We start from the raw sequence: 72089 nt of genomic DNA on the forward strand, positions 1-72089 counted from the left end.
TTGTCCTAAGTGGAGCAATCTCTTTGCATAAGGAAATTCTCTTCAAATGGATGATTAGCAAAGTTGAATGGCCCTCAAGTATTAATCCTACGCCAAGCATCAGAATTTCTTCTGTCACCACCTTTAGGTTTTAATTCAAAGTAAAAACAAATACAAACGAGACACTAATAAAGTCCTAGTCTCTGAGTGGAATATTTGATCTGACATAAATATAATATGAAACAGAATGCTTAAATTGTACAGGGAAAGACACACTGAATCATCAGGCATATGACGTTTTTAAGCCCTGTGAATCTTTTCACCTGCATCTTTCCTGCATGTTTGTACATAATTTACTGCTTTTTTTTTTTCCCTGGAGTATGGAAGTGGGACAGCATGTTTTACCAAAGAGGGATCTTAACAGAAAAAGTAACTGCAGTTACATGGGATTTCCAGTAAGTATTCAGACATTCCTTGGCTAATAAACTTATTTACCACAACTGGGAATGTGCAGGTGTGCATTCTTAAACAAGCAAACATCAGTTTAAAATGGGTTACACAAAACCTGTGAATACAAGACGAATCTTGCATCTTGTGAACTTTCATATTGCTCTCTTTTATTGTTTTGTGTATCTCCATGAGTGGAAAGAAATTTAATTAAAATAATAAAGAAGCATTGCAATCAAGGAAACTCTCATACCAATGGCTCTCTTCCCACCTTTTTGTGCCTGAGACAAAATGTTCTCCAAGAAGACGATCTGATACATACCCAGCCTTATCGGTGGTTGGTTGTCTGCTGTACCCAAACCGTACTTTGCATTTGGTCTTTCTTCTGTTTGGCTTTTTAAAAAGAGGTGGTGCCTTTTGATACCTATTTTCGGATGCCATCTGACTGGAGACCAAAGCCGAGCCCTACATTTACCTGGCCCAAACATCACACCATGAGAAACCCAGCGACGACAGCTAACGCACAGAAGAGACCACAGGGCAGCAAGGCTGCTGTTGAGAGGGTAACAGGTTTCCACAGCTCTGCCCCCCTCCTTGCGTTGGCTCAGCACTTCTGTCCGGGAACACGCTGCCTGCAGTGCCGTATATCAGTAATGTTTTGCCCTGTCTCTCCCTCCACAGGGCAACTCAGGTTTATAAAGCCTTAGCAGTCTCGTCACCAAATTGAACAAAACTTGGGGTCCCTTGGGTGAGACTAGACTGACCCGCGTGGCCCTGCACTCCTGCAGCCCTCCTTGAAGCTATGAGAAGCTGTGCCGGAGCCGGAGGAAGCACGGTGGTCGTCCGCTCTCTTTTTCAGCTGACACACGTCTCCTGTGTACAGTGCTTACCTCCACGCTAACGTCCCGATCTCAGCAACACCTCTGTGACCGCAGCTGCGAGGCCAGGAGGAACCCAGCTTGCGTGCAGCAAGGTGGGGCTCCCTGCAGGTCCCGGCGCGAAGCTGCTTTTGTGTCCTCGCTCCCAAGGCGATTCTCCGGCGGGCGCACAGAGGCAGACCTTCCAGGTGGCAGCATCTCCCGCTTGTAACTCCATTTTCTGTTTGAGACCATGTAACATCCTGGGTTGATAGTGTGCATGAAAGTCAACAGAAGCGAAACTAATGGATAAACTTATCACAGAGGGTAGCGAACAATCACAGACGTAGGTCTGCTTTCAGCCCCCGCGCTATATCGCAGCTCGGCATTCCTTGGTCACCAGTGGGAGATCTGACAAATGTTAACGGAAAACAAAGGGTAGGTTTTAAATGCTCGTGAGAGATTTCAGCTCTCTGGAACCTGTTTATCTAAACCAAAGCAAACATTATCTTCAGTGACTTGTGCTTGTGACTTATTTCCCATACACACCATAAAATAGTAAAGCATGTTTTTCGATTTGTTGACATCTAATAAAAGCTAAACACTCCAGGGGAAAATAAATAGTTTTTCTTCTGTAGCCATAGCTGAATTTCCTTTTGGTGGGAGTCTTAGCTGGGTGCTCCTAGCATTTATATTCAATTAGAATCAAACACAGCCAAGAAAATTGAAATCAAGAAGCAAGTTTGTATCTGTATATGGAGACCATCATTCGATCATATTCTCACATGCGTTAGGAGAAGAAAATATATTCCCATTAATTTTACTTGTATTAAAGTCTTAAGGAAACCTGGCAAAAAATATAGATTTGCATGAGTAATCAGAACAGTTATTTGGAGGTTTAGAAACTGAATCATTGACTTAATCCATGTGTTTTAGCTTGGATCTCTGCAACATGCCATGCTTGTTCTGAGATGAAAATAGAGCCATTTTAAGAAAGTCAACTGGAAAAAACATGGCTATGTTAAACTTCAAACTATCTGATAATAAAATATGAAACAAATATGTTATGATTATTAGCAACATTTGCAAGACAAGGTATTTACTGTGAGGTTATGCTAATGCTGTATTCTCTTGGAATTTTATTTTGCACTTCATAAAATATAAGATAACCCATTGGATCTAATTGTAGAAAATTATTGATGGGAGAATATCTACATGCTGGCATCACCACTCCACGTGTATTTGTATTCAGCATTGTAAGGGTTTAAAAAAATGACACCTAAGAAAACTGTAATACTCATTAGCAAGTCCTTCCACAGCTTTCAGGTCTGGCCAAACAGAAGTGTTAAAACACATTTTCACCTAAGAGCATTGGAGTTGATCACTTAAATGGCATTAGGAGGCATCAGAGAGGGAATGAAAGTATTGTGAAGTATGGCTTAAGAATGTAAGGGGTTTATGAGCATTTAATACAGGAATATATACATACATGCACACACGTATATAAACTATTCATATTTAGTGTTAATTTTGGAAACACCAATCAGAAAATGTCTTCCCCTTTAAGTGATTTATAAGGTTCATGTGCCAAATAGTCTTTAAAGCATGCATATTGAATTGGAAATGTATTTTACCATTTACTTGAACTACAGAGTTCCTAGTGTTACTTCTTGCTTTACCAAAACTTGGGAACTTATCTCAGATTTGTGTTCTATTTTAATCACAGGTTTTTTCATTCCCATTATCTTGTGATCTGCTGCAAACAACCAGCTCCACTTACTGCTGCTAAAATAGGCTCGCTGTTACATGAAAGGGCAGTGAGCTGGATGTGAAAGGTTTCTTCTAGTAATAAGAAAACCTTTTTCTCAGGACCACTTTCTCCTACTGTCTCATAGCGATGGAAAGATCAAACGCTGTCTTAAACACAGTAGTTCTATACTTCGGCAACAAAATGCTACTTTATAATGCAGAACCGAAAAGAAAAAAGTCTGTTGTTCAACAGTCTCTCTGAAAACCATTCGGCGTCTTCTCTCATCTCTGTGTACAAGGAGCTCCAAATCCGTGCCCTATTCCTTTGTAACTCTGCACACGTAGCCTCCCCCACGCGTCTGCCCACCACCAGACGTTTAAGTCCAAGGCCAATAGCAGATCCGCAGTGCTAGTACACATTTCCCTGGGATTTGGAAAAAGCCTTTAAATAGATTTTTATTGGGTTTTAGGAACAAGGTTATTTTGTGTTAATAATGGGCATACATTAGGCTTATGTAACTTCAAGTTTTGCCTTTTGGCTAAATAAACAGTGTATGTGTTCACAGGTGTATTGTCCTCAAGGGCATTCTGCCTTTCCGGGTGGCAGCTGCTGCCAAGGTGTTGCTGATACAGCTCTGCCTATAATTTATTGGAAACAGGTGCTGGCTTATGATGAAGATAGACAGGAAACTAAAGCAGACAACATGTTTAACCACCATTTAAAAAGTTCAGGTTCAGAAAGACAATGTGCCTGAGATGTTTGGTTGATGTTGCCAGCGTCTTAGCAAGAGTTTACAAGCTCCCAGAAATCACCATAAGGAACAGATTGTCCAGGCGCTGCAGGAATTGCGTTCTAACAAGCATTGCATGCGATGGCGCCGGCGCTCATTGATTGCACAAATCCTGTCATTTGTAACTAGCAAAAGTCATGGAATGTATTCCTGGGCCGATGTTAAAAATGACTTTGAAATGAGGTTAATATCTAGAAGAACCCTCCGGCTGAGGGATGCTGCGTAGTACGTCACTGTTAAGCGCACGCGCGCACTTGCAGGATTCTACAGTTTTCCTCCCACATTTTACTGTGCGAGGACTGTAACGAATACCTGGTAAGCAACGATACGTCAAAGGAAAAGTGGAAATCTGATTCAAATTTACAGAGGAAGGAAGGACACTCTGGAGGAGAGTTCCTTTGCCACCATAACTTAGCCCAAGCCTATGTAAGGCATACGGCAGAGGAGTGGGCTACTGTGTTCCACGGCTGCACAGCACAGTAAGGGAGCAACAGAGCAGAGACCGGATCCAGTGCACGTGGGAATAGGTGGAAAGCTGCTTTTGACCTCAGTGGGCTTTGGATCAGATCCCAGGAGAAAAAAATGAACTTCTTTATTTTCTGTGGCCAAGTTAAACCATTAAAGTTACTTAAACATTGCTTTTTCCTCCCCCATCTTACTTCCCTTTGCTTTTATTGTAGTTTTAAAGAACATTTTTAAAATAAGAAACTTTCAATAGGAGTTCATGAGGATGTTTATTCATGGACAGCAGTTTGCATATTTTAGCAAGTAATCTCCAGTTTAATCTCTAGTCTCTATAAGATACATATGTAGTAAATATGCATACTAAATATTTTTAAAAGAAGTTGTTAAAGTGTGTGCACAGTTCTTAAACCTCAAACCTTAAATATCTCAATGATTTACATTTAAAAAAATACCCAAAGGCATTAGACCACATTATGGACTAATAGCCTGCCAAATTTCATTTTTTTGGAAATGTTTGGGTTACAATATATGAGTGTAAAAAGGCAACTGAAACAACAAAATTTGGTCAAGAAAATATTGACCCCAGGCTGAGACCCTGTATGCCAGAAATGTTGACAAAACTTTATACCAACCCTAGCAGGCATGTCATGTTTAATATTGGCGGTATATGGAAAAAACTTCGGCAATTTAATGCTTGTATTAATTTGAAAAACTTTTATGCAGTGGGTATAAGCTTTTACATTACCATTCCTAATTTATTCCAGCCTTCCTTTTCTTTCTCGAAGGATAAATGATCTACAGTAGTGGGGAGAGAGGCGCGTGGAGAGAAATCCCCCAAACATATAAACCAACGAAGCCATTGCTGTACCCCACCCAAAGCCGCATACCTGAGTTGGAGTGCTCACCCCTTCCATCCCATGGATAATTCCATTTTCATGCCATTTACACTTCTGGATTACTTTTGCACATAAATTTTTCATAGGAAAGCAAATAGTTGCAATAAAAATAAATCTTTTAAAAGAAATATATGGAGAAAAATCTTTATTTATATTGAAACCTCTTCAAATAATTATTCCGTTAACAAACTTGTGCAAAGAATGATAATGTTTCATACCCTAGCAAGTGATGAAATACAATGCCACAAAACAAGTGGAGAAAGCTGATGATTGATTATTAGACTCCTTAAGCAAATAAATGTGCACTAGTTCATGGCAGTTCTTTGTGATGGGAGTTTCACTGCATCAGTGCTCCGTAAGGAAATAAATGAATGGCAGGAATCGACCGCCTCTCTAACCTAACGCTTTGCATGTTAGAGGTCTACTCTCTACCAACAAATTATTCTGAGAAACGTGGTGGTTCAAGCTCACACATTGTTATGCACCAGTGATTAAACTGCGGCGATCAAACTGCGAGGGCAGCATGAAATGAGGAGTGAAGATGCCTTCCCAGGTTGTGCTGCCGTCGTGCCTTTTATAGTCAGCAGGAAGGAATTGTCATGCAGCTGTGTGTCACGGCCGCATGCGAACAAGTTATGCCCTGGTGATTAAAGAGTGAGTAAAAAGGCCCTTGCTTGATTACTAAACAAACAAAACAAAACAAACAAGCCCCACAGGGTCAACATCGTGGCAGCTGAGGAGGGGCAGGACAGGCCTTTTCCCAGTGTTGGCTTTGATCGTTTCAAAACAGGTATTCCCAGTTACACACCCAGGTTGTGTTCTAGCCGGTACTGGAAATAATAATAAAACAGGATAATGCAGCCATTAAATATTTCATTAGGGCCAATGGCTGTTCTAGGACACATAAAACCCACCTGTATGGTCTGGGCACACCTGCTGACCTCAGCCCTGCTGGTCCCAAATCAAGGCTAATTCACAGGAGTATCTTCCAAGGTTATGGAAACCCAACCTGCAGTCCATCCTGACTCAAATCATGAAGGAAACTTGTTAACACTGTCTACCAGGACTGTTCATCCTTCAGCTAAAAAGGTTTGTGGCCTGACGCAGTGGGTGACTGCGCTCGGCTAGAGGCGTACACTCAGCCTGCACCGTGATAGCCCACACATCTGCATGGGCTTCCCTGGGCACTGCTGGGACCATACTCAGATGGCGTCAGTGGGAGGCCTGGGTGTGTGCCAGGTGGACCCCCTGCTTCCTGGCGTTACTACGATGGGGGACTCATTCAACATGGTTGAATAAATGGTTAGAAACAATTCTAAACGAGCAATTACAGATTAATAAATGACTGAAACTCACTTCTCAACAATCTCAGTACACATCTGTGAAGATTTTGATAACTCTACTTTCAAAGTGGTATCCCCAGCAGATATCATTTTCCAGTATTGTTGGACTTAAAAGTTTTGAATGAGGTATTTTATTTTGAATCAGGTTAGATGCGTCATATCAAAAATATAAAGTAATCAAGGTAAAAATAGAACACTTCAGTTTTGACAAAGTAAAATGATTCAGCCAACCCAGTGTGAATTATTTTTCTCTGACATTTTTCTTCATTGAGCATTTGGAAATTTTGGATCTTTGTTCCAATTTGGAACAAAGCCGTATTTCAAGACCTTGCATGAGATGGATCTCCTATGTTTCACAGAGCTATAATTTGCATCTTTTTCTACTGTGAATTGAAAAAAACCCAAAGGGTAAACAATTGTTCCCCTGCTTCACTCACTGAGCCTTGTCGAAAGTGGGCTCCACTCAAGCAATAACTGCAGTGAACTTGTACTTTATACCCGTCATTCATATTTTCATATTCAAGACATGAAATCCGCATGCTCCCTGCACCCTTCTCATGCCACTGGTATGTAAAATTCGAAGCTTACCCGTCTGCAGTCCCAGCAGAACAACTGAAGGCAGTTACTTTTTTCCTTCTTCCACCTCCTTTGTTAAACAGGAAGGCAATACATGTAAAAAGATAAAAATAAAAAAGATCAGAAATAGTGAATCTATTAAGGTGTCACCGAGGCTATGGGAAGTCAGGTGCAAAAGGTGAAGTTTTCTGATTACTTTAGACAGGGACAGTGGAGCGTGACAGAAACAGGAGAAGGGTGACTTGAGTTGTCTCGGTGAAAATGTGCAGTATCTTCCTCCTTCTTAGGCCTGGTGGAATTCGTGCCAGCGGTCACAAAGCTTGACTGTGACAAACATCTGAAGGCATTGCTGAAGAGTGAGAAGATAGTTATGCCTGGAAACAAATGGAAAAGTCAGTCACCCCCGGTCGTACACTGAAAATCTGACAGCAGACAAAGAGCAGACTTTGGGCAACACAAAGCAAGAGGTATGGGCTTCAGACTTCCTGGAATTTAAATACGGTTACTGGATAATACATGTTTATCTTAGAGATCATTCTTAATTTGCCTGATTCAAACCCTTTTGTTCCATTCCCTGCCCTGAACCGTGGCAGAAGGCAGGAGCATCTCTCAGAAGCATGGGTGGCTTTTCATGATGTGTCAAGCGCATGGGGAGTACTGGAAGGGCGCTTTGCGTCGCCTATCAGCTAATGCTATGCAGAAGATAAATGGGAATGAACAAATGAGCAGCAGACAAAGGATAACAACCGGCACCTTGGCTCCCTTCTCAGGCACTGAAGACACAAAGGGATTTTTAATAATGTTAAGGGTGCCCTAAATAAAAAATTTCATTCACCTCACTGGTAGAAGTTGACATTGCCATTTTCCTTGAGGCGGTTCAGGTACCTTAGAGGCGACTGCTTCCTTTTTGCGGTTGAGATCTGCAAATGAACTCATTCAAAAACCTCCACTATATTTGTGACTGAAGTCAGAAAAGGGCTCTTGGATTCTGAAGAACGAAAGCAGAGGCGAAAAATAATTAAAAGTTGCATTTCTAATTAAAATTCTAATCACTGTTAAGATTTATGTATTTTAACAATTAAGACTTGTGGAAAGGAAAATGCATTGCCATTCTCCATCATGGCAGAAATACTGAAATCCACCTATTCACCCTCATATCTCTTCGTGGCCATGGAAATCATAAAATGCTGCCTCTGTATTTCAATAGCAAAAAGGCATTTTGCACTGTGAAGTATGAACAGTATTTACTTCTGGATTTGTAGGTACACAGTAAGTAGCCACATGTTTGCAGCAGTTCATTTGCCTTAACATGTCTGCAATGTGAAACTCGTGAATTATGCATATCACTGGTGCCAGCAGTCTTAAAAAGTGATTAAAATTCTGAAGTTTATGTCCCTGGAAACATGTCTGCCTCTAGAAGACCTGCAGAAGAGGCTTACATCTAAAGATGATTTCAGGAGATCAGATCTACTGGATTACATGATTCTGCACCAAATTCAGTGACGGCATAAACAATGCAAATCATTTTGAAGGCAATAAGCTTTACACCTGCTTATTCCACAGCTCAGTTTACTTCTCAGTGCTTGAAGAGGAACTCACATTTACACAAACAGTGATGTTCCTTGTAATTTGATTGTCGTACTTTCACAAACCCAAACACGTGACAGACATCCTGATACCTCACTGGAATAATTTACTCTTTTGCATAATGACCAAAACACGCTTTTTTTTTTTTTTTTTTTTTTTTTTTTACCAAGGAATATGTATCTGTTCGGGACAGGGTTAAAAATTTCTTGGATACTTTATACATTAGACACAATCCTCCTAATGATTTTCCTAGGTCTCCCTTGTTGGCATTCTAGAATGTAAATGTAAAACTAGCTTTAATTTTTTGCTTTCTACCTAGAGCTATGAAAAGAAGAACTGCTTATAATATTTAAAGAGTAAAAATAATTTAGTACATACCACCCCAGTTTTGTGCTAAGAAGGATGATACCATTCCATAGGTGCCAGTCCATCTTGCCCATACAGAAGTTACAGTGTGCACTCCATGAGTCCTTATTTATCTAGAAGTCAAATGCATCAGACTTCTCAGAGGATCAATCCAGATAAACACATTACGTTTTAAGCGCTTATGAGACTTGCTTTATGAAACAGAATAATGTTTTAGAAATGTGGCAGCATAAGTTGTCTAATTATGCAGCTACCACATATAGCATGGGAGAAGATGGAAATTTCTATATCGTCCTCTTTGAGTTCATACCAAATGAGTGTCTCTTATGCTATCTTTTTATTAACTTATTTTCTTGATGGAGGTTGGGCCATCTTTACCAAAAAAGAGGGCAGCAGAGAAGGTGACTAATTTGTGACCCACCCACCTTTCAGGCAGTTTTACCTCTGAGCCTTTCCCTTTCCATCGCGATGGACGTGCGAGTGATTTACTCTGCCTTTTTGTTCAGGTAGGAACAGTAAGACCAAGTCTATGTACATCTGTTCTGTAGCAAATAAAGCATAACTCCATGCAATCACGTCTTTGATGTTTTGAATCCAAGAATAGTGGAGCAGAAGGTGGTACAAGGGTCCAGAGAGGTAGTGCTGACGGTTGGAGCTCCAGCATTTCTGACATACAGAAGCATCACCAGCACAGCAGGCACCTGCAATCGTCTCACAGTGAGGACATGGCCAGGGAGGTTCAGAGCTGTACTGACTGCCTCGGGCTCTCAACGGCTTAATACGATCCCTAGCTCTTGATTCATGCTGACTCTATAAAGCTACACACTTCTTGTCCTTATTAGTGGCTAAGATATTTCCTGGAAAAACTTACAGTCAGTGTTCGGAACAGGTCCCTCCTGTCTGGAAAGCCACTTTTTGGGCAGAGTCCACAGAGGTGGCAAAAGCTGCTTTAAAACGCCTCGCTGATGTCTCATCTGCAGATGCACAGGGTCTTTTCTGGTTGATTGGGAAACAGCAAAGAGAACTAACCTGAAATTACACCAGTGGGAGTACAGTTCTCCAGGGACTATTCTGCTGACAGATCTGTTTCGAAATACTGCAAATTCTGGCTGTGTCCCATCACTCTCCAAAAGCTAAAAAGAGCAGATGTCCTCAAGTGGCCAAGCAGCACGATGACTCCCCTATACCACAGGATCACCAGATGTCCTCTGCACGCAGCTTCAAGATGCTGGGCCAGAGGAAAGAGCTGAGGATCTGGCATGGCTTTTGAAATTATTTTCCTCATAAGTGTATCCTGTGGTTTTTCTTTTCTCCAAAACCAGAGTCCTGTTTGAAAATAAAGCCTTTAAAATATACAGGCAGAGATGAGTGTGCAGGCTCCCTTTATTTCAACAATTTCCAGGGCTGGTCCTTCTGCAAAGCCAACAAAGTTGGTCCCTAAACTGGAAGGATCCAGTTTTCTCCTGGCTGTCCGACCCAAATGTCATTAATTCTAGCTAAAAGTGCAAAGACCTTGGAGGAAGGAAGACAACAATACCTCCAAGCAACACAGTGCTGGAAAAAGAAAAGAGGGTGGGGAACAGACCTCAAAGGCATTACAAAACAAAGTGCAAAAGAGCTGAGACAAAGAGACCGTAAGACCCTACCCTTGCGGGACAGTGAGAAATGGAGGAGAAGCTTAGTTCATTCCCAACAGACGTCACTCCAAAAAGCCCAGGACTTTCTGTGTTGTAGCTGGACTCCTGGGCCCGAACCTTTCTGCCAGGTTCGCTGCTGCTGCCCAGCTCCCACCGCTCCGCCCGGGCTCACGCACCACCAGGAAATCAGCTCGGCAGTTTCCTTTCCAAACACTGTCCCGTCACGTCCATCTTCCCCACATGTCAAACATTATGTCTAAAGTACTGAACGAAAGCAGCCCGTGAAAATAATGAAATCCATGAAACTGACTGATAAGACAAAAATGCAGCATTAGCTCCGATTGTCCACAATTAAGTTTTCAAAGGCCTGACTGCTGACTGAAAATATTGCCCGCTCATCTTCTCCCACTTTTGTGTGGAATGGATTTGACAATTAGGGGTGATATTCCTTTGCCAAAACAAGCCTTTTGTTAAGTATTTAACAGGCGTTCTAGGGATTCTGGCAAAGTGCTAACTTTTTGTACAGTTTATCTATCTGGAGAAGAAACCTCCATTTTATCAGATGATGCTATAAACTGAGATGAGAAAACAATTTGCTCTTGATTTTTCTTTTGCTTTCCTGATTCAAGAAAATAGTGAATCTGCACATGGGATAAAGGGAATCTGAACAGAGAAAAATGCTTGAAAATTTAGATCAATGCTAGAAAAAAGTTTTAAATATACAGAGTTAAATACACGTCTATATACACACGCCAGTATTTTTTTTATTGTATACAAATCTTACAACATTTACACACATTTCTACATGCAAGACTCATATACAAGTCTTACAACAAAGTTCGAAGGCACACGGGACAGCGTCCACACTGGCTGCCGAAGCAGGAAGAAGCCGGAGGCGGGAACTCCCCGCGCTTCCCCCAGAGGTCACCGTACCGCGGCATTTTTAAAGCATACTGCACACGCAAACCCGACACACACAGACTTATAATTTTGGAGGGGAAATCTGTTTGTGGTAGAGACGAGCACAGCCAGCATGCTCCACGTCACCTCATGCGTGCCTTCTGGATCTTCAAGTGTGTGCTGGGCTTTGGCAGTACCATGTGGCACTGCTTCCGAGCCAATGTTTTTTCACAACGTCCATTTCCTCAGAAACATCGAAAAATGGCTACTGCTCTGGAGTACAACAACCCCCAAAGTAAAAAAAAAAAAAAAAAAGTATTTCTTACAAGCAGGAAATTGTAATTGGTTGGATCCAAGAGACCCGGCGACACCAGTGGGAGCTCCACCTCCGCCTTATGAGTGGTGCAGCAAATGAGTGGCTGGTCCTGTCAGAAGGGCAACATGAGTAGGCCTGAAATCTTTATAGTGGACCAGAGTAACCAATTTTTCAATAAATTAGTTTTAAAACCTGTAATTACAGGTTAATTTTGCATTCAGTTAAAGCAAAAGGTACTTGTAAATATAGTTCTGATACACAAGATCATCACAGGAACAGTATGACTGGTAATGATTTTTTTTTTTAAAGACAGCAGACGTGTTCTTGGTGTAATAACAGGGCAACATGCATAAATAACCCGTAACTTCATTTCTGCAAAAGATATCGAGGAGGTGAAAGTAATATTTTTTTCCTCTCTGTGAATGCAGTTTGGGTAGGCATCTAAATGAAAGAAAAACTTCCAGCAATCAAAGACACTCTTTTTTCTTTTACTTTACTTGATCCACCCAAGAAGGAATATAGAAAAAAAAGTCTTAAAGTAGTTGTCACTTTGAAATTTTCCAGTGTTTTAATTAAGTTACAGAGTCTGGCAAAATTTGTCAAACTTTCCCTTTGAAAATAAAGGCGGGCTTAACCTTCAAGGCAGTTTCCCTAGGTTGTTAATACGGCTCTAACCCAAAGTTGTGTTAAGCAGCGAGGTAAGACTGGGTGTGCTTCACATCCTTTTGAAGATGGTGGAAAGAGTCTTATGGTCTTCAGTGGGCTTTGACTCAAACTAATAATTCTAAATTTAGGCTCATTTATAATTGTCCCTTTTCCTCCACTAACTGCTCCATAATTAGCAGGCTTTTTTGAATCAGAAGACACAGAGAGAAGTATTATACCCCTTTCATATATATTCATGCTTAGTCCAGGAAAAACACCTTTTCACTACCTTTTGGATAAGACTATGTATTTTCATTAGAAGAATGAGAAAAAGATCAGAGGCAAACAAAAGCTGAAACAAAGCTGCAGAGGGGACTCACTGGCTGATGCAAATGGAGAGGACATAGACTGAGACAAAACAGGTAAGATGAAAGAGAACAGAAGTGGCAGCATAAAGAAAAAGAGGTCAAAATTCAGAATTTAATTTCCTTGGCTAGAACATTATTGAAGTCAACAGTCTTGCAGTAGATTTAAGTTAGCATAAACAAGGGCAGAATCTGACTGAGACTGAGACTGTCACACTGAATGGTTAGTCTAGCCCTAAGCTGTGTCTTCTGAGGGGTTTTAAGAACTAATCCCTCTCGGTTTTGTCCGTCCTTATTCAGGAGTAAGAGCTGAGCCAAGAGCTCGGGAACGGGTGGGCTCTGCAGAATCTACTGGGAACATTTTTGTGGGTGCTGTTCCCGGAGCTTTGCCTTCTTAACAAAGGTTCTCTTTTAAGAATAACACTTGAAAAGGACTGAACAAAGGTTCTCTTCTAAGAATAACACTTGAAAAGGACTGATGTCCTAAGAGAAATTCCCATTAAAAAGCTGATCTTGTGTTTTTCTTTGACGCAACTTTAAAGGTGAGATATGCGTTCCACCATGTGAGGACAGCAGTCCAATCAGGCCGGTAATGTGATGGGGCAATGCAAAGCCGTGTATCAAGACTTTGGTTCTTGGCTGCACATGCGTTATTACACCCAGTGTTCTGTATGGGGAAACAACTGAAATGGGTTTGGCATATAAGACGTAAGAAAGCCCAAGTGACTGGAGATTCCACAGATAAACCTACATTGGCTACAACGGGAAAGCCTTTGGCATGCTAGATAATATTTGAGATTAATTAACAGTTTGTTTAATAAAGCTGCAGCCAGACATCTTTAATCCAAACACCTTTGTAGAACACATTTATATGCAGAGCTGTGGGCAATCACGAAAAGTATTATTCCATAACAAGAAAACAAAACTCATTTATGAAATAATATACATGTGTTAATACATGAAAACAAAGAATAATATACACTTACATATAACATAAGAATAACTGTACATGCCAGACACTTTTGACAAGATCTCCTGGACACTTAAAAAGCACAATAAACATCTGGTTTATATCTGAATGCCAAACCTCTAAAAAAGCAATCTCTTGTTAAAAGTCCAGCTCCTTATTTTAACTAAATTACCAGGTGTTTATAAAATATCATTCTCTTGTGAAGCTACAGTAAACAGGAGAGATACAAACCCCAGTAAATCGAGAACGCAGGCTTCGGCTGCCAAGATGTTGTTGGTAAGCTTCACCCTGCCGTGCTGGTACGCCTCGGTGCAGTGACATAAGTAGACTGACCAGCTGAAGGAAAAGTGAGTAAGTGTAGGAGACCAGAGTTTCCAAACAACTCATGTTTAAACAAAGGAAAAAAAGGACAATGGAAAAGGAAACAAAGAGGAGCCTGAGTTGAAGGTGTCTTATGATCTTTACTGGAACGTACCAGAATAAATGCTCTGGGCTGTAAAATAACACCGTTTGGCACAGAACGGACGGAATTCAATCAGAACATCTCTTCTGATCACTTGATTACATATGAGCAGTGTTTGTGATTATGTCTCTTTTTTTTTGGCAGAAAACACCAGAACATAACACGACATTGCTGCATAACATGGAAAACCTTCTCTCGCTTGTATATATGTACATGCGCATATATCAAATCAGACAGTGGTCTGCATAAATTAGCAATGAAAAAATACAGAAATATGATAAAGAAAGCTAAGGAAATATATGTTGCTAAGATCAATAAGAAGGTTTTTCAGGACTATACTGTCCCCGTTGCAATTCCTTAAAATGGTATGAACACATTACTGGATTGCTTAAATCAACAGTGCTTTAATATTATAGATAAGACAGAAATAATATATATTGTATATAGACGTATGCAGACAGACACACTGTACCATTTAGTATCTGAAGAGCAAAAAGATGATACGTTCGTATGACACAATGATAATAAACTCCCTTGCACCACATTGCCCAGGAAGTCACTGTTAAAATCCTTTTATTAGAGATGAATATTTTTATATCAATGAGCCCATGCACTGTAAATGCAAAGATTGCTAGAGAACAGTAGAAATATGCAACGTTGCCAAAAGCCAAAAAGAGGAAGCAGAATGATCGCAGTAATTACAGGTCAGTTAGTCTGGCACCAGTCCCAAGCAAAGTAATGGAGAAGCTGATAAGGGCTTCAATTAGTATAAAATTAAAGGATGACAGTATAATTGGTGCCAGTCAAGACAGCTTTATAGAAAAATAAGTCTTGTCAAACAATTTGATGAAGGTAGCTACACAGATGTAAGACTTGTACAAGACATTTGACTTAGTCCCTCGCTATAGCCTGGTTAAAGCATTAGCACCGAGTAAAGTAGTTTACGGGAAGAGTGGAGAAGGAGGGGAATACCTGCACGTGGGAGCACACGCCTGTTTCCTGCCTGATGTTGTTCTGGCTAACTGTGTGGAGTCAGGCTAACCATTCTCAGGTGAAACAAGCAGGAAAGGAGACCAGAAACAGTCCATCACCAGAGGACCACGGCAAGAAAACAGCAAGAAACAGGACTGAAATCCTGAAGGCAGTGGCGAAGCCCCACTAACTTCAATAGGGATAGTTTTTCATATAAAGTTTGTAAAGAAACCAAAACCTAGGCAACTTCTGCAGAGTTTGTCTTCAAGTAGAACATGTATTATAAGACACGTACTTAAAATCTGGATGGAGATCAGAGTGTCCTAAAAGCTGAAGTTTAGTCCAGAGTAACGGACAGGTTCAACTGCATTACAGACACAGTGTTTGGGGGATTTGCGGCAAAATATATAGACTGATTCCTTAAAGTTACAACAGGAGACTGAACCATAGTGCATTCCAAGTCCTACTGAACAACTAAGGCTAGTCCCAACACATTTTGTGTACGTACAGCACAACACAGATGCTTTCATGTCTCAAGTCTCTTGGGAACACTATATGTTTTGTCTGCTTTGTTTCTTAATGATTTGCAAACTTTTAAAACTTGGCTGTGTTGCTACTTTGCTTGTGGGTTCAAAAAAAGACAAGAATCCATAAACCTTTGATCCACATGCTACAAATGTACTAGGAAAAAAACGAAAAGAAAAGAAAACACAGTGCTGTCAACAGGAAGATATAATGGTTGGTTTGTATGAATGGCAATAATTAGTTCCAAGAAATGTGATATGGGAATTGTTTTGGTTTTTTTTCTTTCTGAAAAATATATTTCTTTGTAAGAACAATTTTAATGTAAAGTACTTTAGAGAACATTTTATATCAGATTAAATCACAAAGATACTTTTTCTGGCCTCACCACAAAACAAAGAAAGGATGTTGAGTTTCATGGTTAGCTGCAGGAGAGAAAATGTTAAAAAATGTCATTAATGTTTTTATTAGCCATAGGTTTAATAATCGAAAAGATTATTAGATCTCTTAACAACGCCATTTTTAAGTATCACATTTCAGAAGGTATGGGCTATGATTTTTGTACATCTCACTATAAGGAGCTCAGCCTGCCAACAAGAGAAACAGAAAAGTTGTGCTCAGAGGCATCTCTATTTTAACACAGAAGCTCAGCCAGCAGAACGTGCCACAGCGCAAGAGACTGGCTGGCCAGCTGAAGGGCAGTAAGTGACTACCTGAGGATGGCAAGTGCCCTTCATCTCATCCAGACGGCTTTGAATTCAATCCTAAATCAAAGCTGGGCTTCTGGTCCAAGCCAGTTGTCTGGGCTTCCTCTTTAGTCGAAGGAAAGAAAGAGGCACTGCTGGGTGGCAACTGAGCTCATTAATACCAGCCATCTGTCTTTGGCGGAGTGACACGTCTTGATCCCCGATGACTACAGAGGGAACCTTGATGAGCAGCTTAGACTGGAACTCAACCCTCCGACAGTCAACGCCAGGCGAGATGCATTATAACGAGCGGTACAACTGACGCATACATGTAAAGCCGCAGGACAACTCTGCCTATTTAGTCACGTGGGTCAGGTTTCAAAGATCCAGATAAGCACTTGAGATTTGACTCAAGCTTTATAAATATCCATTTCATATTTGAGTCAAATGTAGCTATAAACTGAAATGTGAGAACCTTACACATATATTAGAGAGGAGTGTTATGAAAATCGCTAGCTGAGCGGGCGAAACGAGGGGGTGCTTTACAGCGTTCCCTTGACGCAAGGGAGGCATGGAGCGAGCTTGCAGCTTGCATTTTGCCTACAGCCCTCTCCAAGAAAATGGGAGGATGGTTGTTCTCAGTCGTTCAGCTTTGGTGCAGGGTCTGTGCAAACTATAATTTGAAAGTAATTGTAGTAATTGCTGTAACTACAAAAGTTAACACACACAAGCTTAATTTTGTTCACATAAAGCTGTGCCAGTAATGGCACCATTCATCATTTTCTGTTAAAACAGTAACAGGTGTTAATCTCCACCCAGCAATGGGTGCAATGCGAGTGAGCAATAAGCAAAATGCCAAAAAAGAAAAATCGCCATCAAAGCTCTCCATCACAGAAAAACAATTTCTAGTAATATCTCTGTAATTGGACTCAACTGAAGAGTGAAAAATTATTTGACTTTTCAGTGACGGGGATTGTTAATGAACCAATTTTTCTCTTCCACCTTGATTAGCTTTCTGTAGGAAGATCCATTTTTGCTCTGTACAATGTAGTGGGGAGTAAGAGACAGCCAGCTGCTGTAATCTTGTCACTCCTCCCTCTTACAGCAAAGTAATCTTTTTTTTCTTTTTTCTTTTCTTGATAGGCTGCTGAACTATTACCAGGTTTTCAAACATAATGGAAAACAGCGCAGAGCAGAATTTAAATAGGACTTTAACAGCCATTTTGCTGTGTTTCTAGTTTTAACAGCAACCTTATAAGATTTTTAAATGCTCTGCACGTCCTGTCCTCCCAGGCACATATCCTGCGCTCCCAGGGCTCTGGATGCTACCTGTGGGATATCCTTGGCACTCTGTTGTTGGGTCTTCTGCCATACAATGCCAGAGCAAGAGGATAGCCAAAATCTCCTGAGTGTTTCGACTGCGTAAACTGGTTCATTCAGTGGCACTCAGTGCATCCACAGGGCTCATTTAAGCCTGCAGCAAAGCATTTCCCGTTAAGCGCACGCACGGTCGGACCGGTACACTGCAGCTAGCTCCTGCTACGGACTGCAGAGAGTTCAAAGGTAACGCCGGGTGCATCTGCACGCGTTTGCCTAAGTAACCGCGTGCATTTGTGCTGCCCAGTGCCCGCGTTTTTGTTACCAAAGGCATACTTCTAACCGGGCACAGCCAGGAGCCTTTTTCATGGAGAACGCCGCCCGGGATCCTGATCTTGCCTGTCCTATGGCACTCACTGCAGTAGCATCTGGGAAAGAACAAGTCAGGTGCATGCTCTGCCTCTTGCTCCAGCCGATGGGGGCACTTACAGCCCTGCCTGGAGAAGCTGAGCCAGGTGACCGCAAGCACGATACATGCTCGGTCAGCAAGGTGAGGTGAAGTGGTGGAAAGAGTTCTGTAGGTAGGAAGAAGCCTCAAGGTACAGCGGGTGACTCAGCTTTTGGGTAGCTTCATGCTTCTGAGCGAGAAGCTGGTCCTAGAGGACTTGGGGGAAAAAAAAGAGCCTGATAAGAAAGACCAAAACAATTTCTCATAAACAATTTGTCCTAAGCCAACCTCAAAGTACTTTACAATGGAAGACCTATCTTTCTCCCTTTTACAAAAGGAGACAATCAATCAGGCACAGAGAAAGTATATGAATATATGTATATAACATTGACTAAATTCTTCAAATTTGAAAAGAATTTCCTCCTAATATTGATGATGTGCTTTCTAAAGATGATCAGAAATCAGAACTTCCAACTCAATGGCTATTCTGGAATCAAAAATAAATTATTGCAAGGCATAAAAATGAGCTCAACCATTAATATTGACATGAGATTGAAAGCTGCAAAACACTGTAGCTTACAGGCACTGAAATATTCTATTTTGAATGTTCATCATCATTGTGTTATGTTACAATGGTAAACAGATACGATTAGTAATATGGTATAAAAATCAAATAAGATTAATGAAAATGATGAAACATTTCTTATTGTAACGCATTCTTATTAAAAAGAAATGAAATGAACAGTGTGGGTTTTTCTCCATTGACATTTTTGTTTATGCAAGCACATTTCTGCAAAATACTTAAACTGTGAAACGCTGATTTTTTTCATAGAAGAGCGTTCAGTTTAAACTTTGTCTTAAGTCTTGTGTGTGTTGATATTACATTGGGTGAGTTTTATGCTGTGGAATTACTGTCATGTCCCATGACATCAGCATAGACCATGTCATTAATTTAGGAGTTCACTGCTCACCCGCATGTTTAGCTTTCTGGGTTGAAGGGCTGGAGAAATGTATTCATGTTGCTAACATAGGAGGAATGGAGATGTAGGCTGTTGAAGCGTAAGTGCTGTTTGGAAAAGACGTGTTATTTACATTATACACAAAACTATCGGATATACAGAGATATGAATGAATGATTACATATACATCTGATAGAAATACACCACATTTAAATATTGCGTGCTGTATATGTGCCTGTCAAAATGAGATCTTGTAAGACAAAATTTTGGGTAACGATCGTACACAAATGCTCTAACCAAGCAGCGTGCTTTGAAGAACAGATTTTGCCCTTCGTGGCAAAGGAAGATGGCTGTTAACAGAGGAGCTATAATTTAACTGAAGCTGCTGAAGGACAAACTAAGACACATATTTGCCATCAACAACTTCAGTGTCCGAAGACACACGCAGTGACTTCAGCAAATGACTTAGGGATGCAAGATATCTAAGCATATAATTACATTTTCTTAATTCCCAAAATACAGACCGCTGGTGCACACAGCTCTCCTGGAGAATCAGGAAGGAATTGTGCGGACTTTGCAACTGCGGGATAAGAAAGCTGACATAGTCACAACGATGACATTCAAAAAAAATCACAGATATGGTAAATAGTCTGGGGAAAGACTGACGGAAAATTTAAAAAAGAAAAAAGAAAGTGCTGGGGTGGAAGCGCATTTTTGGAGCATAGGTGAGTTAATAAATAAGTCCAGTTCTCTCAATCTGTATTAATGCATAACTCCTAGTGAACCCTAGAGACTGTCTTCAACACACCTAGGGATACAATTTGCCATATGCACCTACTGACATACAAAACATATGTCCCGCGTGTTTCAAATACCAAGACTTCTGTGTATTGAGAAATGGAGCCGGTTTTAAAATATCAGCTAAAAACGCCCCCTGCATAGCGGTGCTTCTGGCGAGAAGCGATGCGGGGAGCAGCTGGCACGTCCCATCTTCACGCATGGGCTCCCCTTGATTTCGCTGGATTCGGGCTCAGCTGCACAGAGCACATGTATTTAGATAACGGATCTGCCTCATTTGAAATTTCAGGCTTTGAGAAAGACCAGCAGCCAAGCAGTGCGCCCGGAAACTTTAGCAGGAAATGAAACTTTTTGCAACACAGAGAAAAAAATGTGCATGGGTTATGTTTTTCATATGAATATAATTAGATATTGTAGCTATTCCTTCACCACCCTGGCTGATCCTTGCGAATTAATCAATGAGTGAAGGCTTTCCCAAGTGATCCTGTTTGTTTTGGTTTGTTGTTTTTTTTTTTTTAATTAATGTATTTATATTTAAAAAGAACTCTGAACTGTAAAATCAACCCCCATCTATCTTTAACCATAAATCTCATTTAAAACCTGTTATCAATACTGGAGATTTTAAAAGGAGAAGTAAAAAAGAGAGTTTCTTATTCTGTTTGAGAAAATCATTAAATGCAAAAAATGTAAATCACAGAGATGGCCTTAGTGCTGACAAACGGACAAAACCCAGGAAATTTAAATGTAAATTCCACATTCCTTGTCGAGAAAAGAAACCCAAAATAAAGATAAGAAGGGGTCATTGCTCATTTTTTCCCAATACCCTATTAATATAAACGCCCATTTGTGAGGTAGGGGAAGGGTGCATTTAGAGTGGTAGCATATTATGATATGCACTCAACTTTTAGCTTCAGAATTATTTTTAATAAAGGAGTTTTAAAATACATGTAATTTTAGCTGTTTATTTCATAATTTGCATATTTTTTCTTATGCCTTTCAACTGCTGAATTTATTCTGCCAATTATTTTTTTTTTTAATAATAGGTTTCTATGCACAGGTAGATTAAATAAAAGAAATTATGTGTGGGATGCGACCTCTCATTATACAAAATGTTTCTATCCCTCTGGCTTTAGAGATAACTTTCCAAACATAAATTGCTTCAGTAATTAGTTTTCCTGAATATATTACATACTATTGCATAAATTTGTGGGAAACATTTATTGTCTGAAACACAGAAAACATATACAGAGAGTCCTAGGATAAACAGAACTGTTTAGTCCAACTTAAAAAAAACCCCAACACTACAATCATTTTTTACAGTTATGAAGCTTTTTGACTTGCATATGTTTTGATGCTGTTCTTGTTTTGTATGGCTCTTTAAGTCATCTTTAAATTAAAAAGAATTAAACGTAAGTTGCATATTTCTTTATGCTGTTGTGGCTTAGCTTCTCAAATGGGGGACTCCTAAGTCAACAACTACAACAGTACTGACTGTCCTTTATGTGTCTTAGGACATAAATACGATTTTACTTCATTTCTCCTTTTACCATTTGCAGCTCTTCAGAGGACTTGAAACTCATAAAATTAACAATAAAATTCTCTGCATTCTACCCTGATTAATTTTCAAATGATTAATTATCAATTGCACATGCCCGAGACATGGAAGCCAATTTTTCTTTTTATTTTGATCATTGCACCATTGTTTTTGATTGAGTGGACTATTAAAACTCGAGCTCGAAGCAGCCACGTGCCACACGGCTGGGTGCGGCAGCAGGCGAGAGCGCGGCCGCCCGTGGGGCAGCAATGAGCTGCGGAGCCCCACGTGGAAACTCTGCTCTACCTCAGTGCTGCAAAACAGAAATCAATCAACTGAGACAGAATTACAGAGAATTTGGCGATACGAAGAAGGAGGCGGTCACTAGAGAACGAAATTTGGGATGGGAAATGGAGTAATATTGAGGACCCTTACTGAGCCTTTTGGAGTCAAATGATGACCCCACAGAAATCCAGGGTAACTCTTCCACAGCCTTGTGTGGGGCCTGGATTGCATCTTCCACAGCTGTGAATACCCCACAGCAAATATTTTTATCTGTGACGAGAGAAAAGAAAAAAACAATGCAAGTATTCCTAGCACACACAGCGAAAGGATTAATGGTATTGAATCCTTCAGAATATAATACAATCCCGTATTTTTATTTTTAAAAATAGTGCGATCATGTGTTGATATGTACAGCTAAGGCATTTCTTACCTTTTTTTTTTAATATTGCACGATGACATCAGCAAATAATGCATCACTTCTCAGGGATTTTGTGCAGAATCTTAGTGTTTACACTAACAATGTAATTTAAGAAAGTGTATTATGTAAATCCTTGAATCTCCTAGGGTCTAGGAAAGAAATGTAATGCTAATTTGATTTAGTAATTTGTTCTCTCTCCCCAGAAACACACAATTACTGCTTTTGAAAGACTTTTTTCTTTTTCCATCATGCTAGGACTAAATTGAAAGTTGAGTCGGCAGCAAAGCCCCGGCTGGGAACGTAGCAGACCTCTGCTACTCAGCCTGTTACCAGCCAGAACATACAGTGCTGGGAGATTTTTTTCTGAAAATGGCATGTTCATTATCTCTTTTTTTTCCTTACAAAAAATGGAAACAAAATAAGTCTTCTTGCAATTCTGTAATAATAATCTAACTGTGAAATGTGAGCTGAAAATAACGTGCCTCTCTGTGCGTCTAGAAGAGAGAGAGGGCTTGGAGCTGTGTGCGTGTCTGTTTGCAGGAGAGAAGGGGAAGGTTGTGTATGTGTGTGCCTGCACAGTAGTGTAGAAATAGTTCATCAAATGAGTGGTTTCCTGTCCTGATCTGTAGATTTTCTTTCTTCCGTGAAAGGAAGTGGAAATAATTGACCTGACTTCCATCAGCACATAAAAGAGATTGTCGGCAATTTGTTTTCTGCAGGGCTACTTAAATATATGGTGACGTAGCAAGCAGAAAAGATCACCCACAAATTCTGCAGCAATCACAAACACACGGTAGGCACACCCAGGGGACTGACACATTCCGTCATTTGCAAAGTATGACTTTCTTTTCTTTCTCTCTCCCCCTCTTCCTTCTTCTTTAAGGATACACGATGTCCCTCCAGGTTCTGCAGTCTGGGTTTGATTAAATAATTATAAACTTCAAGCAGCAGATCTATCATTTACATTCCTGAACATGCCAACATGTGCCTTTTGTGGGGATGCCAACCAATACCAAAGCTTCTCTCATTATTGCCATTGAAAATACAGTGGTTCAATGTTTGTGCTATTTCCTGGATTTTGGCGATATAATGTTGCCCAGCAATTTGCTGTCAGTGCCAACAACACTAAGGAACTTCATAATAAATCCTTTCTATATTTACTCAGTCCACCACTGTGTCACTGAAATTAGCATTTTACGATCTTATGCTCCAAAGCACCTATTTTCTCTCTTTTAACTCCATGCTATTATGAATCCTAACAGAAAATCCATCAAAGCATGGTTTGCTTCAGCTTTTCTGTGTAACGATTGCTGTCAGTCATGTTTGTTTTCTGAAAGGATGTGGAGCTTGTAGCTTCGTGGTAGACGATAGTCAAGATAAACCAAACTAACAAACAAGACAGAGTGTTTAATTTAGAGATGTTACAAAGAGATTGGCTTAAAATATCAGATGCCACCACTTCATGCAGGCTGAAGTACAGAAGACAAAATTTACAAACAGAGAAGGACACCACGGAGTAACAGGACCAGATCCTGCTCTGAGGTCCAGAGGGGCCAGATCCCCTCATCTGAGTGACAGAGAGTGAAGCGAGGGGGTTTCACTCCACCGAACGGAAACTCCGTGCTAACGGAAGGAAACAATCACCGGTGCAGGGGCTTTAGCAAAGGTCTGTTCTCAGGGATACTCCAGCCAACTCCTCACGGAAACTGTGGGACCACTGGGGCTCAAATACTGTTGTATCTGGGTAAGCCAGCCCTTTGCTTAAAATGGTGTGGAAGACAATAAAACAGTGCTTTTGGCATGGAAATCCTCAGAGGGGCACTCCTGTGAACCCTGAGTTTGGGGTCCTGTCCCGGTGGTCGATATGGGGACAAAGTCCACTCGTTTGTGGTCTTACCAACGGATGGTGACGCTGCGGGCTCTGCCCACCAGGAAAAGGAATAGGTATGGTCTGAGCAGGGGAGCAGCTGGTATTAAAAATATTGAGGGGAAAATGAGAAGCAAGGATTTTCTAGGAAAAGGAAGAACAAGTTTGATAGACAGGAGAGAGAGCAGAGGGGGAGAGGTTTTGCTTTTGCAGTGGGGAAAGTGAAAGCAATGCTTTCTGGAAAGAGGAGGATGACTGGAGAAGAGGAGGCTTGTGAAGAGACACACTGTGGGACCCACAGTAGTTTTATTTGTTGCTTGCTGAAATAAACGGAGGTTGGAATTTTTCGACTAATAGGAAGAGCACCATTGCTATCCTCTCATAACCCCCAAAAAGCTCAAAAGATTTTGCTGAATATTCTGGCATAGGGCAAGTCCACCAAAAAACCCTCATACCCCAGAACGGAGTATTTTGGAAACGTGCATGTGTGTGCGCGTGGAGTCACAAGGCTGGGAAGGAAACTGCTCTGTAATCTTAGCCCTCGTGGCAAAAGCAGCTCCCACAGCACTGTGTGATGTGGGTGCACGCAAGCTGGGTTACAAGCTTCCACAGACACAACCTATCGTTATGAAAATCTCACGGCAGAAGAGTGGCATTTAACCCGTCCTGCCATGCCCCCTTACAGCGGTAAGGACGCCACGGCTGCACCAGTGAGAGCGTCCGGGCCATTGCATAGACTCATGCGGAGAGGACGTGCTTTGTAAGATCCGTTTGAGCATTTTCATTAATCATAGGGCATTCTGAATAACAAGGATACTTGCAAGGAAAATAAGATATCGCATGGCAAAAAAGACTCTCCGATTTACAAAATAAAAATAAGGGTTATTTGGCTCAGCAGCTTACAGTGCCTACAGACCCCCCGTCTCTCGGTGCGAGCAGCAGGATACCAGCCACCAGAGGACACTCTTATTTCTCCAGGAAAACTGCTCTGGGCAGCACAGAAACAGGAACAGGCGACAAAGCCAAGAGGCTCGTAATGCTGAAAACCAACCTGATCTTCAGGTCAGACCACGAGCAATTTTGTAAACAACTTCCAGAGCACAATCTACATTTTGCTTTTCATGAGACAGGCTACAAAGCAGGATTTTCTGAGATTGGGTTGTACACCCTTGGACAAAGCCACCTATTAAGCTGTTTGCTTAAGCGTGATAATGAGACAGGCGCATTTGATTACACGGAGAAAATGTTTCGGCTGGTTGAATTGTTAGGGCAGTAACATGGCTTATTCTCTGTTATGGAGTTTTGCCGTATTCATGCAGCACTAGTGCTTTTCATAACTTTGTTTTAAGCCCCCACAGGTGATGGAAGGGTGTGGAAGACATTAATAAATACAGAAAACAAAAGTGTTCATGCAATGCTGCTTGCATAGATAGCTGGCTGTGTAGCTGTATATGTAGTGAGCTATAAGTCAAATGTCATACATGCGTTAGGGTGAAAACATGGGACCAGGTATACAAAAGTGTCCAGTCTATGCTTCTGCTGGGGCCTCTTCCCCGGTAGAGGCATTCAAATTTCCAGAAACTCTACGAACTCAGCATATAAAACAGTAAAATGAAATGAAAAAGAATCCAACAACAAAACCCACCCCATTTTTCTGTTTCTGATTTTTCTACTCTAGATGTCGTGTTCAAATTCTTTCCTGGTTTAAATCTGTTGAGTTCAGTGTGTCAGTGCTAGAGTTTGCATGGGAAGGCATTTCTGTTACCGTTATAAAACACATCAGTCTCTGGAACAGACATCTCTTCCGGCGTGACACGCTATTGCGGCTCTATTCTGCTCACAGAAGGATGCGTCGGCTCCCTCCTGTTGGCACTGAGGACACAGGTATGGAAAGGCGGAACGTGGGCTTGTACATCTGGTTAGAAGTAACGGGGTGAAGGGGCTGGCACGGCTTCCAGCTCATCAGAGCAACTCCACTGAACTAAGCCAGAAGCCTACACATTTTATGAGTTTAAACAGTAAGCAGAGACTGAGCCCTAATTCTCTAGACTTGTGGTGTGACCAGAAACCACCTCCTTTTCTGCTTCTGATTTTCCTCAGCAGCAAGGAAAACTGACCTACAAGAACAATATTTCACCAACAATTTCTTCTAAAAGTATTCTAATAAAAACATCCTGAAAGTAGCATTCAGCTACTTCCTTTTATAGGTTCTTTTTTGTTCTGAGATTTAAGATGGTGGTTTAAATCAGTGGTTTTAAGCTTAAATTAAAGAGCACAAGATAGAGTAAAAATTATTACTGAAAATAAAAAAAGTTTTGCCATCTAACTTATGATTAAATTACTAGCTCAATTAGTTACTGAAGACAGAGCAGTCCTTCCCTCCATTTGTCATTAAATGACAGGGAAAACATCTATTCCGTGCTTTTAAAACTCTGAACATAAGCAACTGGAAAAAAAACCACGTAGGTGACTTTTCACAGCCTCTGAGATACTGGGAAATACAGTAGGTATCAACATTTTAATTTATTTTGTCTGCTTCCATCTGTGCACACTGCACTGTTGGTTTGTTGCAATGCTTGATTTGTTATTTTATACCTCTATGTATGAAGGTCACTTACTCTACTTATGTTTTCACTTATGGGACCTCATTCGTTTCACAAACCACTACTGCTAGGATGATAGAAAAGTCTGTTGAAAGATATGAATCCCTGTGATACAAAGGTGGCAGTGATTATTCTCACACTGTGACCACTGGGAGGAAATTTCCCCGAGTTGATTTTGGACACTGCGCTCCTGGATTGACATCTTTGGTAGATTAGCAGCGATACAGGTTGCATTCTAGCAAAAGACCTTTGTTAACAGTGTGCAAATACACTTTTAAGTTATGGGATTTCTCTTTCCATCGCCTTTGACAATACTCAAGCATTCCTACGTACCTCTATGCCCAGCAAAGCACTTTAAGTGTGCTAAAAAAAGGAAGTGACAGCACCAAAAGACATTATCAAGAGCAAACACTGAAAGGAAGCAATGGCACCAATAGACATTATCTTCAGTCCGTTTCAGGCTTTGGGAATTTGATCTTTCTCACAGCATTCTCCACCACATAACACCCAGGTGCCGTGCTGTCACCACGTGCCCCTAGCTTAGTGCAGTGCAATCCTGATGCGGGGTCCACTCACACAGCTCCCTTATGCAACCCAAGGACGGCTGGGCAGAAGAGTGTTGCCTGTTTCCTAACTATAATCCCCTCATGTATCTATCTTCACTAACCTATCCATAATGCCAATTACTATATCCCTATTTTCCACTGCTACAGCCTCCTGAATCCCTGTGTTCACGCTGCCCTGCTGAACACGGTACGACTTTCTAGTCTGATTCTCCGAGTCTCTTCCTCCAAATTGCTCCTTTCGAAGCCTAATCTCTAGACAGGCTCTAAGAACTGAATTAGGCAACTGGTATTGTAAAAACTTAGTCATCCTCTTAGAACTGTCTGTATCTTACCTTGGACATTCATGGGCAGAAAATGACTCGTGACCATTTCCACTTACATCCCTGTCCTTAGCCATGTTAGTCAGCTCACAGCTGAAAGCGGAGCAGAGATGCATTTGAGGCCCTGAACTTTGCCTTTCCAGTTGTTCTCTTGAGCGCTTAGTGTTCCACTGATGCTTTTTAAAAAAGGGTTTAAAATAAACGCAAGATTAAACAGGACTCTTTTTTCTTAGTGTCAAGCAAGAGTCTGCTTGACGCTAGGAATTACTTCTGCCATGATCATCATTAAATAATATCGCTGCAAGCAAAAAATGACATTGTGCAAACCAAATAAAAACCAAACAAGCCCTATCAATCCCTTCGAGTTTCTCCCACAATGTTTTCTCCAAATTCATACACTCACGCTTCAAGAAAGTACTGTAAAAAATCTGGTTTGCCAGGTGGGTGGGGTCTTCACTGGCACTGTGCCAGGCCACGCTCACGGGACTCTGCCGGGCTTGCTGGTTTTTTATCAGGTAAAGAGAGGAAAAAGTATGTGGAAGGCGAGAGCAAAGGGCGTCCTACAAAATAATCCAACTCCTTTCCATCATTAACCTTCCTAAGAAAGACAACGGGATGTAAGAACAAGGCAGCAGTAAGTGAAACAGAGCACAAAGTACCAGCGATTAAAAACATCACATGCAAGAAGGTACGCCATCTCAGAGCTCTCTGAGGACTCAGTTCTCTGATGGATGCAGCACACAGTATCTGCGGGGGTAAGCAGAGAAAAAATACAAGTTATCTTGCAATTCACTGATTTACGGGAAAACATGTTTTACCACTTTGTGCCATATTTCCATTGATTTACCTGAAATATTAGTTTTATACCTTTATCTTTCAGCTATGCCAGGGAGTACCCCGGGACAGATTACAGATGTGTCACTGTGTAGCCTCGACCCTCTCTAAGGCACGCAGGGCTGCAATAAAGCGGTAGGTGTGGATTCCCTCACACGTGGCTCTGGAAAACGTTTTCTTCTGGAGCCACCTAACCCAGCGGAACAGCCTACTGCCTTCAAGTACTTGTGGTCACTTGGCTGTTAGCGCTTGCTGTACACTTTAACAAGGGCTTTCTAACCTGTTTCTGCCTGGTTGAGACACATTTCCAAAGACCTACTACATAAACTATTTCAATGGACCTGCCTTATTTTAGAAGAACTGTAGTACATTAGCTCTTGAAGTCCAGTCACCTGAGACTGCAGCAGTAAGTGTCTTGCACTGAAGAGCCTGGAGAGTATTTGTCCACACAGCCCATCCACCGTGGCCTGCAGTGGTTTCTCAAGACCCACTAGAAAACCCCAGAAGTAAGGCAAAAGACCAAAATTACAATGAACTTAATTAAGATAGCAAGCGATCAATGACATCACCAAAGACCTATCTCCCCATGACAGCAGAGCATTTATTAAATGCATATCCAGGATCTTTTCAGAAATGGCTCGCATACCATGTCATAGAAGAGTTATTTTTTAAACAAAGCACAGCTCCCAAATGCGCAGCCTTGCCAGCCTGGCACGGGGGGAAAAATTTCCCCCCAACTCCAAACGGGGAGGCTGGTTTATGCCCCAGCTGAAGGCACCAGCAGGTACTGGGGAGTCTCGTGTGCCTGACTCGCTCGCTGGCAGTGACCCCAGTACTACTGGGTACAGCCAGCAAACCCCAAAACAGTTCGGAGAAGCCACGTAGCTCACGACGACCCCCGCAGCTGACCGGCATAAGCACTGCTCGCCCGTGCCCTCGGAGGCCAGCGGAACGCAACGCAAGCACGTTTCAGCGAGAAGGAGCTGACAGCTGGCCCCGCACCGGCCCAGCTGATGAGGAGGAGGCACCGCTCTCCGACAGGCAGGCACGCGGGTAGGCAGGGCGGAAACACAGCGTGTTCCCATAATTTGGGATGACAGGGGAGACGTTGCAGGTTATTGCACCTAGCGCACGCTGGAGCTTTGTTTTGTCTAACTCGTGCGATATTCTGGGGCTCAGCGCTCTCGCCCCAAACTCTGCGAGGAAGCATGGGGGGAGAAGAAAAGGTAGCAAGAAGGAACAAAACCACTACTATACTCACACGGGCCCAACACAGAGACCAGGCCACATTTGGGACTGATTTAGAAAACTATTTGGCAGCGTCTGTGGAAAAATGGAAGATCAAATGACACCTTTCTCTAATCTAAGTAATTTCTACAACTTAAATGTGAAGCACCCCAATCAGCCACAGTGATAACCCTTCTGCTGTTGAGCTCATGTTGTCTCCGTTTGATGTTTACGCATGTGGTTGTACACATCCATATCTAATATTTGTCAGTTGGTAGGGCCTCAAAAATTTCACAGTGGGTATGAAAATCCTGTTCAGAAAATGTGAGCCTATAGCAATAGGTGGGCCATTTTAGTTACTTCTGGAGGTCCATTAGTGCTAGTCCATGGCACCACTCTCTCCCCATAAGCACCTGAAAAATAATCGGGTTAGAAAAAGGATATCAGACTTAACACCTGAGTTAGAGGTAAAGCATCGCTAAGCTCTTTGGTAGGACTGAAGAGAAGAATGTCAATGTAAGAGACACAGTTCCTTGAGACCATCCCTCAAAGACTGTTCCTTCACTCCTGTTGTGATGACCTCAGTGAGTGACTATTCTCAGAGACAATTGTTCTGGTACTGAAAGAACACAGGACAGAGAGGTATTACTGTCCCAGTACAGGACAGTGCTTTAGCCCATGTGTTTTTATTGGAGCTGGGAGAGTTTAAGAAAAGAGCCCTGTAACGTGCATGTCCCCCCTGGTGAGTTTATGCATGCTCTCACAGCTCTAATAAAAACATACGATGAAGGTAAATTAGGGCAGACGACTGCTTCTGTCAACACTGAGCAAACAGCATCTTTAAGGTTTATGTGTGACTTAGAATTCAAGAATGCAGACTTTGTTTTTCATTGATGGGCTTGTTAAAGAAAATACTTTGATAGTTCCAGAGGAAAAAAAAATTATATAGAAATGTGAAGAGATTAAAGCAAAGAAAGAACCTTGACATCAGACGGGAGCTTGTTTGATTAGGTCACCCTATAGACTAGAAATAATTAAAAATAAAGAAGACAGATGGAGGATGTCAGGTGCTTAAAACAACATCTCGAGTCTACCAGTGCTTGTGTTCGTGTGAGCCAAGACTGCAGGCTTCACAGATGTCAAACGTGTCTTTTGGCTGAGGATCTCAGGAGGATGAGGAGAGGCACCAGAATTTAGCATAAGCAAAATGAAGGTTGTGCAAGTGACAGCAGTGAAGAGCGTTTGTTGCTATTAACAGGCAGAGAAGGAGCTTTGCCGTCACCGTTCTGGGGCAGGCAGACAAGCTTGCCTCCAGCCTGGTTCCCTGTCTTTTGCTCCTCACCTGCTGCTGATTGCTCAGTCTGCCTTTGAATTCATGAAGTGGCTATTTGCCTTAAGGAGCAACTTGTTCGAGTCCCAGGGGAGCTGCTCCCTCCTGCCCGGTGGCTGCAGCGGCAATGCCAGCAGCCTGGCAGGTGGTGGCAGATCAAAAAGAAAAACTCCCACAGAGCTTCTGGGGATTTCCTCACTAATATGCTGATACATACATTAGTTGACTGACTGACACTGCCTAAATATTTGTCCTTTACTGCTATGTTTGGCCATGATTTTATAGCAACTTTGGTGGTTTGTGACTTAGCCCACTTTATGCACGAGCTCCTTTGACTTTTGCTTGCTGCCCATCTGCTAATCACCACGGCAGGATTAGGAGGGTTGACATCAGGCCATTTCACCTGAGTTTTCTCTTTCTCAGTGAGCAATGAATGAGTTTTCACCTCCCACCTAAGCGCTGCAGTCAATAATGGAACATTGATGGACTTTGACAGAAACTAAGGAAGTCTATGCGCATATATTTACCTTGCACAACACTATATATTAGTCCAGAAGCAGGAAGGAGTTCTCCGTGTCTGGACATCTCTCCAGAAGGTATGTGCACGTTTGCTAAATTCCTCCTGAACAGGGAAGCCTGGAAATGGCACAGATAAGCTACTGTTTCCCAGCCAGCACTAGGTTCAGCTGCAGCCAGAGCTGAGCGTTGCTCCATAAAAGACCAAGACAGACCAAGACCGTTAGAGGGAAACAAACCAGAAATACCCGTCTTTTCACTGTCGTCACTTGGAAGCTTGATGCTTAACCAGGAGAGACAAACAGGTAGCATGACTGTTCAGGTGATCCTGGAAATACACAGGATTATTTAAGTATCTTCCCCAGTCTCACATTATTTAGAACAGATACCACTTGTCCTACTATATAAAATGAAATAGGTAACTTCCTTTTTTTTGAAGTCCACTCAATAGGATCATGCATGGTATTTAAGTGCCGTGATAAGTACATATGGTTTAGGAATTCAATTATATTTAAGTTCTTCTCTAATAAAGCTAGAACAGCTGGCTGCCAGATCCTCGGAGTGCTTCAACTTTGTCAGGAGCATCCAGCATATTTTAAAACCATCTCTTGACCCTACAGAAGAGGTCAATGTTTCTTCTGGCAGCCCACTAGTTATTTTTTAAGTGTCTTGATTTTTTTCTGTGGCGTAATGCAATTTTACTCATTATCACTACAGATGTCAGACCAAGACTAGCAAGATTACAGCAGTAGCTGGAGCATATGGTTGAGTCATATGAATAATAATCATAAATCCTTTTTGACATTGGCCCATTATTACATCCTGATCATGTCCCCTTGGAATCTCTTGTTTGGTGTAATGTTTAAGTCATTATAAGGTATCTCTGGAGGTCTAGATTTATAGAGATCTCTATTGGAGAAACACAGTATTAGCAGTATGTTTATGCAAACATAAAACACATGAATGTTATATACCAATATGTCTACATGTAATGTTTACGGAGACATACAGGAGAAGCAATTAATGATTGGCAGTCACTCAAATAAATGTTTCTGATGACATCTTAAAAATCACAGTGTAAGTCAGGATGACAGAGACGTTGCCTGAACTGATGTTGTTAAAAAAAGAAAACAAAGTATATGCATATAAAGAAAAGTGAAAAGAGACAGTCTTTATAGTTTTAAATTGTAACATTTTTCTAGCTTTTACGTTTCATTTTGGGAGAAAGAAGGGTGGAACAAGCTGTGAAGGCAGCAATAAGAGTAAGGTTCTTCACCTGTCACTAAACAACATTTACTCTTTTCAAGAGGATTTTGCAATTAGAGGCTACCAACTTCTTGGCCATCTGCAGCAGGCAGTACTGATGGGGTCACAAAATCCCTGGGTATGAGAAGTCCAAATTATGGCGAGGTTTTGATCCAGATTTGAATACTGATGCTCACTCACTGTATCTATAACGACCTGACACAATATGCTAAATCAAAACCCTCAGGGTTTTAAAAAAACCCACTCAATCATAGTTACCAAACTCAAGTCACAGTAATGTGACAAATCCTGAGCAGCTTTCCCAGGGATGCATTTTTGTGGCAGGAGTCCATGCCACAACTACAGTGAAAGAGGCTCATTTAAGACTAGAGTTAGAGCAGCCTCCAGCAAACCCCCCTCAGATGTAACAAGGATACCCTAAAACTGAGCCTTTTGGATTAAGAAAGAAAGGCTCTCCGCTGAGATACCATGTAACGGGCAGTCCAAATATTTACAGGCTGAAAACAACACAAATATGTTAACTGACCATCATCGGCTAGCACCATTGACTAAAATGTGTTGAAAATTACTTCATTTTTGGTAAAGGACATTCCTCAATCATGGCAGATTTCTTTTTACCGATGCCCACCACCCAGCTGTCCCTTCTGTATTTGAAAGCCCACGTTAGCTGCGGATGGGTCTCACCCGATGTCTGGGACAGTACGCAGCCGTACCAGCCAGCACTTGGAGGTGCACCCTGTTTGTTCTCCCTTCCCTTCTGCCCCGCTCTTCTGCTGCTGCTCTGTTTTTAAAGGAGGGGAATGTGTACAGGAAATTTGTATTGTTCAAAAACTGTTCAGCTTCATTTTGCAGCGGCTCCCCCTTTTTTCAGTTAAGCCACTATGCTAAGCGTACCAGCAGGCAGCTGGAGCATTCATTTATTTCAGGCTGTGCCTCAAGCGCCCGTTACACCAAGTTTTCATGAAGAGAGACCAGCGGCTAAAACCTCGGCTGCCTCCCAGCACAGGCGTGTGCTGCCGGCGCTCAGCACCCGCTGCATCGGTCCTGGACAGCCCAGGGGGAAGGACTGCAGAAGCAGGTTTGATCTGTCCTGCAGATGAAGCCTGGTGAGATGGCAGCCTCGCCAGTGGGAGAGGTAGCCTACATCTTGGTTCGAAAGGGTTTTATTTGGAAAGGACCCTTTTTTGTTCCAAGTACAAAAGTGATAAACGGAATAAAATGAATCTGAACGCTAAAATATAATAAAAGTCAGTCTCCAGGCCTGACCAGCTGTCCTGACCTTAACTGGAAGATAAACCAACTTGGTGCAGCTGTGATCATTAAACACGCCAAGGCAAAGACCTGAATGCTTGAAATGATACAACATATTTGTGTTGAAAAAACCAGCCCTGCTCTTGAATTAAGTGCAAGAGTGTTGTGGGATTTTTTCCTTTCTTTTTTTTTCTTTTTAATGGAATACTTACTATTGGGAACGGATTCCGAAGAGTCAGCATGCTCCATTTTTGGTTCTTGCAAATAAGTGAAATATTTTGGTATTTGCCAATTAACAGGGCTTTTGAAACTGCCTCCTAGTTGAAGAAATGAAGCAGATTGCAATATACAGAAGTTATCCAAGAGGATACTTTAGACAGATGCACCAGAGATGACATCTCTCTTGTCATCAGTAAAAATGATACAGAGCATATTGCTAAGTTATTCAGCAATTTCCAAAGAATCCTCTTTAATGCACAATAAGAAACAGATCTTGGTTGTCTTTTCACGGATGTCAGACTTAAACAAAAACACAGAATGCACTTGCAACCATTGGTGTGAAAGGGTACTTTCAAGTACAGGCCTATTAACTGAAACATTCTGCTATAAGATATCAAAAGACTGCCTGTTTGCCACAAACTGTGCAAAGTTATACTCATTTTTCTTAGTGGCAGTAAGTGGTTTTAATGCAAGTAATGGAATTTAAAACCAGAAAGTCCTTATTACAATTCAGAGTGCCCTTTGTCCTTTGATAATGAACACCATATTAGTGTCTTGAAGAAAAACCAAAACCTTAAAACAGGCTATGTTGTTTCAGCATTTTGAACTAAGTGACCAAAACTTTACTACTGGAAGTTGATTGCATTTAATTGCATATAGACAAAAATCTAAAAACTAGTTCCAAACTCTCAGTCGTGCCAGAAAGAGGAATAAAATGAAGATGGACTAACATATTATAAATTAGAAAAATATGCCAGAAAGGGATAACCTTTGTAAAAAAAAGTCATGTGTGATATTTGGTATAAAGCAATCGTATTTGCTGTGCTGGAAAAAAGCAATAGGGAAAGGAAGGGAGGGAAAGGCAAGGCCAGGCAAAGCAGGGGCGTGCATTGCATGAAATGCATCCCAAGAGGCTCCTGGAACCAAATGTGTTGCAATTTTAATTACTCGTACCACAAAACTCACTTGGTTAAAAAATGAAAGTAAAATCTTGAACTTAAAAAAATATTTCAGCTACAAATGCAGAACAGGGAAATTCCATGTTTTGGCATGGGTAAAATTGCTTATCTTACTAAAACAGGACAGTATTTATTTATATAGTGTGTATAGTGTTTAAAAAAAATAAACCATTTGCATCTAAAATGTAATGTGAAGGTTTAAAGCATATTCCCCAAGTAAACAGGCTCTGTGATACAGAAAAAAAAAGAAGGGTAACAAATTGTCCTTCCCACCAAATCAATGAATAAAGAGTACTCCTTAGATCAGAAATTTCAGTTAAATTACATCTCTATTTGCAATTCATTTAGACCAGATATGCCTGGTCCTTCTCCATATATATATGGCTTATGAGATTTTAGTCAAATATTCCTTTGCCATAAACTCGCTTGATAAAATCTCAGAAGTTTGGACGGAGGTTTTTCAAGAAAAATATTCCCAAATGAACAAATTTTCACTGAATTTTTTTTTTAACCTCAGAATATTTTGAAATTTCATTTATAATCTCAATTTTTCAGGCAGAGATTTGTATAATGCTCTTTTCTTAATTTTTAGTTTCCGGTAAGTCAGCAGAAGTGTACAGAGCGTACAAACTACTGATACCTAACACGACACAAAGTAATTGCGATAGCTTGCTCCTCCTTAGCATGGACTGCAATACGTTGCACAGGGATCAAGAGTGAAAAGAAAGACACGAACCTGAATTCCACTAGTCTCTTCAGAAGTCTTTGGAGTACTTTTAAGGGTCCACAAAAGATGACAAAGTGGAGCAAACCCATTACCTGTTGCTGCATTTACCACTCTCTAACTTTTCCAGCACAGGCCTGTTGAGTTTCGGACCCTCATGCACCTCTCGGCACCGCCCTGCTCTGGACCGTACAGACACACCATGGAGTTCCTTCTGGCGTTGTTAAGTGCTGTCGGGGTGCTTAAGATGAACCCACTGCGGATGAAAAGAAGAGAAGACATTTTTAATCAGATGAGCACTTCTTCTCCTTAATTTAAAACGAACAGACCATACTGACTACTCTAATATCAGAATACTACCATTACTGACATATCACAAACTAGGAACAAAACTGGCTCGTAACAACAAATATGTTGCAGAATTATAAATACGTCCAAAGATTGAGAACACATTTCATAATTCTGGAACAAAAATGCTGGGGAAACATCTTTCTCCCAGAATTTTGATTTTGTATAAAGTTTCAGAAATGCTGTGTTTTTATTTCAGGTCAGAATGAGTTAACATTTGTTAAGAATTGGGCATTTTGAATACTAAGCCTTTTTTTTTAAATTGGAAACTGTGAATACTGATTAGCTTAAGAAATGGAAAATGTGAATAGTGACCAACTCAAACTAGTTTCAGATGAAAAGTCTGAGGTAGGATTATTCTTGAAAGTATATTCTCCTTTATTTTGTCTACTTCACTTATAAACCAGTCAAGCAAAAGGCTATTCAGTCCGTCTATTTCCAGATTATTGCAGTGCTGCATCATCTCACCAAATGGGAGAACTTCCCCTCACTTTATTTCTGACTGCTCTCCTGATCGAATTCATCCCCAAAACATCCATCTCCCACGAAGCTGTCTACCGAAGGCTGCAGAGGTGCACAGAGGCGTTGGGATGAAGCTGAACTCCCGCTGCAGCACACGAAGCCTCCTCACAGGGAGCGTTGCCACGGTCTGTGCCACTGTTTTCTAGAGGACTGACGTTGCTAAGGAGAAACAGAGTGATTTGGGGAACCACATTCCATCTAGTCGAGATGAAGGCTCATGTGAATGCTCCCCGGATCATATTTAAGTTTCCCCAAAGCCATACCCTGCTGCGGAGGATGACAGAGTTACGGGGAATAAATGTCACAGTTCCCTCAGGTTATCTGTGTGACAGTACCCTGCTTGACTGCCAGGAGTTAAATCAAAGGAGGCTGCTGAGGCAGAAACCTAATGAACACACACCAAAAAATAAAACAAGCAAGGACTTGGATGGTCCAAGGTAACAGGGGTCGGGCTGTGACCTGGGAAGTGGAAGCCCACCTGGTGCCCTGATGGGCTTTGCCCATCAAAGGGCATAAACTTTGCGTCAGAGCTGGATCGAAACCTCACACATTTCTGGCTCCAAGGGAGCAGAGCGGCAGCAGAGGTGCAAGCAAGGAGAAGCGCAGGCAGGAAGCGCAGGCAGGAGGTGCAGGCAGCAAGGCAGCCCTGCCCAGCCAAAGGCGACGGCGGGGGCCACCTGCCTGCGGCGGGGACCACCTGCCTGCGGCGGGGGCCGAGGTCAGGGCGAGCGCAGGAGAAAGGACTGCGCGCCCTGCAGGGCTCCCGCCCCGGCAGGCAGACACGGCTGCAGCTGGAGGACACTCTCCCCAAGCCACTTTAACCAGGTGCTACCACGGCTGCCAGAAGAAATAGTGCCTGGAGGTGAACCTTTTGCACAAACCTGAGGAGTACATTCTGGGTGACAATCTGGAAAAAACAGGCATAAGAGTAGGGAGCAATAAGCCAAGCTGTCGCATCAGCTATGACCCCAGCAGTGAGAAGAGAATTGGATGCAGCTTGCCATGTAATGCCGAAAGCTGTTATATATTTAACGAAATGATATTTACTGGAAGATAACATTCTTCTGCCATCATCTGGATTACTGAAAATAATGTGTAAGTCTCTGAAGATTTACAATTAAGTGATAAAGCAATGTTTTTCTATGAATTGAAGGGCGTCTTTGATTCTCCTAGCAATACGATGACTCCTTACCGTGATGAGACTTTTAAGTGCTCATATAATTTTCATTATTCTTCTTAATGGAGGATGTGTACAAGCTCTCTGAGAAGAGTGTAGTATGTATATGCAATGGACAATACCATTGCCTGTAGGAACCAATATTTCTGTAATAGCAGTTGAAATATTTATTGCTAATCAGCTATATATGGCTTTATACTAACTGGTATGTATGGCTTTACACTAACTTGAAAGACAAGCCAACTTCGTACAGACACCACTAAAGGTACGAGACCGCTTTCTTGTCATCAGCACAATGATATACAGCAAACTATTGAATAATTCAGCTAGAAATGCTCAGAGATCACCTTTACAAAATATGAAACAGAACCCCGAGTCTTTCTTTGATGTTAAGATTTTACAGAGCAACAATAATGCAATCTGGATGAAGAAGGACATTGCTTTGATAAAATATATGATATTCCGTCCTACATAACTTTTTGGCCATGTAACACTGCATTCTCTCTACAAGACGATTTCTTTTAGTACTATAGACACTTCAGAAGAGTAAAAATGTGATGTGTAATAAAGTTGTGACACACAGAAGAGTAGTAAAAGACTACTCTATATTTCCTGGCCCCAACCAACTGACAGGGTTAAAAAGGTTAATACCCTGACACAGGACACCAGCGGCTACTGTTATATGGGGAAATCTTTTATTTTTTATGTTACTTGTCATAAGAAAAGGCAAAGAATATCTTAAAGCTCTTTAAATCAAGCGAAGCATCCTCAAACAAACAACTCAAAAAAGATCCAAATCTAATGGAATTATTATTCATTTTTCTGTCTAGTTTAGAGCTCAGTGCTGGTAGAAAATAATCTTCTAAAAACACTACAAGATATTCTTGTACATTATACATGATGGTAACATGTTAGACTTCTGACTTTCTTTTTATGGAGTTTTAGATAGCGGATTCATTTTCATGCACACACTGTTTGAGGAATATGACTGCTTGCATGTTCACTTTTTTACTCTTTAATTAAAGAAAAAGTCGAAGAAATATTTTTAAAATTCTTAAGAAGCTCAGATTTCAATTAATAATAAACAATAAAAATAAGCACTTATTTATACTTATGGTCCTAACTTCCATTTAATTCCATAGGATTTAGGTGCATGAATAATTTCAAAAATCTTGAATGGACTTACATCTCCTTAAGCATAAAACCGCCAAATTATTTACACAGAAATGTGTACATTTTTTCTCTCTTTTTCTATTTTCTCTTTTTTTTTAGCATTCTGTAATATTAACTTTGCGTAAAGTTGGAAAGATGCTAGTTACGACGACTTGCTATTTGTATGGAATACTCAGTGAGCTTTTCCCTGGAAGTTATGAGCACTTGGCTGCAGAGACACGGCATTTACAAGGATTCCTTTTCAAAGAGAAATTCCACTGGTCTGGTAACGATACAGCCTTTATCTCAAAAAACCAGACTAAGCCTATTTATGCTTGAGGAAAAGACCTGCCTCTGTAAAAGAACGTTCGGTTTTTCTGTGTTCACATTTATAGGATCTCTTGCAAGATACTCTGGAATACATTATTGGAGCTGGAAATAGAGCCATCAGAGCTGAGCCTGCTTAACCCCTCCTCGCTGCAGAAACATCGTTTAGTATTAAATCCATCCACAGAACTCTAGAAAGGGCTTTTTTAATTATTTTTTTTAATCAGCCTTAGGCATCTGCATTATCTGAAGAAAAACATTTACATTTGGACAGTGTTTTATAGAAGGTATTTGTAACTTCTAATTCAGGCTTCTACTCACAAGGGAAAATCTTCCGCCTGATCCGCTAAGATGAGATGGACTTCTAATGCGTGTTCCTGCACCTATTTTATATTTAAGTGCAAGCCTTCATCTTATGGCTGAGGGGCTGCGGTGGGAGTAACAGCAGGCTCTATGAACGCGCAGGATGGCTCCGGGGCTGCGCGGTGTCTGTGCGTCTGCCAAGCGCGGCCGCCCCGCCACAGCCCTGCCACGGCACCGCCACGGCACCGCCACCGCCCTGCCACTGCGCTGCCACCGCCCTGCCACTGTGCTGCCACCACCCTGCCACGGCACCGTCACCGCCCTGCCACGGCCCTGCCACTGCGCTGCCACCACCCTGCCACCACCCTGCCACGGCACCGCCACCGCCCTGCCACGGCCCTGCCACCGCGCTGTCACCACCCTGCCACCGCCCTGCCACTGTGCTGCCACCACCCTGCCACGGCACCGTCACCGCCCTGCCACGGCCCTGCCACTGCGCTGCCACCACCCTGCCACGGCCCTGCCACCGCCCTGCCACTGCGCTGTCACCACCCTGCCACGGCACCACCACCGCCCTGCCACGGCCCTGCCACCACCCTGCCACGGCACCACCACCGCCCTGCCACGGCCCTGCCACGGCCCTGCCACCGCGCTGCCACCACCCTGCCACGGCCCTGCCACCGCGCTGGCACGGCACCGCCGCCGCAGCAAGGCCGCGCTCCTGTCAGGAGGATGAGAGCCTCCCCGGCCGACTGCTGTTCCTGAGCTACCTTCTCCAGTAAGCAAGCAGGGACCGCCAGTCAGTATTTCGGCCCCAGCGGGGTTTCCATGAGCGCCCGGGAGAAAGCCTCTAAGGAGCGGAATTGCCTCGAATCCAGTCCAGAGCTGCGGAGAAAGCGGCCCCGCCAGGAGCCGGGGCTGACTTGACCCGGACCCCCCAGCGCGTACGAACGCACCCAGCAGGGCTGGGCTCGGCCGCCCGCTCAGCGGCGGGGCACGCAGGAGCCCCCCGGCTCCCCGGCAGGAGCGAGCTGGGCCCCGGGAGGCCGCTGCGGGCCCGCGGGGGCCGGGCCGCGCCGCGCCGAGGCGGGCCCGGGCCCTGCCCGAGCGGCGGAGCGGGCGCAGCGCGGGTGCCGCAGCCCGGCCCCGCGGCGGGCGCGCTGAGCGCCGAGGGGGCAGCGGCGCCCGCGCAGGGCGCGTCCGTCCCGCCGCGGGGCCGGGGCCGCCCGGGCCGGCTGAGGGGGCTCCGCGCCCGGCCGCTCCGGGGCTGCCCGGCCCCTCCCGGGCTGCCCGGCCCCGCGGCGGGAGAGCCCCGGGCGCACCGCGCTCCCCGGTGGCCACGTCTGCCGCGTTCGAGTGCTCGGGGCCCGTGGCGGAGAGAACGCCCGGGCCGAACAAGCGACCGCGGCTAAGGGAGGCTGGGCAGTGCGGCGGTGCGGTATGGTGTGGTGTAAGTGTAGGCATTCCTAAGTGTGTAGTGTAAGTGTATGGTGTGTGGTGTACGTGTAGGCATTCGTAAGTGTATAGTGTAGGTGTATGGTGTGTGGTGTACGTGTATAGTGTAAGTGTAGGCATTCCTAAGTGTATAGTGTAAGTGTATGGTGTAGGCATTTGGAGGGGCACCTTCAGCACAGCTCGAGGTACTGAGATCCTGGGAGCAGCTTCTGTGTGACCGAGCTAGCTGTAGTGCAGCCCTCGGTAATGGTGCATAAACCAACCTGAAAAACATCAAGAACTGCTTAAACCTGAAACTGACACTCCCGCCAAGACAAATATTTGCTGGTATATGTAGCTACGTCGCTGCTCTGATTTTTTTTCTCATTTTTCTTTTTTTTCTATGCTGCATCTTTCTGTTTCTGCAGGTCACCCAGCTCTAAGGCCAGGTTCCATCCGATGAGTGGAGATGAACGAGCGGATGGGTAGGAAGGCATCTGTTGTGCTCTCCACCAGACACTTTGTTTCTTTTCTTGCTGTTGTTAGCATTTGCTCCTTTGCCTGTCTCTTGTCAATCTAATTTTAAAGTCACAGACAGCGTAAGTCTGAGGTTGAATGGTTTCAGTACGGAAAAATATGGATTTTTTTTTTTTAAGTCCACTTTTGATGAGTCATTCAAGAAAAATGCATTTCAAATAACAGGCTATTTTTATCAAATAGTATTTTGTCTGTTTTTACTAGATGCAATCAGCAAGGAATATAATGTACGTAAAGCACATTTCCTTAAATAAAAGCAGCAGTAAGTACTAACCAAAACTAGATCTAGCAAACAAATTACAAAACAATTACTCAAAGTTTCCTCCAGTACCATGAATTCATGGGGATTTTATTTCCCAGGTCAATACATTTTGCATCTCCTGGCTCTGACAGATGCTATTTTGTAAATATGTTGCGGATGTGAGAGGAAGCGGTGCTTCTGCAGCCTCGCAAGCACTGACCTGATCTGCGGGGAGAGGAGGATGACAATCCCCTCTCCCAAAGACAGATATTGGATGTTCCAGCTACCCGTTTTTGGCCCATCTCTTTAAATCTAAATGATCAAAATAGAGAAGAACTAGAGAAAAGGGGAGTGGGATACTCTAGGCCTGGTGGAAACGGCAAAAGCTTCTCCACTAGCAGAAGAGGAGATCTAAAAGTAGAAAACTGTAAAAAGGGTTAAAAAGCCAGATGCCCCGTGCTTACTGGAGTTTGGCACAGCAAAGCAGGAGTGATAGACAGAGCTCCTTTTAAAACTATTTTTCATTTGATAACAGTTAAAAAGAATCCTTGTAAATTTTGTAGTAACGTCTATTCAGGTGAAAATCCCTAGCTCGTTACCAATGCCTCTGGAATTAGCCACTGTCACAGCGAATTAGCAAGGGAAGGCGAGATGGTGACTTACCTCGGTGGTGCGGTGCACGCGACCCCACGCAGCACGCGGGAGCAGGACCGGCGCAAGGAGCTGCAGGGTTTGGAGACTAAGGAGCTGATTCCAGAAACCAATTTTTTACTATGTCGAAGTGACCTGCGTGTATGTATTTAACAGTCGGGGAAGCCAAAGCAAGCAAATTGAAGAGTTAATGGGAAGCCAGACATAAAGCGAGCAGCAATGTACCATTACAGCTATCCAGGCTCCCTGCAGATTATCGCCACACAGAGAAACTATGTCTTGTGGTTTCCTGACATGTTCTTTAGCGCACAGTCGGGCTCCAAACGACTGCAGCTGCGTGATGCCAAAAGCAAACCTTCGCAAATACACTGCGACCTCCAAAAGGCTGTCGGTGCCTAAGGAACCCATCGGCCTTGCACACACACACACTGGAAAACAACAGCCCTTGCACCATCTGCAGATCCAGAGGCTCCCTCGGGTTTCCATCACAGACTATCCCTCCCGAGGCTTCCTCAGCTTGAGAGTCCCGAGCCTCCGTAGGGGCTGGTGTGAGCCCAGCTCATCCTGCTTGCAGTGGAGGAGAAGAAAGATTGCACAGGTGATGCGTGCTTGCTTTCTTCTTTCTCCCGGTATTTCTGTCATCTTCAGCAACACTTCACACTGTTATATAATGGAGTGGGGAAGAATATTTTTACAATTTTTATCCCACCAGGAAGGTTTCATATTCATCTTCCTTGTTTTATAGACTAGTTGCAATGAACTACAGTGGAGGAAGATCTAATGGCAACATAACGTAGGAAGAGCCCTTGCCTTTCTAGCAGGTAGGGGCTACGAGCCTCCTCTTTGGCTGCTGGCAGGTGTGGCCACCCACCCTCCTTCCAGATACTTACTTGGAAGCATGCGGGGAATGTCCTTGCCAGCCACCCAGCAACATGTCTGCAGGCTGCGGATCAGAGCATTCTGTGAAGGTAAACATGGAGATTTCTCCGCCAGAAGGTGATGTTGACCCGCTCCCCGGCATGCCTGCTGGCACCCCACAGCTCCTGGCCCTTGTGTCTGCCTGTCCCCTTGAAACCAACAATCACTAAAACACCATTGGTTTCTCTGACTTGGCAATAATTAAGTATATGGCTACAGATGGCATATATTATCTGATAATTAGTTTCATTAGGACTGAAATGAATGCATTTGAGGGTTTTTTTTCTCCTACTTTTTGTTAAAGATGTTCTCTTAGGGGGATATTGTGATTACACCTGCACTAGGGGGAGATGAGAATGTGGGGCAGGAAAAACAGAGATTGACAAAGAGGCCGGGACGTCCTCGGCTCTTTCTGGCAGTGGTACTGCTCCATCGCCTCCACGGGTCCCCCCACAGAAGGTCCTTGGCACTGACTGTGCACTCTGGGGATGTAGTTGTTTAAAGCAAAATTGTGGTATTTACCCATCTCCCAATGATGAGATCATGCTGCAAATCCACTCATTCAAAACAAAAGAAGAAAAAAAAAGAAAAAAAACCCATTTGGTTTCATAGCTTCACAGCCTCCCCAAGGCTCCATGTTTGACCTGCAGGATGCTAAAGGATTCTTATGGATCTTTAATAAAAGTGCACATTGCCCCGAAAGTGGTAGATACTTCAGTGCTCAGAACCACGTCTCCAGGCAGCGTCATGCTGCCTGGGAGGAGAGCAGGAACCTGGACTGTACTAGCCTTGCACGGCACAAAATGAGAAAGAAGGATGAGGAAAGACAGATTCCATAAATATATAACCTCTAATATGCTGCGGCTGTTAGAAGAAATCCCATAGAAAAATTAAGAAATTGCCATACTGTTACACAACAGTTCTGGATTCAGTACATACGGACTTCACTCAATATTGTCCAGTTGAAATGAGAAGAAAATTACTTCTGCAAAATTAATATGTAAAATAAAATTTTATGGTTTCAGTTGTATTAATGTTACTACAAAAACTAACAAAAGCCAAAGGCTCCAGACTTATCACCCATATAACTCCTGGGGTAGTGGAAAAAAAATTCATCCTAGAATAAAGTTATATGGCTTGCCAGCTGTAAGCCCTGTGTTTTGTGGGCTAGTACTATTCAAATGTGTTATTTCTTTTTAATTATCATGCCAAGAATAATATTTCTTCCATTATATAACATGCTCTTGCCTAGGGAAGGAAGAACTCTTTGTTATATGTATATTTAGTTTCTCACACATACTGAAGACATTTAAGCTCAGCAAAATTCCTCGGGAAGTGCTTCGGAGGACATGCGTTTTGAAATCTGCGGTTTGCTTCATGGTTTTTACTGGGGAGGGACACACATCAGTGAGAGAATAAAGCATGTTATTAAGGCACTACCTGAAAAATACAAATAGATGATAGTCATTCTTTGGAAACAAAATTAAGGGGAAGTTTAAAGATGATTATATGCAAATTCCTCTGTAGAAATGAAGCTTGTGTGTATCAGAACTTAAAAAACATCGAAAGTAGACCTTGGCTAGTTATCCATGTCTGATATTTCGTATGACAGTCACAGCCCCTTTTTTGTTAGCAAACAAGCCAACTTTAGCATTTTTATACTAATGCATTTACTTAAAAATCTCCCGTTAGCTCACTGAAACTACAGCTCACCTTGGGGACTGCTGAAACGCCATTGGCAATGGGCAATATTTCAGACTAACTGTGTGTGAGATTGTCCACCTGAGCCCCACGCTATCGCTCCCTTCCCAGACTAGAGAGTACCTAATTCAGATAGAGTATCCAAGATAAACAGCCATAGAATTGCAGTGCCTATACATATTTACAGCCTTTATTCTTCCTATCACTATGCCCACAAATAACAATAATGTTAAAATCCCTTTTATGAAAGTTTAAAGAAAGTAAATGAAGTGGTTGCAAATACCAAAAGAAACCAACAGCGTTATTCAAATCCTTTCTCAAGCAGTATTCACTTTGCTTTACTTAAAGCGTGTACTAAGAGAAAAACGCACTTTGACCAAAGTAATCCATCCCAGAAATTAGAGAATAAGCCATCCGCTGAGTCCATTGAAAAGAGGAGTTGAGGCATAAAAGCTGCTAAAAACAATTACTGTAAAACTGCAGGAAAAAGAGAGAAAAGATGACGGACACTGAAGGACGGCTCCTCCCTTTTCTGAGGCGCAGTGAACGTGGCAGCGTGACCCGGCTGGTCGCAGGTCTGCCCGGCTTCTGGGCTGGGTCTAGCGGCAATGTCACTGCTGCTGTGAGAGGCCCTCAGTGTATGACAACGGTTTTGCGGAAAGCGTTGCTATTTAAAAGGGAAGATTTTAAACAGCGTGTTAAGAGAAATCACGTATTTCAACTCAGACCTGATTTGCAACGCCGCTGCGGGCACACCCCAAACCCGCTCACGCGGGACCCAGAGGTGCCCCGAGAGCAGGGGCTGTAACGCTGCCGTGCCCCACCGCGGCTGCGACGCTCTGCGCCCAGAGGAAGCGGACGCAAGTTTGTCGTGGGCTCTGGAGAGACACCCCTTGGGAGACGCGGACAGTAAGGCAGTGGGTGACCCACGGAGTGCAGCGCCTGTGCAGCGTGGCTTTGGAAAACGGCCTCTTCAGCATCCATCTGTGCTTGTGGGTGCCACTTGCTGTCGGGTGACGTAGCAGCGTCTCCACGAGTAACAGCGGACACGGGGAGGCAAAGGCAGACATGGCGCCAAGTGCGTCGTTGCAGGGCATGTATAGGTACAGACCCAGCACTGGCCAGGGCAGCTCCTGCGGTGCGGTGCTAGCTTGCCCGGGAGCCACAGCATTTCCTCAGGACGTTTCTGACGGCTCCTGCTGCTCCACACAGGGGACGCGCGGGATGTTAACTTGTCCGCAAAGTGCTGCGTTACTCTGGCGTAGCTGAATGCTGCACACCGATTTCCTTCCCAAAAGCCGGTTTCTGTCATATGTCGTCCTCCTAGGAGTAACCGATGACTCTGGAAGTTATTCTCATTTTAATACTTAGAAAAATATACACTTTTAAGTAATCTATGTTTTTGTTTGTTCTTTGGGGGGTTTTTTCAGGCATATTCAGGAAACTCTGAAATAGGTAGGAGTTAAAAATTTTTGATCCTAATAAGATTTGAAAACAGTACATCTTCCAGAGTAGCCATAAAAGTAAGCAGGCATTAGAAGAGTTTTAGCATTCTCTAAAGATATGACTTCTTTTCATAACCTTATACATTTCAGCAGTGATCCAAAAGGACTAGAAAAAACAAGTGGCAACATAATACTACAATGTAAAATAAAAACATAGATTAATACCAGGAAACTACAGACTATTCCATCTGAGATTGCGTGGGGAAGTCTTTGAAACTATTTTAAGTGACTCCAGCTTTTTTATTTATGGGAAGTACTTGGATGTTGACATTGAAAACAAGTTTTGCAAATTCTCAAATACAGAATCTACAAGAGCAGTAAATAACGAAAAACGTTGTGAGATTAGAATCAACAACAGATCCCCCAAACTTTTGATCTTTAACATACACTGACTAATGGATGAGAAAGTGACTTTCAGTTTAGATAACAAGAGCCAGCTCTTTGGATCAAATAAATGCACAAAAGAAAAACCAGAGCCCCGTCCCTAGCCTGTGAGAGACAACAATAAAACTCCACTGACTGCAAAGGAGAAGGAATGAACCCTTGAAGTAGACAACAGCAGAAAAGCAAAGGCCTCTCAGACAATGAAAAAACCAGTAATTTGACTCCCAGGTTGCATTGCTGTCAAGATGCAGAGGATTGAGAGAAATGGGAACTGACAATATCGCCTGCAGAAAAATCACAATTGTTGTAATGAGGCTTAAGTAGCAAGAACAGAGTCACTTCCATAAATTGCCAAAAAGATATTCCATCTAAACAATTCAATCACTCAAAAGTTCCGTCAATCCACTCTGCAATTTTGAAACTTAACAGTGAATTAAAAGCCTGGCCTACTTGAGCAGAGTGCTTATATTCATCACATGGACAGTAACACGCACCTCCCTTAGCTCTGCTTCAGTATTCAAAGCGATTTTTCTTTTTTTTTTCCAGGAAAATAATCCTTAGTTGTCTTCTGCGTTTGTTTGTGGTATCTTTCTGTCGCCAAAACCAGCATAGACTCATGGATTTTTAAGGCCAAAAAGAGCCATTACAACAATTGCCTTTATACTTCTCTAACACAGGCCGTACCTTTCATACAGTGGTTCATGCCTCTAGGACAGCATCTTATAGATTGAACCCAAACTTTTCTTTTAGAAAGTTATCCAAATTTGATGGTAAAACTCACAGTGGTAGAAACCCTACCACATCCTTTGGTAGTCTGTTCCAAATGCCAGTTGTTACTATTGCATGTGCATGATCTCTACTTTTGCAAAGAATGTTTATAAATAATATAAAAAGAATACTATGGTTACGTTCTTGCATCTAAGACAGAATAAGGCCTGTTTATTGGCAGTAAGAGCACCTCTTCCTATTAGCATACTAAACTTGAGGTTACAGGTCTGAGAAACTTCTTCACAGAGATAAATGAACACCTGAGAAAACACGGGCTTGTTAAAAAATGACGGTGTATGGCTCTACTATGTGGCTCTGTGCCAACAATATGAAAAAGCAACTCCCAACACCTGCATGTGCATGTACAAATTTTGATTTTAGCAGATAAGTGAGGGTGCATGCCACCTATTAAAGTGCTGGAGAAAAGCTTTGATCTCGTTGACGTCTTATATATGTGTGTGTATGTGTGCATATGTGTACCTATTATATATATTAAAAGGTATTTTAATCATTCATGTAGGAGCCTTTTTTAAGATGCCATTTTGTTTCCTCAAGATTTTTGTTTTTATCACTTAGTGATACCTAGGATGACTGAGAAGTTGAGAAAGAGGAAGGGCCTATGGCTTGTAATTTTATATGTCTTATTGAGCAAAGCACCTGGAATGAAATGCTTGCTCTATCGAAATCAGTGCCAAAACTTCCACCCATTTCAGCAGGGGCAGAATTTCAAACCCAAGTCAAAAGGTCAGCTTAGGTGCTGAAAGTTAAACATCTGCTTAAGCAGAAAAGGAAGTTCCCTCATTGTGGCTCAGATGCGTGGACAAGACAAGTCAAGACACAGCAGATGAGGCTAAATAGCCGGGTGAAGGTTTACTTGTCACTGTTAGAAATATAATGAACGATGCCCAGGGCCTGAATATATGATTATAAGAGATACCAGAATCCCTAAATAATTACTTTGGAAATATAAAGATTTGTGTTAATTGAGCCAATGGATCTGAAGATCTTCATTGTCTCCATCAGACACGTCTCCTCCAAAGCTCCTGACCTGCTGCAGCCTGGTCCTCGGCTGTGACGCAGAGCCAGCCGACCCCGAGGGCTGCACCGGACCTGTCTCCAGAGGCTCTCAGTCAAGTGACGCCTTTTGCACTGTGGCATATTAAGCAGACACTCTTTCTCTTTTAGCTTCCCTTCTATGCTAAGAAGATGAGGGGGTAGGGGGAAGAAGGTTCAGTCTTGGCAATATGGCCTCCTTTGGCTCCTGCTGCTACAGACACCTAAATGCTCAAAGCTCGATTGCACCCGTTAATGGTGAGCATGCTGGTCTCCACTGATCACTCTCACCCCAGGAACCAACCGAGCTCATTCCTTCAGTGAGTTATGACCTCTGAGACCTTCTGCTTGCCTCTTTCTCCTGCCTGGAGCCTGCTGTCAGAGCAGGAACAGAGTCATTTACCTGTGAGCAACTCAGCCAAATGCCCCAGCTAGCACCAGATAATGGCAAAACTTTGCAACTCAGAAATGACTCCTAGGCAATCTCTTTTATTTACCTGTTAGTTGGGTGTCAGTCTTCTACACTGCATTTCTAAAAGCTTCAGTCATTTAATTTTTAAATGTCTCAAGCAGGACGGCTTCCACAATGAGTTTCCATGCTCTCAGCTCCTCCTCTTATTCCTTGTTCCAGAAGCACTAATGCAGCTCCTCAATTTCAAACAATCTGCCGGAACAGCAGAAAACCAGAATTCCTTGCCAGGGAAGCCTTAATGCTTAGAGTAAGAAGGAGAAATATTTTCTTCTTAGGTGTATGAATCTTTTTTGCTTCTCTGTAGTTAATGGCAGGGATTAACAAACCTTGTCTACAAGAAGGCTCTGATTCAGCCAGTGAAGCAAGTAAGCATATGCTTCTCTTCGTAAATTTAGTCTCTCACGTCCATAAACTCAGAATTGTCAAAGTGGGAATAGCCCTGATGAGGCTACCCCGTTGGGCAGTCTCCAAGTTCTCCTTTGGATCTGAACAGGCCACAGGTGCTGCACCTCTGGCAGATGTCCTTTGCACAAGTACTCGGGTACACAGGTGCTGCGGGAAAGGGGACTTGGCGTCTATCTGCTGCCCTGTGTATCAGGAGCAGGCTGGCCTTCTCCCTGTCTCTAGACTTACCTTAGCTAATGAATGCCCAGGGGTGCTGGTTCACAAGTCAAACTCTGCAGTTCTCCTTTTCAGGGACACTGGATAGTACATGGAAATGAAGATAACCAACTTCACAAAGTAGTGCAAGATCTCAACTCAGCAACAGAAAATAGGCATACACTTTATCCTTCAAGATTCCTGGCCATTTTCCAGCAATTTTTGCTTAAGCTGGAGTTTTAGTCCCTTTGCCTTTCTGCACAGTGCTTTCTCACCAGACAGCTGTGGCAAATCAAACCAAAGTCCTCCTCACTGATCAATGTCTTTATTTGATCCCATATTTAAAAGAAATCTCAGGTCCAAGATACCAGCATTTTTTCCAGCCTTCTGAACTCACCTTAAATTTCTTAAAATTCTCAGTATTTCGGGCTATATTTTGCTCCTCCTATTCAAGGATTTTTCCATTCTTCAGATTTGCTACAAACAACTGACGTGAGATGTGGCCATTCCCTTGCTCTAAGGAGCTCACACATGGATGGAATTTGGGAAGGTTTAACAGTGTTTTGTGATCTCCAGTGTGGGGATATCGTGTGTTGTGGAGGCTTTGCTGCAGTCACTCAACTTGTGTTATTCAGTTCAGAGGCTGAACACCGTCCTTTCAAATATTTAAGATGACTCAGGACATGTTATTAGGACAACGAGAAGCAAAGCCGCCCAGGTGATGCTGAGAGAGACTTCAGGAGGCAGTCTTGCTGGTGAGAAGGACAAAACTATAATCCTGCCTATGTTAAGACCAGTCTAAAGATGGATCATTGGAAGAGTTTTGCCCATTTCTGGGAGGAAGAGTACAATTTCATGGATGCATATAAATTCTTTGTGGTATTGAAGCAATGCTTTTAAGGAGGAGGACACAATTAAAGCAAATTTATCAACCTTGATTTCAGAAGGACATAGTGCAGTATTTTTTCAGAGAATTGAAGACAAACTGTTGAACTACGTTATTCACTGTGAATAGTGCTTCTGAGCTAATTCACATGTGAGTGGGGCTTACAAATACGTATCTTCAGAGCTGGAAGAAAGATTCATGGCCAAAAGAACATTTAAGTCAAAAGAACTTCCTTTTGACCTACTCAAACTTAGTCAAAATATCTAGATTACACTCAACAGATTCTGACCTCATTACAAGCCAGAACTGGGAAACAGTAGGAATTTCATAACTGATTTCCATGGTCAGGTTTTCACTACTTTTAAATGTGCTTGCTGCACCTCCATAGTTTTGAGTTTGAAGACAGGGGAAGCACTGTCATCTGAAAGCGGTTAGAACTACTGTTTTCTTCCAATTGAAAGTTGACTTTTTCCCACAAAAGGACCATGTAAGTCTCATTCAATATATATTCAAGGTCAGCATATAATACGAGCAAGACGGTGCATTTCAGAATTGGGATGTTAGACTTGGAATATCTCAGTATATAATTTCCTGCTTCTGTGCTTTTGAACTAGCATCTTTTTTTAAACCAGAAGATCAAGGTACGGGAAAACCAAAGGAACTATTTTGCCTTTTTGTCCTTTTAGAGGTACTGCTTTTTCCTACGCCCTTCAATCATTTTTGTCTACAATTTAACTACCTCTTGAATGAACTGATTTTGTCACTCTTAGTGGACCTTTCTTATAATCCGTTCAATATGTGTATTTCCCTTTGGATGAAATACAGTAGTTTCATGTTAAGTTCCTATCTGCTCCTAATTTTCTAGGATGTGCATTATGTCATCTTGTATTTGTGTTCTTGCCAGTGGGAAAAGTTCGTCTAGATCAGCTTTATCAGTCTTCTGCATATGAGGAGAAGCATCAATTAGATCACCACAATGTCTCCCCTTCCCTAGTGAGAACAACCTTATTTTCCTCAACCACTGCTTGTTACATAAATCTTTCTGTTTTGCAAGTGCCATGGGTTTTAACATTTGATACAGAGATTTAGATCTCATCACAAAGTCACATGGAAAATTTGGCTTTGTAGATAGCAGCAAGAACATCAAAACTCAATTAAGCAGCACACAATTCTTTGGTGACAACTTCTGCTCCCAAAACAGAGTTACTAATTTTCACTATCTTGAATTTCATGGAAATATCACAAAGAGATTCTTGAGGTAAACACAATTAAACCATGATTGTATTGTAATTTGAAAAGTAACACATTAAGTGGCAACAGGGGTTACCATGTTTATTGTCTCTCTGTGGCTTCCAGATTAAATTTGGGCAGTCAATGAGATTTACAGCAAGCTTCCTAACCACGTTTATAGCAGTTTTTCTCTGTGAAACTAAGGCTCTAGCTTTATTAAAGTTCTCATCATTACCAATATACATAAAACTGAAAAAATTAGCAACTGTGCCAAAGGAAAAAGGACGGTTCCATGATCCGCATTTGCAATGAGCAGAACACCGTTCAGCATCTCTTTGAGAAAGACAATGAAATCAGGAGAAAGAGACCTTAAAGAACTGGAAAAGGGAAATACAGGATAGATTTTTCTACTCAGAAAGGATTTCTTTTTCTCTTCCACTGGCCAGCTGAAAAGAGAAGAGAGGCGATCTGTTTGGCATCCTTTTCCATCAGTAATTATGATGTTTGCCTCGGTGTCTTGGCCCTGTTTAAGCACATCTTACATGGAGGGATGCATTCCCCTTAACTGCTTTCCAGGCTTGTAGGATGTGAGCTGGCTGGTACAAAAGCTGTGTAGCTGCATTAACCTGGCACTGATCCCAGGCTCGTCGGTCCTGCTGTTTGCACTTCCCAAGTGTGTTAAATTTCTACTAATATTCTGCAGAAAGACACTGCTAGCAGAAATATTTGCTGATACAGCTTTCAGAAATGACCACTGTGGTATTGACATTAATGATGTACTCGCAAGTATTTCCAACAGCACTTGCATACCAAATACCATGGTCACGCACCCCACCAAAAAGGACGGACTGTGTAACCTCTATATCACGGACTGTGCAAGATTTAACTGTGACCAAACTGAGAATTTGTGTGTATATTTATTTTAAATAACAAATATATTTGGTCAGATCCAGTAAGTTAATGACACAGTAATGTTTCTGAGGTAACTTCATGTACGTTGTCTGGGATAATAGCAACAAGAAGAGTTCAGAGGCTAGAAAATGTCAGAAGAACTGTGAACGTGTTCTTATTTACTGACCTTATCCAAAACTGCTCTCTTCGTGGATTCACTCTGTATCTAGCCTGGAGCTGGATTCCTTCTGGAGATCAATACTATTATCATTTTCTTGTGTGGGATTCACTCACTATTGACATATTCCTTTGTCTTTGATAGATACATGTGTGCTACCATGTATATTTTATCTACAATGAGTAGTGTTTGTATCTACTGTGATACCAGCCACAAACTAAAGTCAGCTGATATATTGCCTCTTTTCTAACTTCCTTTGGCTATGGTTAAAGGATTTTCACTTGTCTGAATGTTTCTAAGGCTCCCCATTATGTTTGTGAAATGTTCTGGTTTGTAATGTCCATGTGCTCTCAGATGGGCTTTAAAAACAGAATAGCAATAGCGGCTTTGCAGACTGCATGTACTTTCCTCAAGATAAGCAACAGTGAGCATAGAATTACAATTCTTTTAAAGCTTTTGTAGTGTACAAATAGTGCACTGGGGGAACACAAAGCTCCCCATTCACATTTATTGCCTTCTCTCTGTCATTTCTCACTTACCAGGGCACTTCTTGGTGCATTTTGACAAGCTCTGTGGATTTAAGCATTTTTAAAACTTCATTCATCTGCAAAGTAGTAGTTTATCTCTTATTTTCATTCTCTCAATTTGAATTTTCATTAATCTCTCTCATTTTTCTAGGTTAATGCTTATATTCAGAGGCACAAATGCCAGGGTTCGTTTGATGAGTTAAATAGTCTCGCTGCACGACAGATCTGTTTGATGAAAGTCACCTTCCTTCCTGCCCATGCAATACTTTTCCATATTCAGGAAGCATTTTTAAGAGGAGACAGCACTGAGGTAATTCTGCCCCTACTTAAATCCCGTGACACCCATATCCGAAACTTAATACACGCAGAGCTGAAAATAAGAGCTCTTTAAAAGCCTTGGAGTTAAGAATTACACACAGGCAGCATTTAGCCCTTTTGCTTGCATTTTTGTCCTTCTCCTCCCAGATGCAGCAGACGATTTTTTTCTCTTTACTCTGAGCAATGAAGTGAATGATACAGCACAAGAAGTATGCAGAACACTTTTTCACTTTTTTTTTTTTGTAAGAAGACAGTAACCCTGACACATACAAATAGAAAGCTGTAATTTTGACCTGTAGACAATAGCCTGCCAGATAGCTGTGATACAAATATCAAGGAAGAATGAAAAAACACAGACATACATGAAATCCTGGCTCCATTGAAGTGGATGGGAATTCTGCCATTGATTTGAATGGAGCCAGGATTTCGTTGCGAAAGCATCATTCAGCTGTAGAAGTTGTCACTTTTAAGTCTGTACGCCCTCATGCAATCAGTTCCAAACTCCTGACGAAAGGATTTGTAATTTTTCTTATTGCCCAAATATCTTGTTTAACAGCTGACCCTGACTCTCAAACACAACCTCCTTCTCCAAGACATGTATTGAATGCTTTTGTTGATTTTAATATGACTTTTAGCATCTTTCCCACATTGCAGCAAAGCCTGCTTGAGCTATTTGCTTCCACTCAATTCCTCTTCTTGTTCTTTTCACTTTTGTTAAAACCACGGTGAACACAACTGAAAACAACTGAAAGTAATACGGAACCTGGTTGGTCTGTGGCACTTTCTGGCTTCCTGATAGCAGTAATACTTTATCCTTTTGTCTGCTTTTGGTCTTGGCAATACATGTCGATAAACTACTTATCTACTGCTGTTATCTTTATTGTGCCAAACACTTAAGTTACAAACATGGGGGTGGATGTTTGGGGAACTTTTATGTGGTTGTTTCATTGGGGAAACTTCTTGCTTGCTATCTCTATGGTCAGTGCATCTGTCTGCCCTCATGCCTGACTTTTGGAGAAGTAACAATGTGGTTCAAAGAGGAGAAAGAAAAAAGTAGAGGGCAAATATTTTATATTATGCTTAATATAAAATATTCAGTGATGTAACTTGCAATAATGTAACATCATGCGGCTTACACAAACCATTACGAGTTCACAGGAGAAAATGCTATTACATTATTTACGACTGTATATTATCTGATAAAAAGAAATAAATCACCCAAACCAAGCAAAAATAACCTTAGACAAAATAGCAAGCATACAAGCAAGACAGTGGCAAACAGCGGCAGTGAAGAGAGCCCGACCCGGGCGGGCGCTGGGGGTCCGCCGGCGTGCGGTGCGATGCGTGGGACCCACGCAGCAGTGCCCTCGCCTCCTGGCAGCCAGCGCTCGCCCCACGGGGCGGGGTGGCCTGGGTGGTTTCCCTGTAGGTGCCTGACGAGGAAAACGCTCCTTCGCAGAAAGGTCTGCGTGCAAATGATCACCATTTGCCCCACTCTGCCCCTGAGCCAGAACGCAGGAGAGGAGCGAAGTGACAACCCGAAACGAGGAAGAAAGCAAGCATTTGTGCTGTATGTTTCCTGCAGGCAGAAGGGGTGCGGTGGCCTTTAAACAGCTGCAGCAGCCAGCACTGAGGCAACAGCCAGACTCTGTCCGACGCACCGACGGGAGCTTTCTGGACGTTCTCCACCCCAGCACCTTTATTCCGTGCCCACAGCAGCAGGCAGCTTTTGGTCCTGCCTGAACGTCCAGGGCCCGCGCCGCATTGTGCTGTACCTTAACGCTACGGCAGCGGTTCAACCACGCAAAGCCTTGCAGGAGCCCAGCTCCGAACGAACGCCGAGGAGCACCCTTGCGCAGGTGTCAGAGGTCGGTGGCGCCCGCCAGGTCCCATTTACTGCAGCGGGCGAGGAGAAACGGAGAGGGTTAAGGGCTCCTCCGCCCGCCGCTCCGGCAAGCGCCAGCTCTGCCTTTCGCAGGCCTGCCCGGCAGCCCTGTGCGCAGCCCCGGGGCTCTGCCCTGCGCCCACGGGCTCCGCTGAGGGGAGGGAACGCAGCTGCTCGCCAGGCCGATGCGGTGACAGAGCCGGAGGTGGTTCTACCAGTGAGACGGTCAAAGGGAAACCTGTGAAAACGTGTTTCCTAGCTATATCCAAGAGAAACCTCTCCTGAGAACAAGTCACGTGAGTTTAATAAACACAGAGCTAAAATAGTTAACACTTCTACGGAAAATCTTCCAGCGACCCTAGCCCTGATACAAGTCTCGTTGGAGGTACACCTACAGCTGTCAGATTTGACGTATAAAATCAAGTTAATCTGCTTCAAATTAAATTTGAGGAGAAAGAGGGTAAAAATTAAACACAATTGGTTCAGAATGAAATGGCTACTTTGTAGTTCTTGACCCTTTTATTTATAGTAAATATTTGGCTTGCCTTGGAGTAATTTTTATTTTGAATGTCTGTAATTAATGACATGGTTCATTAGTTGCAGGGAAGCTAATGTAGCTCTGCTATACAGTAGTTGACATAATTGTGGGAGGTAACTCATTCCACATGCTCAAACATTGTAATTTCAAAATATTTTCCTAATAGTTCTCATATAGATATATTTCTAAGTGTACATCGAAAACTGCCTATATCCAAGTAACATTAACAGAACATAGTTTAAGCATAACATGCCAAGAAGTATTATTTTTGGCTGTAACATAATTGTTATCACATGCTGTTGCTATTTTATATACTCTTTTCCTTTTTGCCTTAACTTTTATTATTTTATATGAGCACAGGTATTACCTGAGGGTGACTTCGCATAACAAGCTGTAGGTGTATACTAGGTACTGGAATTTTAGCCATTTAGTTTTCTTGTTTCAAGCTGCAACAAATGTATGAAGCAGTTAAAGAAACTAATCTAGCAAATATTTCCCCTTACCTTTGGCAGAATAAACATAATTTTAACACGGCATTTTAAAAATCAATTTAGATAGGAAAGTGAAGCACAAGATCTAGAATAAGACTGAATCTGGAAAAAATGAACACAGTGAATACTCCTAGAAATCTCACTTTTATGTAGAGGTATTTGACGTAAGTATTTCAGCTCTTTTGTCCCCTTACCTGTAAGATCTTCAGAAGCCTGATAAATTGCAGTCCGTATCCCAGTGGCTGGGTGGGTGCTCACCCAGCCTTTAGGATGAATCGGACACGCATCTTCCACCCTACAAAACTCTCCATGTGTGTGCCCACCTAAGATTTGTCCTTGTCAGTCGCTGGCAGGATCCTCAATACTGTGTGCCCAAGCTAAAGTGCAACTAAGAAATCCCCACAGTGAAACAGGTAGAGGAGATTATTCCTGTTCCATCGTGCAGCTATTTAAGGGGGGATCTGGGGAGAATAGATACGGCACAGTTAAGAGTGTGAGATATTTACCTGTGTTTACTCTCAACAACATTACATAGATGTGATGATGTAGACGTAGTAATATTGAAGTGGTGATAGTGGATACTGTTGGTTTCACAGGTACATAAGAGGGACTTGCTATGCCTTTGTTTTTAAAGAGACTTTCAGGGTGTAATTCCAAGCACTAAAAAGCTGTCTAGCTACTGAAACAGAAGGATTTGCTTCCAACCCTGCTAAGTAAATAAAGTCATTATGTGACTCAGCTTATGCTTGCGTCTTCCCCGGTCATGCAATAAATGCATTAATAGCCCTAACTGACTCAAGATAGAATATCAATGCTTGCCATACTTTGAGTACTTAACGTGTACGTGAGTAGCCACACCTGAACTCCGTATTTCAGGTTCAGGTCTAAATCTCACTGAAGTCTGTAGAAGCCTATCCATCGGGTGGCTGGCGCTCGGGGCGAGACACTTCCCGGCGGATGGCAGGGTGAGTGACGTGAGTCCTGACCTCAGGTGAGTTCCTGGCTGTGCCCCGACTCCAGAGGAGGGGACAACCTGGTCTCCCTGGGACGGAGCCGAGGCACCCGGGCCAGGCAGGGATCCGGGCACTTGTTGAGACTCCATGGTCTGGGCAAGCAGGGGGCCAAGGCAGAGGCTGGTACCTCAGGGGTTACCTGTCCTGCCACGGATAGGTGGCCTCTGGAAGTAAAAGCAAAGTTACAGACCTGAAGAAGTACCAGTACGTTAAAATACTTTAAATATACATTTTATATACACAGCTGCAGATTTGGTTTCATTCTGGAAAACTTAAGAGACAAGTGCTAAGTGTGGCGCCTTATGATAAGCGGGTGTATTAGGCAGGCAATGCCATTTTTCAGGAAACAGGACTGGGATAAAAACTATGAAGAAGTGAGAAGTGTTTGCCTACTTGAGGAAGAAACCATTCCATTATTTCGTTATTTTCAAGTTTGAGCTATATGTCAGTACGGCTGAATTGTCTTGCTTAATACCGAGGATCTGATTTTTCCTGGGGAGCTCTGTTTCTACTTACTCGTTTGCACATTCCTATTATATTCTACCTAAAATATTTTGGCATGCTTTTCACATTGGGGTTTGATTTCAGTAAGTATTCACAGACAAATTAAATTCTGCAAAAGGGAAAAATATTTATACTTGAAATAGCCATATGCAAAGAAAGTCAGTGCTATTTGCAATGCAAATCTTATTAATTAGAAAATTAGCTAAAATGATTTTATTTGGATAAAATCAGAACTGTTATATATCAAATTTTCTTTTCACGTTGGTATAGAGTACAAATTTATTCCTAAGGGCATTTTTAGACAAGTGTAACTAACAAGAAAAATACTAAAATTAATATCCATTTTATAGTAGCAAAATAGTGATATTTAAAGTAGAAAATAACAGGGAAATGTAAATTATTGAAATGGTCATTACTGAGCACCTCCTCTCCAAAGCTTGTATTCAAGATTAGTTGTGTGGTAAGAATTACTGCTATTATCATTTCTTTAACAAACCTTTCTGTTATACAAAGAAAACAAAAAGTCCCCAGCCAAAAGCTTAGCTGGTACTGTGGTGTACCAGAGAAGTTTTTAAAAAAATGAATACTCAAAGCTGCACATATTGCCTGGGTTTTGCCATCGCCGTTTGTGCCACAAGGGAGGGTGTTAACTGCATATCCTGGGAAACAGCCCCAAATTTTGCCCCTGCATCAGCAAAGCAATGAAAAGCATAATTCACATGATATGTTCAGGCAGTTCTAAAGAGTCACTTTGGCTAATTGTAAGATTTTTGAGTACCCAGAACAGCATCCGACACCAACATCATATGAAGAATCCAGTCTGAGATGCAGTTATGTGACGAGTTCTAGTCAACTTTAGTACATCAGACAGGTTTGAAGCAAAACAATTTGATTATATCACTTGAAACAATATGATATATTACTTGTGAAATCTTATGTATAAATTTAAAGAGCTTCCATGTTGACTTAGTATGGACCTCCTACACAGCTTGTAAACCACGGTGGTTTTTTTCCTTTTTTCACGTATTTTCAGTGTAATCCATCTATCTCTTATTTTAAGTGATAACCATCTGTACTTCAAACAGAGGTAGTGCAGATAATTCATGAAGAACTCTGGCAAGTAACACCCACAAATATATTTTCCACTATGGCTTTGTCTTCAGAAACCGTTTTAGAATGTCTAACAGCAACATCAACAGCAAAAAAAGCTATGTTGTGTGCGCTGACATTAGCATTTTTGGGGGATCAGATGCGTACCTGTTGAAGCGACTCCCCCACTTGCTCCGCTGGGCTTCACGCCGTGAAGCTGCGGAGGAACCCGTGATCTGGATGAACCTGAACTGGAAGATGTGTTTCAGAAGCCCCAGTAAAGTACTGGAGCTGTTGATGGGTGATCTGCCCGAGGGACTGGGCTAAGCCTTGCCCAGAGTTGATCTCCTGGCTTCCTCTGTGTGTTGGGAAGTCAGATCCTCTGCATCAACTGTCTCATGTTACAGACTTTCTCCTGCTGAGCACATGGCTTGCTAAGGTAGATGCAGTGCATGTTTTCCAAACATAAATGATACAGTTTCACTAATTACCAGGATCTGTTTCCAGAAAGTCACATGTTTCAGCTCCTACAATGCTTGGTAAATGGAGCACTTGACTCAGCAGGAGACCTATTTTTTGTCATTACAATGGAATTTATTTGTCCTACATTTGCCAGAAAACATTTTTAGGTATTCTAAATACTAGTATTTACCAAAACATAATAAAGATCCCCCAAACTCCCTCAAGAAATGGAGATGGAAGGACAGTATTTACAGTGAAGGAAAGAGAAGCATAGCTGGGTTATGCCTAATTCACCGTGATTTGCGGTTGCAACCAAAACCCTTTGATATCAGAAACGCAAGTTGTTCTACTTATGTCAGTTTGTTTTGGATCGGGACTTTTATTACTTAGAAGGGGAGTGCTAAACCATGGTGTTTCCTAACTCGTTTAAATCAAAGGGGTTTTACTACTTCTCATGTTTGATTCGGCAGTGCTGAAGTTAATGGAACTTTGTCCTTGGGTTCCATGTAAGCTGATTCAATGCTTACCATTAAAAATGTCAATATAAACCCACAGATACTTCATAAGTAGTAATGGGGATTTGGGACTTCTGTCCTAAGTCATATATAAAATAATATCTGAAATTCAGGGATAGCATTGTTTAACTGTTGGGAAAAAATTTTCTTTTTTTTCCTAATGGAACTCACTGTGTAGGACATCCAAAAAGTTGTCGTCTTCTTATCCATATTTATGAAGGAAATTCTCCATTTTAAAGTTCCTGGTAGAATCCAACCATTCAAGCTAATTTTAATTTCAGAACAGATTAGGCCTGAAAACTCAGCTGGCTATACCAAGAGAACAGACTTCCTTGTATTTCCCCCTCCCCCCAAGTTTTGGATGTATTGAACATAAAGCAAGACAGGCAGACAGTCATATTTACTTATAGCAGACACATTGCCAAGTTTATAGAAACAACCTTTATCAAAAGTTTTTTTGTCCGTTATATTTCTCTTCCAGATACATTTTGAATTTTCATTTCTTTTCATATTCCCTTAGATACTTTGTTGATTTTTCTGTCTTGGCAACATAGTCTATCATTATATCTTGTTTTAAAACGTGTTGAGTGATTAGAGAGGAGTCAGCGCAAAAATAGCAACAGCCGTGACTGCCTGTGCCCGACCGAAAATACCCAACCCTGCGCGCTTTCGCGTGGGTGAGGCCCCCCTATGGTAATAGCCGTTCAGAATTAGGCTTACCAAAAAGCTCTATAACAATGATAACAGAGCATCAGCCAAATTAGGTTTTCTGTCTCTCCTTATTCATTTCTCTGGGGACAAAAAATGTCTGCTTACTCACCCCGGGTAAACTACAGGTGACAAGTTCAAGTCTTTCTGCTATTCTCTTCCGCTAAGCCTCTATTCCCAATTAAAAAAAAACCAAAAAACCAAAAAAACCAACCTTTGTCTGTATCATATATATTTCCCTGTAGCATGTGTATCCACCACCCTCCCTCTGGTTTTGTTTTCGATTTTGTCTTTCAGAGCAGAGATGATGCATTTCAGTTTCTCGCAGAATGATCCATCATCCAGAGGCTTACTCTCACTCTTAAACCCTCATCACAATAATTAATAAACAGCTAGCAATTTGCATGCTGACGATGCTTTCACCGTTTGAATTGGTTGAATGCCTTTCCCTTAAAAAAAAAATAATAAAAAATCACAATTGGCCTTTTCCCACCCAAGCCACTGTGAGGTACAGGGGGCATTTACTTCACATGTGCATAAGCTATCAGTCGTAACTTCCTTCCCACCCTCATGCCCTCAGTCTACTACCTTTTCTGCCTTTAAACGTATCTGCTGATTAAGTTTGGTTTATCCATCATTTTGTGTCCCTTTCTCATAATGGAATTCCTGTCATGGTCTTTCTACAGATTTTCAGGATAAAAGCAAACCAACTACCATATTTTCTTGTGGACAAAGCTTTGTGTCTTGGCCAAAAGCCATTTGTAGAAGGAATACATCAGTTGGAGGCCTTCCTCCCCAGTCTAAATGAGAAATTGCTCCTTATGTTGTCTTTCATCTTTTAAATATGTTCCGATCTGATCTGAGCAGCTGTCTATGTTAGATTTATTCCTCTGCTTGCTCACTGATGTTCTCATCTATGCTAATCAGTCTTCTTTTGTACATCCTGAGCATTATCTTCTTAACCAAGTTTATTTTCAGACTCCATTTCTTGGCTTTCATGGCCCAGTTCCTCCATTAATTCTTGTAGATTGAGTTTTTAGACCAGCATGATATCTGACAATCTGATTGACTTAATTTTTTTTTAACGTTGGGTGTTCATTTCTCTCATTCTAGACATTCCTTTTACAAAATTGCTATAGAATATCTGCAAACAGCTTTAAAACAGTAATATCACATCATGTTATTTCTCGCTCTCTCTCCCCCTATAAATACACACACACGCGCATATATAAATAATCCTACACAATTTAAACATGTGCTGGATGTTTCACATTACTGTGTGCTTCCTGGAGACACAAAACAGTGTAACATTTTTGTGTGCTTAAGCTTTTCAAAGCTCTGACATTTGAGTTTTTATCCAGCTGAACAGCTATGTTCATGCAGTTCATGAATGCCATACAGAATAATACTGAGGTCTATACTTGTTCTCCAGTAACTCATTAATCATTTGAGTATTATCCGGTACAAAGCACCCAGGACAAAAGCCTGTCTGTTTTCATTGTTTAACCAGCCACTACAGTGTGGCAATTTCTGCGGGAAGTATCTTTACACATTGCCTTTCTGACAGGACCCAACGCCACTGAGCTTAACAGCTTCTGGTCCGAGGCATCACTGAAATGGTTTGGAGTCCACCACAACAACTTCCAGCCTTAGGGTTTCTTTTTGCTACCTGATTCACTGCTGGTTCTGCTTCATCTTTGGGATTATAGAAAATGCCTGTAATGATCGCACAAGGAAAGTCACTAAGACACCAAAGCGGCTCCCCAAAGCAGCAGGCAACTACTTCATTCACTCAGCTGCGGGGCTGAGGGTGGCTAAATAACCATTCCTCCTTGTGTCTCATGCAAAGCTGAAAGGACTTCAACCAAAGAATCAAGACGTTGGCTTGCCTTGCTTCATCCTCCTTCCAGCACAATTTTTCCCAGGAGAAAGAGTCTTCCTATCTACCTGCTCTCTCTCGGGCAAAATTTCCGCAGGATTTTAGGCAGGGGAGAGGGTGGGCAAGTGCCAGAGCAGCTAACTCTGCCCTCCCCTCCGCTCCGCTCCACACCTGGGCTACCTCTTCTTGCAGCGCGGTCAAAGATCTTCCTCCTAAGGGGCTGAAGGTAGTAGCATGGTAAGCTTACACCTTCTTCCTACAGTGCTGAATCTTTGTTGCTAAAATTTCCAGCTTCTGAGGACAGGCTTTACCTGCTGAGCAGCTGCGTTGCAGTGCTATGTGATAGTACGGGCTCACTGAGCAGTTCCTCTCCGGCCACCATTTACTGCTTTCTCCGTACTTCTGTCTTCATTCAGGCACTCTGCCTCTTTCCCCAGATGCTTTAATTCAATGGAAATTGTGAGGGAAATTTGTCTCCATGCCCAGGACCCACAAAGGTCCCATAAACCATTTCAATTTTATTACCTAATCCTGATTATTGAGTGTTTTGCCACTTACCTATAGTTTGCCAGGGTTTTGGTCCAAATGCAAGGCTTAAATAGTGCATCAGGCCTTGGAATGGAAACGAGCTTCTCCCTTTCTTTACTGAAAGGAAAGTCCTGACTGCTGCCACTAATGCCTGTCACTCCCCTGACATAACTGCATTTCATCAAAAATTCTCATCTTCTAGCAAAGAGCATGCAAGCCACTGCTTTTATAAGAGTGCTGAACTACACAGCACTGTAACAGAGACCTCCAAGGTATCTTAAAAAAAAAAAGTGAACAGGCTTTGTAAAACCCAAGTGGCAGCTACAAGCCAAACACAGTGGGTGGCTTTCACCTCTCCTGCTCTAATGCCACAGCAGGATTTATGGCAGATTCCCTTAATGATTGCAGCTCAAGGTGCCGTTCTTTGCTGCCACAGTCTGGGAGCTGCATGCTTTGACATTACCAGCCTGCATTTTCCTTTGATCTGCAATTCAAGATCAGAGAGGGTATACAAATCACAGGGGTGTCTGTCTGAGCCGATTAGCTGAAAGCACACCCAGCACCAGCACTCTGTTTCTTACCTGAACCAACAGCACGATGGCCAAAGCCTGGTCTATGCCCAAAGCCTGCTCCATGCCCAATGCCTGGTCCATGCCCAACACCTGGTCCATGCCCAGCGCCTGCTCCATGCCCAACGCCTGCTCCATGCCCAACACCTGGTCCATGCCCAGCGCCTGCTCCATGCCCAACGCCTGCTCCATGCCCAACACCTGGTCCATGCCCAACACCTGATCCATGCCCAACGCCTGCTCCATGCCCAACACCTGGTCCATGCCCAACACCTGGTCCATGCCCAACGCCTGCTCCATGCCCAACGCCTGCTCCATGTCCAACACCTGGTCCATGCCCAACGCCTGCTCCATGCCCAACGCCTGCTCCATGCCCACTTGCTTCCCTGGAAAGGAGAGTGGAAGAGGTACTGATTTAAGAGCGGACTTTGTTTGCCTCTATTGAACAGCATGGGGCAAACAGATGTTTGCTGAAGTTCCATTGTATTTTATTGTGGGCTTGCCTTGATAGTGTTCAATTACACACATGTGAAAAATAAATAAAACCACGTAAGCACGTCTGTTACAGCTCAGGCCAGTTAGTGTCAGGTCCCTTGTTTGTTTTTTTTAATTGAAGATGCTTAGGCATTTAATAGTTTGAGACAGAAAGAGGTCCCTCTGTTGGCTTGTGTTCAGGCTCATTTGTATTCAAATCCACATTTTGGAACAAAGAATCCAAAATGAGCACATATTGAAGTCAAACGATGCATCAGGCACTGAGCATGGCTCTGGAACATATTGTGGATATAATCTCACAGAACTGGGTTTGTGAAGCTGTGCTTCAAGGGGCTGAAGTCCCTTGCTAAGTTAGGCTCTGCTCCAGCAGCCGTTTATGCACATGCTTAATTTTTAGAAAAAAAGCTGTTCTACCAAAGCTGATGGAGATGCTCATTAATCTGAACAAACCTTCTAGTTTAGTGCGTATTGGATCAGGGCCACTGACTGTTATACTGCAATATGAAGGGGAAAACTGATTGAGCAGAGACAGCATTTTCTTTTAGGAGAGTGTCTCATTCTTCATCTGCTTTTCCAAAGTTAACAATCAGACAGATCTGAATTATATTTCCTTATTCAAACATGCTGCTATTTATATACATTTAAAATTTTATGTAGTTCTACAGCTCTCAAATTAAAAAAAAAACAGTCAACAAAAAGATAACATTTGCCATTCTAATAAACATTTGACATTAAATTCAAGATTACACACTTTTAGTGGAACAGAAACTGTTCATTTTGTTTCATAATGTCAGTTCAAAGTAAACATTTTTTGGATTTTACTTTTTTTTTTAAGAAAAAAATGTTGTTTTTTTTCCCCAAGGAAAAAATATTTATATGGAAAGAAAAAGCTTACAACAAAACCATACTAAAACTTTTTGTCCAAAAATGTTGACCACAACTTAATACAACTTATCAGCTACCCATATTGCTGTACAACTACCATCACTTATTTCCGCGGCATGCAGTCTTTCCTCAAAATCTATTGTGTCTTTTATCTGTAATGTGCATAAATGATTTTTTAAGAAGTAATGCATTGTGACAACTGCCAAAATACAAGCATATTTAATATGCCGTGACATTTAAAAAGACTACAACTGTTTCTTAGAGAGGTACTGTAATTGTTTTTCAGAATTAAACAGGAAATAAAAAGCCAAAGTGTACAGTGTATTATACATAATTGGCCAATCATCAAAATGACCAAATAAGTTCAGGACTCAGCCTGTGTGTTAAACACAGCTGAGGAAGTGGCATAAATTAACTAAGCTTCTGTATTTTATTTTCATTTCAAACCATATTACTAGAGCTGTAAGAGCTTGGGAAAAAAACAGCCTGGCAGTACATACTTCTCTAAGAAGCTCTTCAGGCTGCAGAGCCTCGGGAGAACTTCATTAAAGCCACTCGCTATTGCTTTTACATGTGCCTCCCACTTTGGTTCAAGAAGTCCTGCCTCTCTGTGCCAAAAACTTCAGCAGGCTTTTTAAAATGAACGGTTTAAAACATAGTAATTGGAAGTTATATAGCACATCTCGTACCAAAGGATCCCGAAACACTTTACAAAGCTATCAGACTAACGCCACGATTCTCCCGCAGCAGCCAGGTTTCTCCTACCTCCAACCGCAGATTTCCCTGTGCAAGGGCAGTCAGAATTAGGCCCCACAATCCAGTGAGGAAAGATGGAAGTACGAGAAAGTAACTAAACTTGTAGCTGGAGAATGAAACAAGGAGCGTTGCTCCCTGCAGACACCACTGCGCACCGCACACAATTCCGACAGCAGTGGGAAATTTCTCATTGTAGAAATGATGTGCAGATCCTGGGCATTGGCTACCAGACGTTGCTCATTTCAAGCATTATTAAGAAGAGCAATAGAGAGTTGAATTAAGGCATTAGCATCAATCTCTGTAATTCATCAACTGTGCGCCGCTTCTCTCTGAATCAGTAGAAGATGTGTGCCTGATTTATCAGCTCTAGATTTTATCTACAAATGCTGCTACAGTTTTTATCTGATTTCCCCAATTCATCACTTACTGTCTGCAGCACTAGCTGAAATGCAATTAGAAGTCCTTCCCTTCTGAATGTGTTCCACAATTCAGAGGATTTATTCACTTCTTTTTGGTCTCTCTTTTGGAGAGCTGCAAAGCTATGTTGATATTTTACACTACTTTCAGTGGCCAAAATCTAATATTAGAAAATCAGAGTTAGAGTTCCAAAAATATACAAGTCCTCTAGCAATTTTTCCATGCTTAGCACAATGCTTGTTCCTGAAAACAGATTGATTTGTTACTATGAAAAAAAAATCAAAGGGTGTTTCCCATAACAGCTAGCTCTCTAAGTGTGTATAATTTCTATATACAGTTTATGAAAGTACTCTACCTACAACTAAAATATAACCAATTCTGAGGTCAAAGGTTATCAGTGCATCTGACGGTATATGTTTAAATATTTATAGAAATTGTCACAAAGAATGAGCACTTACACAAAATCTTTCTGTACCTTTTAAACTACCCAGACAAGACTCAAATATTCACATCCTTCCTTAACAACCGTTGGGATTAAGCCTGGGCAAAACTTCCCCACCTTCTATCCCTTACAGAGCTCCCATTTCCATCACAACACCTAAGCTCCAAAATTAATAGCAAAAGACGTATTTTGCAAAATGCCCTGAAGATCGATCAGCACAATCAGGCTTTTCTAGTAAGGGATGCCATTAACAAAGGAGTCATAGACACCTGCCTCCTCTCCTCAGAGGGAAAGGGGATGCCTTTGCTCACTTTAGCTCTAAAAGTGTGGCGCTGGAAGGTCATTCTCTCATGTAGGATAGTCCAAAGCTGTCTGGAGCTTTCTAAATCAAAACTAGTGTCCTAAGTTCAGTCTGGGAGCTAATACCTGTAGATGACAAAGCAGCAGGACCTCGTGCTGTTACAACATCATCTATTAAGCAGGCGACATCCTTCTTTATCAGCCTGCTCTCCCGGAGCCGTGGTCGAGCCGAAGGCGCGCTGCGGCAGCCTCGTCTGGAGGTGGGAAGGGCTCCTGCTCCACATCCGAAGGAAACAGTTAAGCTCTTCGCCAGGCACAAATCTGACCCAAAGAAGAATCCTCACCAAGCATCCCTGACAAAGGTGGGCAACACCAGCCTGGCCCTCGTCTCTTCCCCGTGCCCCGCCACTCTACAGCTCTACTTTCAGTGATATTAGGAACAGGTTTGAGCCCGTAAAGGTCCCCCTCTGACCTCAGCCTTACCCCACGCTGAACTAGGCACAAAACGCTGCTGGCTGAATTCGACACGGTGTTGTTTTAAAGCTGGGTGGCATTAGCCGACTGAAAACCTTTCAGACTATACCTCCTAATTAAGGGCTTCTCTACACTGGGAAATTTACCACCATAGTTATAGTGGCTTAATTATAACTGGTATAATTGGGATATAAATATAACTCTCTATTTGGACATTCATATAAGGACTGTGAGTGCTTATCTCTGGTTTAGCTTGTGTCACTTTGAAAGCTGTTTAAGGAGAAAAAGATATCTTTATTCCATACTAAATATATCCAAAGGAGGAGTTATACTGGCCAGACTGGTGTAATTACAACTGGTGTAATCATACCAGTATAACCAAGCCCACAAATGTTCCCCTGCAGACAGTCCTTCCTAGCAGGCTCATGTGCGTGTTAAGGGGGTGAGAAAGCCGAAGGAAGCCTGTGCAGACCCGACGGTCCCCGCGGGAAGGAAGGGCCCTTCAGCGCTGACGGAGAGCGCGCAGCAGCGGAGGGAGACTGACAGTTCAGACAATATTTAAAATTACAGTGGATGATATAGGTAGCACCAGCTCCAAATACTTTGACTTGGCAATTACACTCGTGCAAAGTGCCAGCATTCAGTAATCAGAACTGATCCAGAACTCTTCTCAATCCTTAGGGAAGCAGTAGCACTTGTGATAGCTGACCAGCACCGGCGCAGAGCAGGGAAGCATGCCAGCTGCTCCGTGCTCCCGAGACCCTCATGCAAAAATATAACCTTATGTGGTGTACTTAGGAAGCAGCTCTAATTTTCTACTTCCTCTAATTAGGAAGCATCTGCAGTGTGAATCTGGCAGCTCTATTATTTGTTTCTTTCACTAGTAAGTTCCTGACATGTCAGATTCTTACGTACAGGCATGCCCCTCCATACGCAATTAATGTCGCTCTTCATATGGACAGAGGTGCACAGAAACTGGAATCTTTCTGCACTCATGGAATATTGAAAAACTCATGAGAATATTCATTCAGATTTTTAAAGAGACATGTTTAAACTAACTTTTCATTGGGCATTATCCATTATTTTTCTCAACAGAAAAATAATCAGAAATAATTGCAGTAATAGTTCTAAGTGAATTCTGAAGAACACACATTTGTCTTTATAACAAACTGATAAACACTAGCAATATGCAATACCTTGTAAACATTTCGCAAGAAAGAAAGAAAAAAAGGGTATAATTTGCTGTCAATTAGTTAGACAGCTTTAGCTCTTTGAATGTTTCTTTTTATCCCATTGGACCAAATAGAGAGCTGCCTTCTACAGACCGCAGGTTAGCTAGACTATGGTTTCTCAGCAGTAGGCTTTCTGAATCACTTTGCTCATATTCTGTTCAAAAGCCATTTGCTTATATTTGCATGATCGCAGTTGCTTTTGATTGGTAAAAGTTAAGAACTCCAACTTAAAGCAAATGAATTTCAACCAGGCAGAAACCAATTCCACCTGGAACACGGACACAGAGCCCATGGTAGGGGTGAAGATAGAATGACATATTGCTAACTTTGGCAATCCAGGAAATCATCTCCTGAAAACTCAGGAAGATTTACGCATTTCTAATCCAATCATAATTCACTTCCACGAAACAGAATGAAATCCACAGAGAATCATCCAAGGAAATTCTTTGAGCAGACATATGGGGAAATTCCTCAGTAAAGGTAAAAGGTCATATATTAACCTGAGACAACTGAATAAAAAAAAGAATAATCATGGTCTCCAGTCCTTATGAGAACGGTCATTTTCTGAGAACTGTATAGGTGAAAGAAAAGGGGGAAAACATAGCAGCACCACAGATACAAATAGCATTTCTTCTTGCAATTGTGTTAACTAGTGGGTTAAATTCACTGCAGTTGAAGGAGTTAGCACAGGCGTGAGCTTGAACCAGCAGATCTTAAGAAGATCCAGGAGGCTAGCACAGGATTTAGAAAAGAAGAACTAAGAAAAACAAACTTTAAGTTGCAGAAGCCCAGAAACAGTGGGGTTCCAGTCGCCAGTGGCCACCTCAAACACCCACTGCTTGCAGTGGAATACGGAATCAGGCCCATATGTACTTTTTTTCCTGCTGAAACTGCTCTAAGTAGGTGTCATTGGTCCTTTCCGATACAGCTTCCAGCAAACTCAGTGGAAACAGAAGGAAAAATAGCATTTTGTTACAGTCAAGCCTCAAGATAAATCTGATGTCTTTTCTTTCCCTGAAACTAAAGAAAACATGAATTGACAGGTATATCTTAAAGCACTGTACTCTATATTGCATTTAAGAACATAATTTTAAAGTGCACCATGGAATTCAGTTACCTTTGAATGGTCCTGTCAAGCCACTTCAAGTAGGGCACAAGTGCTAAAAAGCGTTTTATGTGAACGTATAAATAGGAACTGAAGCTAATTCTCTCCAGCAAATCCTTGAAAAATACCAAGGGAAAGCAAACAGAACTGAAAAAAATACTGTCATCTGAGGCTTCTCAATAGAGTTTTTTCCTAATTCTACCCCCCAGCCCATCCATTAGACACTTTAGAGGCCATCCATGTAGGGAGGACAGATGGAATGAAGTGTAGGGAGCCTTGTTGTGCAATGCATGGATAAAGGGAATGCTGCTGCACTGTTCAAATTCATCGGGGAGGGAAAGGAGACAAGGATTTACATTCCCTGTTGAAGATTGGACCAGGAGATTGTGAAAGAGTTATGCTGTCACTTGAGAAGCCAGCTTGAAATATACATGGCCCATAATGTTCCATGAATTATTGCACTCCAGTGCATAGGTATAGACTAGGTTAAGAGGGTGTAATCAGAACCAGAAAGTAAGGATGTTCTAGGATGACGTTGCTTATCAATATCTGCATAAGTTAACTGCTCTTTACAACATAACTTTTTTCCAGAACTATAATATATACAAATATACATACATATATAGATACGACACACACATCTCCCCTCTAGTACTGTGAAACATCTTTCTGGTTCTAAAGGTAGCAGACTATCTGTAAAACTCCAAAAAGATTCATTGAGCCCTTTATCTTCTTCGATCTGATGCTAGGGTTTGGTGGTTTGTTGGGTGTTTTAAGATTTTTTTCAGAACTCATGGGAAAAAAGTAAGCAGGAATAGAAACACAAAATGGAAGAATGTAAAAGGACCTAGAGCCCTATAAGCTATAGCAGAAAAGATCCATCATGATAAAACTATGGAGAAGAAACAGATGTGGAGTACAGCAGTCTCTAAAGACTGGAAGAGAGAATGATAGGTCAATTTTATATCCATTTGCTTTCTCTTTTCTTCTTCATGAATGCTGTGATTGTGTTTCTTCAGTGATTATTTGGCTCTTAAAATAATGCAAAACCTGATCTACTGGTTGATCTACTGATCTACTATGTTAAAGCGTTGTCTGTTTGATAAGCCCCTGTTTTTTCATTTATATGAGATGCAAATCTCTTCCAGAAGACATTGCAGGTAATAGAAATTCATGTTTCTAGAAGTTCAGTAGCAAATGGGCCAAGAGGCTTGTTGGGAGCATTTTGCGATGTTACACAGTTACTTAGCTATGTTAAGGCTTTAAGAATAGTTTAATAATCTCTTCTTCCAGAAAGTAGACTTTTTAGGATATTACACTTCAGGGCATACAGGCACCATTCAAGATTTCTCTCTCTGAGAGAAAATGGGACTTCTAAGCACGATATAATAAGCACAATAAACATGACATACTTTAAGAACTGTTTTTCAAATCAGCTTCTTTATTTATAGCACTGATCTTAAGATAACAGATATTTTAGATGGAGGACTCTATACGCTCCAAGCTGAAGTTCACTAAAGATAGGGAAAAGATACCTGTACCTATATCCCTGTTATTTCTATTAAAAAATGGATAAGACTCTAGTAGCGTTTGCCACAGATATGAGATTTTTCACTTGATTTCTTATTCTGTGTCCATTTAAATGATCAGCCTGCCTTGTCTCGGGACACTGTAGTTTAATAGGCTGAACAAGAAACTGATAGGTA

At 42.1% G+C, this 72089-nt stretch overlaps 2 long non-coding RNA genes across 3 annotated transcripts; both read right to left on the minus strand.

Moving 5' to 3' along the window:
* Positions 1–7114: 7114 nt before the first annotated feature.
* On the minus strand, positions 7115–8024 carry LOC140657888 (uncharacterized). 2 transcript variants are annotated; one of them, XR_012044526.1, is made up of 3 exons: positions 7939–8024; positions 7300–7477; positions 7115–7173 (listed from the first exon to the last, which is right to left on the minus strand). It is a non-coding gene; the product is annotated as an uncharacterized lncRNA (long non-coding RNA). The 2 variants fall into 2 exon arrangements; XR_012044527.1 differs by lacking the exon at positions 7939–8024 and adding an exon at positions 7662–7705.
* A 9792-nt stretch (positions 8025–17816) lies between these two features.
* LOC140658062 (uncharacterized) lies at positions 17817–40865 on the minus strand. The gene is made up of 4 exons (XR_012044580.1): positions 40573–40865; positions 35986–36229; positions 19269–19363; positions 17817–18513 (listed from the first exon to the last, which is right to left on the minus strand). It is a non-coding gene; the product is annotated as an uncharacterized lncRNA (long non-coding RNA).
* Between the last annotated feature and the right edge of the window lie 31224 nt (positions 40866–72089).

Source organism: Ciconia boyciana, chromosome 11 (genome assembly GCF_034638445.1).
Source record: "Ciconia boyciana chromosome 11, ASM3463844v1, whole genome shotgun sequence".
NCBI classification, from domain to species: Eukaryota; Metazoa; Chordata; class Aves; order Ciconiiformes; family Ciconiidae; genus Ciconia; species Ciconia boyciana.